Genomic DNA, 72,089 nt, shown 5'->3' with positions numbered 1-72,089 from the left:
ACTATATTCTACCAAAACTACACGACGCTCCCTCCTCATTCCATCCACACTCCATCCACTATATTCTACCAAAACTGCACGACGCTCCCTCCTCATTCCATCCACACTTCATCCGCTCTCTACTCACACTCCATCCACCATATTCTACCAAAACTACACGACACGTGAAGATCCGAGTTAGAATTGATCTTCATCAACACATGCTTGTCGTAAGAGGCGACTAAGGGGATCGGGTGGTCAGGCTCGCTGACTTGGTTGACACATGTCCTCATATCCCAATTGAGTAGATCGATGCTCATGCTGTTGATCGCTAGATTGTCTGGTCGAGACTCGATTATTTACAGACCGCCGCCATATAGCTGGAATACGGCAGAGTGTGGCTTTAAACAACAGCCAACCAACCAAAGCTACCCACTGGATCTCCTTACTCATACCTCAACCCTTCTTTGCTCCACCCACGATACATCCACATTCCATCTATCCTCATCCGTCTACACCCATCTTCATCCACACAGAAGTAACCCAGTCACAACCACTTGCTACATAGTCTCTCATAAGTCTGTAAAGATTGGCTCAACGTTTTATTATTCCCTTCTATGTACATATGTATGATGTTGAGGTGAGACTCAAATGAATTATCTGTCTGTCTGTCTGCTACAGTATCAGTTCTCCTCGCTATCGTGTTACACGCCCAAATCACTTGATTGGATGAGCCTCCGGGAATCTAATTCTGCACTGTAACTGGAAGTCGCGTGCGATGGTCTGTTTGTGTTCATCCTGATCTTGGAAGCAAGCGACGAGAATCGTGTCAGTGGTTGATCCTGCCTAAACACTAACTGATATCACATCAAACGCAGCGTGTTTGGTTCAGGTTAATATGGGACGATGTATTGTGTTTCCCTATCAAAGCTTTTCCGTTATTGGCACAGGCTTGTCTAACTTTGTTGACAATCCCGAGTACCCGGGCATTTGGTGCGCGTCCTCGGTCATTTTCATTGAGACCCAGAGTATAAAGTCGCTTTGTGTTGATTGAGTTAAGCGCCGACCTACGTGTTTTTGTATAATACAGATAAGTATGCACCTATTAACTCAGTCTCTCACCTTCTCACCAACTCACTCACTGATCAAATCACTCACTCACATAATCAATCACCAACTCGCCCATTCACCAACTCACCAACTCATTCACCTACTCACCAGCTCACTCACTCACCAACCAGCCCACTTAGCTGCAGTTTGACGGCCAGCCATGATATCTGTAAACGTTTTACAGCCAATCTGCAAGATTGGACAGAGCGCCTGCCCCGAGAGAGGAAGGCCGAGGGTTATGTCCCCTGGCAATACCACATGACAAGTGAACTGATGGTACATGTCCTTACGCTGCCTGGCGCATGGCATTAACAGAATTAGTCGGACCCTTGTCAGTATAATGTGTCCGAGGATATATATTTAACTGGGGTTTGCTATCTCATTGGTCTAGCACTGTGACAACGTCATCAATCAGGTCTAATGCAAGCAGACCCACATGCACACACGTGGCTGCACGTCACTACAAGAGGGCAATAATCCTTAACGCGTCAAGCGTCATTTCGTCTCACATCACACCAACGGCTCACAGGTGCATCTACATCCTAGCAGCCTGATCAAAGTTCCAATGCCGGAAAACTCAGACCATTGGTTACGATAAGATAAATATTATGTTATCTCAGAGTTTGTTTGAAATCATATGTTTGGTATTGATAGTACTGACGAAGAAGCTGAGAGACATCACAACACTTCAACAGTCAGCATGCAATCACTCCAATAAGGGATGTCTAATAACTGTGAAGCCTTATTTCCCTTAGGACTTGACCTGCCTGTCGTTCTGGCTAATACCGAGTGGACATTGTTTTTGTAATTACAAGATAACGCTGATTGCCTTCACGAACACAAAATCATTCTTACAGACCTATGCACAGAAACATTTAATGTAGCAAGCTAAAATAAACCTCAATTAAGCCATCACGCTCCAACGTCTTTGTTTCCTGTATATCTTTTCTTTTGTCCAAAGCGATCGATGTCTTCGCTCAGTGACGATGGTTTAATGTCATGTATGTATTAGAGTAACATTACTGTCGGGGGCATCAGATATGGGCTTTACACGTTGTACCCATGTAGGGATTTTGACACGTGCCTTCGAACGCTGTAAACCCATGAAGATCCTGGTTAAAATTGACCTTAGGTAGCCCATGCTTGTCGTAAGAGCCGACTGACGGGATCGGGTGGCCAGGCTTGCTGACTTGGTTGACACATGTCATCGTATCCCAATTGCGTAGATCGATGGTTATGATGTTGATCACAGGATTGTCTAGGCCTGACTCGATTATTTACAGACCGCCGCCATACTGCTGGAATAGTGCTGAGTGCGGCGTATAACTAAACACACTCACCCACTCACTTGAACGATGTGACCACATGACTATGGCATCGCCCAGTTTTCGTTAAGAATGGTTTAATGATGTTTTGTAGCATGTTGGGACGTGAAGGTGAACAACTGGCCAACAACCAACAACAATTACATATGCATACATTTCTTTACTGTCTTACCTATTACGTCATACAACAATCGGACAATATTTCCTAAAAGCAATCAGTTAGATACAGATAGAACGTGTTTGTCAAGAGAAAAGGAGTTCATTACCCTCATTGGAAATTCGCAGTTATCTCACCTTGTAATTAACCACATTGATGACACGGGTAATGGTTATGCCACTGGGCACTACATCATCCTAGATCTTTGTGTTCCATGTATCTGTTTAGAACAAAGGGACATTCAACCGTACAAGAATCAAAGTAAACAAGATCTGGTCAAAATCTGCACTTCTCACAATCTTCTATTTTTGTTCTTTTGGCATACATAGCTTGTATCGAAAGGCCGAGAGCCAAAGAGCGCGGCTGGCATATCCCTTACAGAATTCCATAGTGGACGCTGTTCTTGCTTCTACCTTGCTGTGGCTATAACGGTTTTGGAGGCACAGTTAATGAATGGTGTGCTCCAATCCAATATTGTTCGTTAGCGTTACATTGGCAATGATCATAATGACATGTTGTCGGTGGAGACCGTGTAGTTGCTATTACCGTTGTCTCTTCATTTCCAATTATTTCAGGTATTCCTGAACATGAAGACATGAACTAATTCAAAAGTCAGGAAGCTGTCAGTTTGCAAAACATGTTTGTCACTGGAGGTCTTTGCAATTGCATAATTGGTGGTTATGTTTTCGTAGCGATGCTTTGTCCGGTAACATGAACTCATACAATGACTGAGGACCTATGTTTTAGGAAAGCAATCTGTGACATCATTTTTTTATGATTCTAATGAACCAAAAGCTATAGAATAATGTTCCCAATTACTCAAAGTAATAGAACAGATCAGTTATCATTATTTTTTTCAAGAGACACCTGTAAGCTACAGCTTTGTTCATAAACATGGCGGGTGGGTAGCTTTGTGGTTAAGGCGTCCGCTCGTCGACCCGAGTTCGATTCCCAACATGAGTACAATGTGTGAAACCAGTTTCTGTATTCCCCGCCGTGATATTGCTGGCATATTGCTAAAAGCGGCGTTAAACCATACTTACCTATTCTGAACACCTCCAGCAACTGCCACCTATTCTAAGTATTAAAGAAACTCCCACCTTCTATCTCGTGTCCCCACGGGATGTTTAATAATCAAAGAGTCAAATTGGTCTGGGTCTCTTCAGCTTTCCTTTGAAATCGACCTGACCCATGTATCTAATAGGGTAATAATCATACTCGGTGAGGTATGGTACCAATTCATGAGATGTGGCGTCTGAGATAAAATATGCAGGAGTCGTTATGTATGTCATATCCTACCTATATCCTCCTGAGACGATATTCATGATGGCATCACTGCCTTATTGATTCCAATATGAGTTGGCTGGGATTGAAACAGAGGTCACAGACACCTATGGCCACGTCTTTAACACAACCGTTAGACAACACACAGACAATCGTATCCTGGTGGACATGTGTTCACAAATTTGGACAAAACCTTGAATGACCTATCCCTGTGTGCGACTATCAACTCATAGTCCCACGCGTCCATCTTCATATCACCACTAAGTGGCCAGTCCACGTGCCCCTAGTTCCAGGAAGGTCAAGATTCTGGAACGTGAGCGCGGTGACTTAGGACGCTATCTGATCTGTCTGAAATGGGAGCTAATCCTTGGGTGAAGGTATTGATGGAGTTTGTATAATGTGATTATGAGGTGTAGATGTTGGTGTGGACCTTATAAAGTGTATTGTGGGTCAGACTGTAGCTGAGGAGGCGGTGGGTCTGTCCACAAATACTTATCAACGTATTGCATCTCGGTAAAAGTATGTACATTTAAAACCAATTTGAAACAAAATGTAGGAGATCAGTTGAACTGTTAAATCTCCAGAAATATCGAGAAACGGTCTCTTCAGACTATGTTTAATCTGGTTACCTTAACACATGTCAGGAACCATATCAAGCTGCAACCGAGTATGGTTTTGACAAACCAAGGAGTAGAAGCTGGTCCTGAACTTCCCCTGCTGCCCAGTACTGCTTCGGGTTTACAGTTTGATACGGAGAATGAATGGGGTGATAAAAGCACAACAGGCTCAGTAAAATACTGGAACACGTATTGTCCGTTCTTAAAAAATGAAATACATTGTTCACTGGTCTACGACCCAGTGAATATCCGGGTTAGAATTGGTCTTCAGCAACCCATGCTTGTCGAAAAAGACAGCTAACGGGATCGGGTGGTCAGGACCTGGTTGACACATGCCATCATATCCCAGTTACGTCGATCGATGCTCATCCTGTTCACCACTGGAATGTCTGGTCCAGACACGATTATTTGCAGACCGACGTCACATAGTTGGAATATTGCTGAGTGCGGCATTTAACAACAAACAAATAAACTGAAGCGAAGATTAAGGCTCAAACAAAAGTCCCTCTACTTCATAGCAACACTCACCAACAAACGATTAACTTGTCGGTCCCCAGGGCATATTGAAATAGTAAATACACACTTCTAACAACGTGTGAACCTTTTTGTGTTTCTACTCAAATATTGATCACAGGCACAACCCGCAACATTACATCTCTTCGCTTGCAGCATCTTCTGTCTAATCTGCATCAGTGAAACAACAGTTTTGTTTGAACCTACTTAACCGTTACCTTGTTACAACCTTTGACAAAAACAGATTTCTGTCTTAAGGGAACAACTAAGGTATTGGCGTTATGGAAAAGGTCAAATGAAATATAGGAGAAAGATTTAAATAGATCTAGAGTGATATAATGAAACGTGAACATCCATGTGGAATGATTGCTTCATTGAGCGGCAAATATGAAGAACATTATATCGATTATATTAAACCATATTCTGCTTTCCCGATCTTCCAGCATATTATTAATAACATTTTGGCAATTCAGAAAAGTCAGGAGTTTCGTATCACTTTGGATTTGAAATGGTACCAATGATGGATTCCTTGAAACGACTTTACTTTGAAATATTGGCCATTTATACTTGTCAGAAATGTAGATCTTGTTTGGCTGAGTGTGGATATTATATTGCCCTCAGACACGTTATGGATTATTATATTTAAATTTCTGTCTGTTGTCCACTTTATATATTTCAATTTGCATCACTTCCTGGCGTTATCAAGATCTGATTTCATGTCACGTACGTCAATCTCCCACGCATCCCTAATGACGTAATCTGTTTTGACAGATGATGCTTCATCTTCATGTCTGCCTGATAGATTCGCGGGCTTATTGAATTAGAAATGATTACATCTTGGTACAGGTATGGTCATTAAAGACTGGCGGCTTTTATTGATACCAACGTGATACCCAAAGGTTACCATTGTACAGTTTATTATCTTGACAATGATTATAGCTATTTCTTAATCAACTGATGTATCTGGAACTTTGATCTTCCTTTTCCTGATTGACTTGTAAAAAAAGGACTGTAATTGATTGTATGATATTTCTTTAAAATGAGTAATTGTTATTTTATATTTGTGGCTACATCATGTTGGACGCAACTGTTATGTTTCTGTTCTGTAAATATGTTTTGCAGTGAATAAGTGAGAGTGGCTTTGATATACCTAGCAGTGAGACGGTGTATTGTAATTGGACAAGAAATTCGGCTTGACGAACGAACGATTTGTTTACCACAGAACTACAAACCTCCCAAGTAATTTAAAGGGATATTCCAGCCACACATTAACTTTATGGAAGGCAATTACACTAAAACACTAATATTATTAAGACACCTTACACATGTTTATGCATACGAATATAAGAAATATTTGACAATTCCCTGGAGACCGCCAGGTTAAATAGAAGTGACGTCATCTACACTCCAGTGTTCCTTTAAGCGTGAAATGCAGATGCTGCCCGTGAACGATGTTCATGATGATAACTATACGCCAGAGGTTGAGGAAGAAATATATTCAGAATAATAATACCACACACTATTTCTTTGGAAATAATTCTACATTCCATACGTTTAGTGGTAGCATATTATGGAGGTTTGAAGTTTCTACCACATGCCCCATGGATTGAGGGTGTATATGTACATGTATGTTTATGTTATCAACTACAAGGCGTGTTTTATCTTCAACATAGTATGATAGAACAATGTTTCAGTTCAGATAGCACTATATTTCACTCAGTATGTTATTCTTATCTTATGTATTGTTTAAACCAAAACTACGTTATTGTACTAAAATGCAATTATTCGTCAAACACCTTTTTACGTCATTCGTTCTCAATTGAGAGTAAATAATTTTATCTCATACATGTATATGCCTCAGTCTGTTGACCAGGGCCCCGTTCCTCAAAGCGATCGTAGCGCTACGACTGTCGTAAGTCTATGTTTAAGTATGGGAGTATCCTCAGCGCTACGATCGCTTTGTGGAACGGGGCCCAGGTACTAATATCTGCTCAGGTAATGTGTTCTCAGACCTGTTGATCAGTTGATCCCTATTCATGATCCCCTGGTGTATACGACCCAAGCTGCCCATCCGTTAAAAGACTTTATAAAAATATCCGGTCCTCATTCCCTAATGGCAGCACATGTGAACCAGGGTGACACCGCGCTTATGGACGTATTCACATATCTACCATCGGATAAGTGGTTCTTTTCAATGTACAGAGGGGTAGTGACAACACCACAGAAAACTTGTAAACCGTGTTGGTCCTTTGGCTGAACAACGCTAGTGGGAAGTGTACGCTGTCGGAGGCTTGAGACCGCATGGCCCACTCCCATCAATATCGCTATACAGACTCCTAGCACTCGGAGTTCCCATTTTCACCTCTATGCTGATGACACGCAAGTCTACTTATCCTTCAAGCCATTGGACGCATCTTCAACCAAGTTCTCCTTTTCAAGAATGGAAGAATGTCTTTGGACGCATCTTCAACCAAGTTCCCCTTTTCAAAACTGGAAGAATGTGTTGATTGTATCAAGAGTTGGATGTCCTTGAATTATCTTAAATTCAATTATGTAAAATCTGAGCTCATTGTGTTCCACCCTCCTCGACTTCAGAAAAAGCTTCTGTTCTACAGTTTTGCATCGGTGAATCTGCAATAACAATGCGCCCACAGGTTCACAATCTTGGTGTAATCTTTGACGCCCCATGTTCGCAATGTCTGCCGCCAATCATATCAGCTTTCCATCTGCGCAACATTCGTATGATCCGTCGATACCTGGATGTGAAATCTGCACAAGCTCTAGTTCAAGCATATGTAACATCCCGCTTGGACTATTGTAATTCTTTGCTGTCTGGTGTGCCAAAACAAGTCCTCTACATACTACAGAAGGTACAAAATTCAGCCGCACGATTGATCTGTCAAATTAAACACATCTCCCCAGCCTTGAAAACTCTACGCTGGATTCCAATACGCTTCAGAATCGACGACAAAATCCTGCTCCTTGTTTTCAAGTGTTTAAACGGTCTAGCTAAAAATTCGGATCTCCTGACATCGTGTCACCTAACTTGATCACTCCGCTCGAGAGATCGGTCTCTCCTTGAAATACCACAAACTATAACTAAGTCATATGGGGACAAGCCATTCTTTAGAACAGGACCGTTCCTTTGGAACAATCAACCAGCCATCCTTTTTTCTGAAATCGACCGCCCTCGTGGTGTAGTGGTTAGAGCGTCCGCCCGGAGAGCGGAAGGTCGCGGGTTTGATCCCCGACCGCGTCATACCAACAGACGATAAAATATGGTACTTGTTGGTCCGTGCCTGGCGCTCGGCATTAATGGGTACAACAAGGACTGGTCGGCTCGGAGTCAGTATAATATGTCTGAGTGGGGTATTCATGCTTACTTCCGGCATGATATCTCAGTGAGCTAGCACTATAAAACCAGCTTAGGTCTGGGCTAATACTAGCAGCCACACATACACACGCAAGCGAAATGAGCGAAATATTCTTAAGTGTGACGTTAAACCCCATTTCACCTCACCTCGTTCTGAAATCGAACTGAAATCACCTTTCCGGCAGTTGTCTGACCTTTTGTGTCCAGCCTATTGCTCAGCAGTTCAGCCTGTGGGGTCAAGTGCTTGGACAGAGTTTGGACAAGATACCGAGGGATGTCATTTTACCCAGTGGGAGCGTCACCAAAAACCAACAAACAGGCATGAAATTTTATGAGCGCTTCAATCAATTTGCTGCCACTTGAAATGCGATTGCAGCAATACACTGTCATATAACAGCAGTCTTTTCTTATGGCCTAGTTTCATTGTATAGGTTTGCAGTTTGATGATCTGATTACATTCTTAGCGGTATTTTGTTTAGATAGTTTACTTTCGGTATCCTGTATTTCCCCTCATATTGGTGAGACCATTCTGAACCAACTTAAAGCATTGATGTTATTAAAGTAGCCTTGTTCCTCACAACAGAACTGGTCAGACAGATCAATTATGCATACAGTATATTGAACTCATTGATAAAAGGTAACTTGAAACCCATTACATGCCAAGAAAACCGAACATTTGCTATTTTAGCAATCTCTTTTTTATTCATGTGAGATTATAGTTTACGTTTGTGCGCTTATTTCCGTTGAATAATTCATACCTGACAAGGTTAAAATGTGTGAATCTTATGGCATAGCCGTTTGTGATTGTGTGAATACATTCTCAAGGACGGACTCTAAACTTGTCTGAGCGTCCGGACATTTGTAAATATGAGAGTTCCTCTGTTTGTGCTTCCAATCAGTCAAACATGACTTTCTCCTCTGTCATCTCGTTTCCTGCTCACACTCTCATCCTGGAAGAGCTCCTAGGTACATTAAGTGCTTACGGTGTTGCCATTAGATTGGACTTGTCCCTAGCCATCGCGATATCAGATCGTCTGTGACAGACTAATCAGGGCATGGGTCGTGTTAGTTATACAGCAGCTCTAACCGAAGACGTCCAAGGGCTATGGCTAGCCTCGTGGTGGAATCGATAACTGAGATATGTTTTACTGACCTGGAATCGTGTCTGTGCAAATTATTGACTGATATTAAAAATAGCATTTGTTGGCATTTTGTTAAAGCGAAGATTCAGGACTGTGCGCTTGCATCGAAATCTGACGAATTATCAAAATTCAGAATGAACGATTTATTGGTATTGAGTAATGTCCCCGATAGAAGAGATCCAGAGTTGGAGTTTCCGAATCCGAAGTGTGGATTAATGATTGCGCTGCATATATTTCAATTTAAACGTATTTAAAGTTTAAAACCCATATTTGATATAACGTAGTTTTTTTGTTTGTTGTTTTACGCCGTACTCAGCAATATTCCATCTATATGTCAGCGGTCTGAAAACATCGAGTTTGGACAATCTAGTGATCACCATCATGAGCATCGATCTACGAAACTGCAATATTTCAGGAAATGCATATACATATAGGAATTGGTACGGTTTCTCGCAGTATCTGATCTTATTCAAGATTTACATACATTGATATTACTTTCTTGACTTATTTCGGTAAAGGGCATCTGTATTGTAAAAAGTATTATTTCGAAATTGGTAAAGTACGGACAGAAGCAAAATTTGTTATTCCATATGTATTTAGTTAGTTATATTAAATCTTTCAGTTATGCATTTCATATCTCTCATGGTCTTGATCACTGGATTGTTTGGTCCCGACTCGATTATTTACAGACTGCTGCCATATAGCTGGCCATTGCTGAGTGCGGCGTTAAACAACAAACCAACCAATCTGGAGATAGAATTATCAAAGAATAAATATGAATGTTGCTGTGAGTGTGCATGAGATCGCATGTTTTCCTCCATTGTGTGTTCTTCATGATATATCTATATGAAGTGCGACATACACTGGTGTGCATTTTTTACACAACTCATTAAAATCACTACCTGCTCATTTACAGTGCAGCTATGGCACTTGCTATCATGATTACCATGCTCAGAACACATTACGTCTGTATCTGCCTTTTGGCCAGGATGTCGTGCTTTACGTATTTCTACTTTGATTGATATGGAGTTCTATTTATGGCTTACCTGAACTAGTGAATGAAACTCGTCACGCAGCAAACATGCAGAACGAACCATGCCCCATGTCTTGAATTTAAATTTATCTTTTTAAATTATCTTATTCGGTAAAAAGAAATTATTGAAAATGTTTATGCGCCCGATAGCGGGATTCGATATAATTGGCGAGACGCGGTCCATTTTTAGAAGTCAGTTTCATTTGAAACCTTTGAAAGAGGCTGTCAAATGACGCCACCATTGATGAGGTAGAATTTTAATGCATCATGTTTTAGTCGTGTTACTTTTTTCAATCCTCCTTCCAACTCAGCCCGAGGGGATCTTGAGTATTGAACGTTTTTTTGTGTCGAAAGTTCGCAAATGGGTTTCAACGTAAGTCTAAGCCACAACCCAAAGACGCGAGGCATATCCAAGAACGAAAGCGATAATGATGGGGCATATCTAAGGTTTCAGAAAATGCATAGCTCGTCCCGGCTTGTTTCAGAGTAGGCAATGTCATTGATGAACACATTACCTCTTCATTATATCTACAGTATTGAGGTGATAGGAGGAATTACACGCAACATAATGTCATTCGATACTCATGGGGTAAGAATACTCGAATAACGAAATAACATGGTCTTAATGGTATTGAGATGCCTGCATAGAACCATGTTCAGTTATTTTGTAGTGAAGTAAAATAGACTAATTTAGCCGTCATGAAGTGTTCACGATAAGGGATTCTCACGTGTGTATTTCTGGCGAGGGATAAATTGTATTATGTGTTTAGTATAAATGGAGCCGGTAGGGATAAGACAACACATTTGCGAGTGATACGGCGGGCTATACGTGGGATTCTGAGATTACGGACAAGAATACTGCGAGCACAAACATGGATCTTAATATAAGGTAAGCATTCGTGGAACCTTTAGAAAAAACATCTTGAAATACACATTTCAAAATATTATATCGTTCGTGATGCAAACGCGATCATGATAATCCGATTATTATGTGTATTTCTGCTTCGTATTTAGTTCAGAAATGGCGTGAAGATGTTTCCTAATCAAATGTTTCAAACTCGAACGTTCCCGGTGAAGTGTCACGTTATAACATACCATGTATATGTTACAGTCAGATTGTGAAATCAGTCATTTCGTGAAATGACAAAAAAATTCAGTCATTTCCTGAAATCACTAATATGATCAGCCATTTCGCTACTGGCTATGTACAGATTTGGACGTTTCCATCAAATTTGATGTAAATGTGCTTGATAACGATTGCCAACGTTCGTGATGCACAAAACAAATCGCCAAAACGCATTTTGTGGCCCCGACTCTTAGAAACACACGAAACACATGTATTAGTCGGATACATGGGAAAGATCGTACGAAAATCAGTATAAATGGCCGGCCAAACACTGCAATATCACTGCAGGTTAACCCAGAAAGAAAGAGAACGAGCGGTAGGGATAGTTGAATGGCTGACACTCTTAGTTATTTCACGAAATGACTGAAATTTTTAGTTATTTCACGAAATGACTGATTTCACAATCTGACTGTAACATATATATAGCACGCTACGGTTCTAACGAACTAGAAAGGACCAATACGTTCAGTTCGTTATACCCGTAGTTTGTTAGAAGCATTTCGACTAAAATAGATGGCAAGTGCCGAGACAAAACACTAGTTCGTTAAATCCGGAGTTTACTATATTTAGAAATATATTTCGGGAATAAATAATCAACAGGTGAAAACTCAATTGCCAGCGCATCTATATTCATTTGCAAATGCAAGACATATATACATCCATAATGTGTGGACGAAACGGTCCTTTTAACAATCGTAAAAGAATTACAATTTGCACGCATCATCTTGAGTTACTTAGTATATTCGTCTGTTTGCCTCACCTTTCAAAGCTAACTGAATTAGATATAAACTGACAACCAAACATTCGATAAATTAAACCGATAGAAAATGACGCCCAAATCAATATATTTTCCAGGATTAGAAAATTAGATTGCTTCCGACAGGAAGATAAAGCGATAATAATTTAGGAAATCAAACATGAGACACGACCAACAAAGCCCATCAAAGTCCGACTGTGTACATCTGCGCAATTGCCTCCAGCATTACAACATCGAAAAACTCCTTCCAATCAAATTTGTATTATTCTTACGAGTTCCTCTTTCCAAAAATTGTTTCTGTATAGTCTTCCACTAATGAGTCAGAAATCATAATGTTTAGAATAGCCAAATGATGTTAATATTTTACGAATCACATCGTTCGATATCCGGTGTATTTTCTGTGAAATGTTCATAACACAGATGTTTCATTTCAATTTGCTTGAGGGTAAACAGCCCCAACATTTCTTTTCTTAGTCCTTTGATGGTGTTTCTGATGAACTGTTTCGTTTTTACGCAATGTTGTTTTAAAGGGAAACAGGTTTGATTTGTGCCGTGCGTACTCTTGTCTAATACCTAGTTTCATTCCGTATTCCCTTTTAAAAATAGTCACCACTATTATATTTCTTAATGACCTTCGCTAATAATAATAACAACAGTATTAGTATTTTTTGTGGAAAAGCAGGGATCAAATGTTAGTTCAAATAATTTACCTAGATGACTAAAAGAATCACTGTAATCTCTCAAGGCTTTCGATAGACTACAGATAAGCTAATGATTCCGTACCTTAAGATCGGAATTTGAGGTCAAGTGCATGTGTTGTCCTCCCTACGTCATTGCTTATTTTTAAACAATGAATTGCTCGTCAGCTCAACATGAGATGCATTCACGGGTGTTTGCTTCGGAACCCATTTCTAAAAAAAAAAAAAGAGGAATACTTCAGGGCGATTCTTTTAGCCCTTTGCGTTCCTGATTGTCACTAGATCATTCAAGCATTTTCCTTAACAAGGGGGAAAGTTATCGTCATGGGCCTCCTCAGCACAGATTCCCTTACTCATCTCCTTCACATGGGTGACCTTGAACTTCTTACCAAGGGATAATCCACGCTGAAACGTTTATATTGGCATGTTCTACTAAATGTAATATTCTTCATCTGAAACGTGGCAAGTTAGAAGAGGGACGATCATTCAATTTCATTGGGAGAGAAGTTCTTGACCTTCTCGTTGAAGGTGAGGCCTGTAAGTTAGTGGTGGTCCGATTAATTGAAATAATCGAAGATTGGTCGTAGTGACTAAACGACCAAGCAATCGATCATAATTTCTCATAATCGAACACAAACAATTCTGGAACACTTGTTTTCATTAACAATATTTTTCACATGGTTGGTTTTGTCTGTTATATTTCGTAAGCACTACAAGCTCGTTTCAAGTCATGATTGAATTTATCTTAAAGATTCCAAGAAATTTATGTTCCTAACATACTAGTAATCCTTTAAAGATATGAAATTTTGCCAAAACACCCCAAAAGAACTACATGTTTTTTTCCTTATTTTTAAGCGCATTAACAAATTTCATAAATGATGCTAACCAATTATTTTCGATGATTGATCGGTAGTAATGAACCAATCATCAATTATGAGATTTTAACCAATTCCCAACACTACTGTTAGTACATATGGATTCAGGTTAGAATGTTTTCCAACCCATTTATAAGACAAACTTCGGACAGCATAAACATGCAGACTACTGTTCAGAACATAACGCTCGCAATAATTCAAAGTGGATACGGACGGTGGGGTATCTTAATGGTTAAAGTGTCCGGTCGGGTTCGATTCTCTACATGGGTACAATGTGTGAAGCTTATTTCTGGTGTCCCCCGCCGTGATATTGCTGGAATATTGCTAAAAGCGGCGTTATACCTTAGTCACTGAAAGTGGATAGCAAACGACAGCGGCAAACGTCCTATCGTCATTTTCGTTTTTATTAATTGGATCAAACAGAAAAGTAGGCTATTGACACTCTCACAAAGAATCACGACAGACAGTTGATGCCACCGATCCATCTTGCTCCTCCCTCAACAGCTAATAGCTACCAATTTTAACTGGAGGGCGTGGTTTGATCAACATGGAGACTCTTGATCATAGTATGGTATTGTGTACATTTATATGGCTGATGATCCTCTTGTGAAGCATGTCAAGGCTCATGATGAAAACAAGCCTTTCCACAGTTTTCCTAAACGATGAGGATATAGGATATAACCTTAATGTCAATGTTGATTTTGTTAGGGTCCTGTACTGCCGGTTGGCACCGATATGAGTGTCAACCAAACCAGATTTCATGTCCAATCGGCACAGGCTCAGTTTTTTTAGCGAAGGCTTTCTTAAGGACCATTGTATTGAGTCAGTGAGTGAGTTTAGATTTACGCCGCACTCAGCAGTATTCCAGCTATATGGCGGCGGTCTGTAAATAATCGAGTCTAGACCAGACAATCCAGTGATCAACAGCATGAGCATCGATCTGCGCAATTGGGAACCGATGACATGTGTCAACCAAGTCAGCGAGCCTGACCACCCAATCCCGTTAGTCGCCTCTTACGACAAGCATAGTCGCCTTTTGTGGCAAGCATGGGTTGCTGAAGACCTATTCTAGCCCGGACCTATTCTAGCTTGAAAATGAAATAGAAGGATTTCTTTTTGGTTTTCTGTGCCAGTCACCGTCAGTGTGTGGTTTTGCATTTTAATGTAAATGTGAAATGTAGAGTATGCAATGGCTATAACGAGAATGACACATTGTCAGTGGATGCTAAGCTTTATAGTCACAAAGACAGTAACTCAAGCGACATGATGGCCTGGCGATCCTTGTATTACTGTGCTTCCAGAGGTCAATCCACGGTACTATTACGAATGTGTGAAGGATGTCTTGGGAATAGGCCTGTATACAGCTTCAGATGTGTCCAAGCCAACAAACCCGACCTTTTCGTTTTTGAGAAAACCAATGAAATTATTTATATTTTCATTTTTACTGAATTGCCTGTCTCCTTTGACAATATTGTCATTGGCAAAATTCATGCTTATGCTCACCTTGCTTACATAATATCACGCATGCATTTCCAAGTACCACGTAGTTGGACTCCGGTTTGGTACATTCAAATCTATTGACTGACAGTGGGTGAGTGTCCGGTTTCCTGCCAGGAACATAGCTAATACTCTTGGTCATGCAGAAGTCTGGACTGTTAGGGACTCTTCGCGTTCTCCGAAAGTTCAAGGTTGATTCGACAAGGCAGAGCTTCCTGAGAGAAGTCCCATTGGCTGAGTTGACCGCTTGTACAGGTGGTAAGGGCCCTGAGCTGATGATGTGGGAATAAACTGTGAGTCACTGTTTCTGTAAGTTTCGACACTCCTCGATAAAGATTAAGACATATATGCTATCTGGAATTCGTAAATACATTCAGAACATGGTTATTGTGATAGTCCTAGGATTTTCACCTTGAGAATGAAGATTGCCTTTAAAGGTCCCAGAACCTTTGAACCAATTGACATCTAGATATACAGTGAAACTTGTTTAAACCGGCATCCCACGGGACCGGTATATGCTAGGATTTGAAATATTAGTGTAATTGCAAATGCGTGTTAAACGAGACTGCCTCCGTGGAAAGAGTGTCTGCCCAGGATTGTAGTACAAAACCTTCACCACGTCATATCAAAAGATGTAGGGATCATAATGTGTGTTGTATAATATACAGTATGTATCGGAGCTGGCTATCAATGTTTAACGTGTGCATGAAGTTTTCTCACTATAAAACCGGCGTACACACGTGAATCCGAATCCTGAGTGGAAAATTGACGCAATCATCGTTTCTTCAATAGAGCTTAAACACGTGAATGACCTCGAGATGATTCAGAAGAGATGGGCGAGACACTGGTTTGAACAATGTCAAAGATAAATCAAGCCACGAGATCAACATGCACTTACTGACGAATATTGATAATATTGATAACCTCTTTAACGAGAGAGTACAATATGCACATCAGCATTGGGAAGCTACACTGCAAATCTTCGTCATATCTCCCAAGGCCCACTAAACCGCCTTTGACCATCCTATACATATGTTTCTATATCTATAACCTTAACATTGATATAGTACCTATTCTGTCTCAGTCCAATCACTGTTCAGGTTTTCCTGGACAGTTGTCTCAGCAGGAAATCTCGGTTTACATAATCCCAGCTACAGACTGCATAGAGAGTTCAAAACCTAAGAGTATCTATCTGTAAGTATCTGTCTGGAATCTCAGACAAGGAACATCGTAACATGATTTTAGACGTATCGTCGTATTGTTAGAGCTTAAGGTAAATGTAGACGTTTAGGAGTTATCGCGACGTACATGTATGGTATGAAACTTGATAGGAAATCATTCAGTCTTAACCTGTATTAACCTTAAGCTAGTATGGGGATCTTGGAGAATGTTCCTTACCGAAAGGCTATTGTTAATATCTGAATAAGTTTCAAATGTTATTATCTCCAAATTGTAAAGTATTGCTACAGGTACTTTGCAAATTCGAGTCACAAAAATATGATAAGTGAAAAATGAGGTGTTAAAATTTAATTATTTACATTATTTTATTTGTATTTTTTACATGTTATTTATGTATATAGTTATGTAAATATCGTGTATATATTGACAACGGGGGGTCACTGTACGTGATATTTTACTTTACTACCCACACAAAGCTGGAACACTTTGACATATAAGTTAAATACAAATCGGTCACGGACCTAAATCTGACAAAGTATGCAGTACGTACATAAAGGACATCCTGCTCCTCCCATCTCCATGTACTCAGTTAACGGGTACAACAGGGAACAATTAATTGGTGACATTAATGAACTGGGCTGTCGGAATTAAGATCCCTGTGGTATTGCTCGCCAGCTGCTTCAACTACATCTCCGCCAATTCTGTCACCGTCTCCTATTCCTGTCCGTTTCCCACACCGAGCGAGCGATTTTGACCTTTCAACATGCCCATCCATACATAGACAATCTCTACCTTATGAGATTCTAATTCATGAAATACATTCGTCATAATTTGAATTACTTCCAAATCCTTAAATACGACTGGGGCGGTGGGGTAGCCTAGTAGTTAAAGTGTTCGCTCGTCACGCCAAAGACCCGGGTTCGATTCCCCACATGGGCACAATGTGTGAAGCCCATTTCTGGTGTCCCCCGCCTTGATATTGCTAGAATATTGCTAAAAGCGGCGTAAAACTAAACTCACTCATTCACTCACTTAAATACAATTATTGAAGAGGAACTTCTGTGACTCGATTCCGATGTGAATACCAATGTGTTAGGGATCACACATATCTGAGATATCATACTTTGTTTAAAATCATGTTTTTATGAAATAATGTATCAAATTAATTTTGCTACGAAATAATTACAATACGTGTTTCCAAAACCATACAGCATGTTTCTTCTTTCTACTTTTTAGTACAAGGAAATTCAAATTTAATCATAAAAATAGAAGATCCTTATGAGAACGCAGAAATTTACTTGTAGAATTATCGATCAATCACACCATGACACTGTCATTATAGAGCCACAGTTTCCAGCTTGCTCGTGGGAACATGTAAGATCCGTCCTTGAGGATTAATTACCACACCAGCCAAGATTATAGTGCACTAGTCTCGGTTACATCAGCACCTACATTTCCAAATGTGTATGACATGGCTCTAATTGTCACATCAGCGCCTTAACACCACCCTAGCGATGCCTTAACATAACCGAATATTCCTTCAATATCGTTCTAACGTTTCTCTGACTTTTCTCCAACATTGCATTATTGTTCCCCTATAGTAACATTGCCCCCAGTATTGTTTGAACAGTTTTTCTGACGTCTCTCTGACATGGTCAAAATATAGTCTCTATGTTGTTCTAATGTTTTTATAATATATTCTCTTTTCATGAATGTGCAACAAATGTGGAAATAGTGAGTTAAACTTTATAGTCACAGCGGCAGTATTTCAGCAATATCGTGACTTAAAATAGATATTAAATCATGAGAAATGCGCAAATTTTATAAACCTGTCGACGAAGGACAGTAAAACCAAAAATTATAAAAACCTGTCGACGAAGGACAGTAAAACCAAAATGTGGGAATAGAAATCAATTTACTGTTCACGCAGTCTGTGTCCTATATATGCATGTTCGAAAACAGCACCAACACAGATTCAAACCTGTAACCTCATATTAAGTGAGTTAGTTGGGTTTACGCCGCTTTTAGCAACATTTCAACAACATCACAACGGGGGACACCAGAAATGGGCTTCACACATTGTACCTAAGAAGGGATCAAACCCGTGTCTTCAACGTGACGAGCGAACGTTTTAACCACTAGGCTACCCCACCGCCTCGTAACCTCACAGTACTCGACTTGTCGGCAACGAGCTGAAAGAAGTAAACAGGTTTAGTGATCGATCAAAAGTATAAATACAGACTTGCAATTTTTGCAAACATTGTTTTCGTATTGACTTCTTCCAGAATAATAGAAAAGTATTATGTTCCATTATATGCATTAGTCATACAAATTGCTTTTGACCAATGGCTGTTTATGGATAAATAATAAATCCATATTACCATAAATGTTTTCTTAAAAGCACCTTCTGACATCAGCAGGAAAGCACTGTTAGAAAGAAGGTATAGTGCCGGGGCATCTATGCATCACTCACATAACCCGAACCCGGCGGCTATGAGGCAATATCAAGCGTATTGCCTCATACAATATGTATAACGTGCCCATCTTGGTTGCAAGGACAAAGGAAATACATATGTATTGTTGCCTAACCCTCTGGGCAAAATTGATATAAATACCTCCTGATGGCGGCATAACATTCTGATTTGATAAAGTCACGACTGATTATGTTCTGATTTGGGTCTCCTCGCTCTCTCTCTCCTCTGTGGTTCTGAGAAAGGCCTAGGGCTGCATCTTGTTCCTTTGTCATGCTTCTACGAAGGGGTTGCTTTTTGTCTCTATGCAGTGCTTGTAAGAAGAGGCCGTTCTTTATCTCTCCACGTTGCAGTACATGTGAAAAGGGAATGTTCTTGTCACTGTGCCTTGCTTGTGAGGAGGGGTTGGTCCTTGTGTGTGTGAGTGAGTGAGTGAGTGAGTGAGTGAGTTAAAATTAAAAGTCACATCTCCATTTCGTGACTATGAGAGTTGTATATTCATAAAAAAACTTAGACGATACAAATATCTGTCGACAAAGGATTGTAAAATAATTGGCTCTCACAGATTTACACTTAAAACAGCATGCAACCATTAAACGGTGCTAATCCAAACTACAACACAATATAGAAATGGGTTATAGATCGCCAACAACTGAAACTAGATTTCCATACGAGAGGCCATACAGTGAAGTTCATGTAGCCAGGATATCACCCTTGACTGTATACAATGAAGTTTATGTAGGCAGGATATCACCCTTGGCTTTATACAATGTAGTTCATGTAGCCAGGATATCACCCTTGACTGTATACAATGTGGTTCATGTAGCCAGGATATCACCCTTGACTATATACAATGTAGTTCATGTAGCCAAGATATGACCCTTGACCGTATGCAATGTAGTTCATGTAGGTAGGATATCACCCTTGAATGTATACAATGTAGTTCATGTAGGCAGGATATCACCCTTGACTGTATACAATGTAGTTCATGTAGCCAGGATATCACCCTTGACTGTATACAATGTAGTTCATGTAGCCAGGATATCACCCTTGACTGTATACAATGTAGTTCATGTAGCCAGGATATCACCCTTGACTGTATACAATGTAGTTCATGTAGGTAGGATATCACCCTTGACTGTATACAATGTAGTTCATGTAGCCAGGATATCACCCTTGACTGTATACAATGTAGTTCATGTAGCCAGGATATCACCCTTGACTGTATACAATGTAGTTCATGTAGCCAGGATATCACCCTTGACTGTATACAATGTAGTTCATGTAGCCAGGATATCACCCTTGACTGTATACAATGTAGTTCATGTAGCCAGGATATCACCCTTGACTGTATACAATGTAGTTCATGTAGCCAGGATATCACCCTTGACTGTATACAATGTAGTTCATGTAGCCAGGATATCACCCTTGACTGTATACAATGTAGTTCATGTAGCCAGGATCACCCTTGACTTGACTGTATACAATGTAGTAGTTCATGTAGCCAGGATATCACCCTTGACTGTATACAATGTAGTTCATGTAGGTCATGTAGCCAGGGATATCACCCTTGACTGTATACAATGTAGTTCATGTAGCCAGGATATCACCCTTGACTGTATACAATGTAGTTCATGTAGGTAGGATATCACCCTTGACTGTATACAATGTAGTTCATGTAGGTAGGATATCACCCTTGACTGTATACAATGTAGTTCATGTAGCCAGGATATCACCCTTGACTGTATACAATGTAGTTCATGTAGCCAGGATATCACCCTTGACTGTATACAATGTAGTTCATGTAGCCAGGATATCACCCTTGACTGTATACAATGTAGTTCATGTAGCCAGGATATCACCCTTGACTGTATACAATGTAGTTCATGTAGCCAGGATATCACCCTTGACTGTATACAATGTAGTTCATGTAGGCCAGGATATCACCCTTGACTGTATGCAATGTAGTTCATGAAGCCAGGATATCACCCTTGACTGTATGCAATGTAGTTCATGTAGGTAGGATATCACCCTTGACTGTATACAATGTAGTTCATGTAGCCAGGATATCACCCTTGACTGTATACAATGTAGTTCATGTAGCCAGGATATCACCCTTGACTGTATACAATGTAGTTCATGAAGCCAGGATATCACCCTTGACTGTATACAATGTAGTTCATGTAGCCAGGATATCACCCTTGACTGTATACTGTGTAGTTCATGTAGCCAGGATATCACCCTTGACTGTATACAATGTAGTTCATGTAGCCAGGATATCACCCTTGACTGTATACAATGTAGTTCATGAAGCCAGGATATCACCCTTGACTGTATACAATGTAGTTCATGAAGCCAGGATATCACCCTTGACTGTATACAATGTAGTTCATGAAGCCAGGATATCACCCTTGACTGTATACAATGTAGTTCATGTAGCCAGGATATCACCCTTGACTGTATACAATGTAGTTCATGTAGCCAGGATATCACCCTTGACTGTATACAATGTAGTTCATGTAGCCAGGATATCACCCTTGACTGTATGCAATGTAGTTCATGTAGCCAGGATATCACCCTTGACTGTATACAATGTATTCATGTATGTAGTTCAGGATATCACCCTTGACTGTATGCAATGTAGTTCATGTAGCCAGGATATCACCCTTGACTGTATACAATGTAGTTCATGTGGATAGGATATCACCCTTGACTGTATACAATGTAGTTCATGTAGTAGGATATCACCCTTGACTGTATACAATGTAGTTCATGACAGGATATCACCCTTGACTGTATACAATGTAGTTCATGTAGGTAGGATATCACCCTTGACTGTATACAATGTAGTTCATGTGAGTAGGATATCACCCTTGACTGTATACAATGTAGTTCATGTAGGCAGGATATCACCCTTGACTGTATACAATGTAGTTCATGTGAGTAGGATATCACCCTTGACTGTATACAATGTAGTTCATGTGAGTAGGATATCACCCTTGACTGTATACAATGTAGTTCATGAAGCCAGGATATCACCCTTGACTGTATACAATGTAGTTCATGTAGGCAGGATATCACCCTTGACTGTATACAATGTAGTTCATGTAGCCAGGATATCACCCTTGACTGTATACAATGTAGTTCATGAAGTAGGATATCACCCTTGACTGTATACAATGTAGTTCATGTAGGCAGGATATCACCCTTGACTGTATACAATGTAGTTCATGTGAGTAGGATATCACCCTTGACTGTATACAATGTAGTTCATGTGAGTAGGATATCACCCTTGACTGTATACAATGTAGTTCATGTGAGCCAGGATATCACCCTTGACTGTATGCAATGTAGTTCATGTAGCCAGGATATCACCCTTGACTGTGTGCAATGTAGTTCATGTAGCCAGGATATCACCCTTGACTGTATGCAATGTAGTTCATGTAGCCAGGATATCACCCTTGACTGTATGCAATGTAGTTCATAGCCATGTCACCCTTGACTGTATCATGTAGTTCATGTAGCCAGGATATCACCCTTGACTGTATACAATGTAGTTCATGTAGGTAGGATATCACCCTTGACTGTATGCAATGTAGTTCATGTAGCCAGGATATCACCCTTGACTGTATACAATGTAGTTCATGTAGCCAGGATATCACCCTTGACTGTATACAATGTAGTTCATGTAGGTAGGATATCACCCTTGACTGTATACAATGTAGTTCATGTAGGTATGATATCACCCTTGACTGTATGCAATGTAGTTCATGTAGCCAGGATATCACCCTTGACTGTATACAATGTAGTTCATGTAGGTAGGATATCACCCTTGACTGTATACAATGTAGTTCATGTAGGTATGATATCACCCTTGATTGTATGCAATGTGGTTCATATAGGTAGGATATCACCCTTGACTGTATACAATGTAGTTCATGTAGGTAGGATATCACCCTTGACTGTATACAATGTAGTTCATGTAGGTAGGATATCACCCTTGACTGTATACAATGTAGTTCATGTAGCCAGGATATCACCCTTGACTGTATACAATGTGGTTCATGTAGCCAGGATATCACCCTTGACTGTATACAATGTAGTTCATGTAGCCAGGATATCACCCTTGACTGTATGCAATGTAATTCATGTAGGTAGGATATCACCCTTGACTGTATACAATGGAGTTCATGTAGGTATGATATCACCCTTGACTGTATACAATGTAGTTCATGTAGCCAGGATATCACCCTTGACTGTATACAATGTAGTTCATGTAGGTAGGATATCACCCTTGACTGTATACAATGTAGTTCATGTAGGTAGGATATCACCCTTGACTGTATACAATGTAGTTCATGTAGCCAGGATATCACCCTTGACTGTATACAATGTAGTTCATGTAGCCAGGATATCACCCTTGACTGTATGCAATGTAGTTCATGTAGGTAGGATATCACCCTTGACTGTATACAATGTAGTTCATGTGGATCTGATATCACCCTTGACTTTATGCAATGTAGTTCATGTGGATAGGATATCACCCTTGACTGTATGCAATGTAGTTCATGTAGGTAGGATATCACCCTTGACTGTATGCAATGTAGTTCATTTGGGTAGGATATCTCCCTATGCAAAGGAGTTGATGCCGGTTTGTGAATACATTTTCGGACCGATGTTCTATCTGGTACTACTATTCAGTCGTTCACTGACTCACTCACGTGTTAGCTCGCTCACTCACTTACGTACGCACACACTCACTCACTCACTCACTCGCTACACCGCCGTGTACACACATTACCAGTACGTGTTATCCGATGTCATGCCTGGGTGTTGAATGTGTGACACACAAAGTTTATAACAAGTACCTGACGTGTTTATACTGCAGAATCTATTTGTCAGACTGCACACACGCTTTCGACAGCTCATTTGTTTCATCACGGACTTTCAGTACTCCATTAACAAGTTTTGCATTTCACGCCCATTTGTATCTGTTTCAGAGTGAAATCGAGAGTTGGCGATTTATATTAAAAGTTCAAATACTGAACATAGGTACGCACATGTCACTGCACGTACATGGTTCTAACAATGTTGTGTCCTCGTTCCGTGTACTAAGGGAAATAACTCTAGAATTAGTCTCCGCTAGCCAGCCTCGTTATACTCAAGGTCTTGGTACTTGGCTTACCATGTCCCTGAGCAATATCGACATAACTGTAACAGACAGGCCCACGGGCTGTGCTGGGTTAAATGAAAAATACCACGCAATCAACTCACAAGACATACAGACCAGTGTCCCCAGTACAAGGAATGCACATTTGTTAAATCAGGTTTCTTGTGTAATCAGAATTTCATGTGTAATCTTGTCGACATCATTTAGGATAGGAAAATGATATTGATGGAAATCAGCATTTACCTGCTTTAAGGCAAATACGTCCACACAGATATGGGTGGTGATCGGTGTCAGATGGATCCTCGTGCTGGAAGACGGATTCTGATCATATCTATCGACCACACTCCCGTAATATGTCACTTCCTAATGTGAACAGTTATTGGAAATAACCAAACTCCATGGTGATAAGACATCAATAAGCGTCCATCGAAAGCTTAAAACTATATTGTGTATATGAAAATATTTCAAATTGATTGTTTCATCAGCTTTGAACAAATTAGAATTAATTTACAGAAATAGTCAAAACCCTTATCTTTGTATTCATTCATTGTGTAAACGAAAATATTTCAAATTGATTGTTTCATCAGCTTTGAACAAATTTGAATTAAATTACAGAAATAATCAAAACCCTTATCCTTGTATTCATGGTAGGTTCAACATTTTTAAATCATGTACATCGCTGTCAGTTATAAATCTTATGCCTACGAATTGTTGCAACAGAGATCTCAGATGTCCTACACTTGTCATAATATGTTTTACTTCACGTAAAACATTAGTATTTCTTTTCACTTAATAGTTTCACCGTTAAAACAAAATTTTAGACATGGAACATAACATATTCTCACAAAATGAGCAGAATGTTGTCTCAGGAGCCTGTCAGATGATAATGTGCTCTGTCAAATCCAGAGAATAATCAGGCTCGAATATCCTCCCGAAACAGAATCCCCAATAGTGGCGATGACGAAAGCTACAGATTTCATATTTCTGTCATCAATCCTCATCCTGTGCGAAGACATCGCCTCCAGTATGTAAGAAAACGTTGCCTTGCGACACAAAACTCCAGGAGTTAGTATTGATTTTGTGTGTAAGCTCAAATGGCTGGAGTGGGTAATATGTGAAAACAGCAGGTGCAATGGACATGCTGCTTCCTGGAACAAAGGAACGAAGGATGTACATCTCTGTATGTAAAAGTGGGTGTTGTCCTCACGACGAAGTGGCGGGGAAATTGTACATTATGACTGGAACATATCCTTTGGTGGATTCTTTACTTTACCGTAATCATCGAAATAATTGACTTTACCGCTTGCACATTTTTGGATTTCAATTACAGCCTCGAGGACGCGTGAAGATCTGAGTTAGAACTGATCTTCAGTAACCCATGCTTGTCGTTAGAGGCGACTAGCGGGATCGGGTGGTCAGGCTGGCTGACTTGGTTGACACATGTCATCTTATCGATGCTCATGCTGTTGATCCCTGAATTGTCTGGTCCAAGATATTTACAGACCGCCGCAATATAGCTGGAATATTGCGGCGTTAAACAACAAGCCAACTACAGCCACGAGGAGGATCGAACTCGCGTAAAAGTTGAACCTAAGATGGGGTAATGGGTTAATCTAATTAGTGAAAATTTTAACCTTGGCTTTATCACAAGTTGGTTGTTTATGTTATGATAGCATCCGGCTGTTTACCCTTAAAAACATGCGAACAGGCTTTTTCTCCGCGAACTTCGAAACTTGGAAACCTTAGAAAAGATTTTCCTTACATTATAAAAGATTAACACGTTAAAAGCGATGGCTAACCAATACCCCGCCTGACTACGTACACTAACTATAGGTGGTCCGTAAAGGGATCTTGGATCGGAAATTGGTTCGAAGATCACAGAACTGGGGGTAGCCACCCCAAACAAAACTCACCCCTATTAGCCGAAGAAGCAAGCAATATTTTTGCACTTTAGATCATGTAGAATGTCGTTAAAGGAAACCCCATGTGCAAAATGAAAGACGTTTAAAGAAGTTAAAATGGAAATATTTTACCGATGTGAAAACAACAAGAAAGATATTATAATTTGCAGTGAGTCATTTTGAATATATGAAGATACCACTGTTTAAGTCATTGTGAACATTGTGGTATATATATATATATATATATATATATGTGTGAGAGTGTGTGTGTGCTTGCTTCCAGCGTAATGGCCTATATAATCAAACCCGGATCGCCACCAACAGCACTGATGACCGTCCACGTAGTGGTCGACCCTGCGTAACAACACGTCGCCAGGACCGTCATATCGTCCATTACACCTCTCGTTAACCTAGCCACAGCTGCTGTGTTCAGAAAACAAGTGAACGATTGGCATTCAAGCCGGCAATTTATGCCTGAATGCATGCATGATGCACGTGCATCTCGATTTCAATGTTGTGTTTCTCTTCCCTTTCCACAAACAAAAACATTTCTAACGTCAATCTCAAAAAATACTTTATTAGGCAAACCATGCTAAACGACCACGATTCATGTTTTCCTCAAACTTGAATTCCGTTGTATATTTGATAAAATGCGACGTTTCTTTTGCCTTTCAGTACAGTTATTTCTACATGTATAGGTACGAAGTGGAAGAGTAAGCTGAAAGGTTTTAATCTAAGAATTATTAGTTTGCTTCATATTTCCCTCGTGGGGCCGATACCTGTGTAACAGTGCCTGTATCACAATGATGTAGAAGGCATCCTCCAGCTAGAGCGCCTGCATCACAATGATGTAGAAGGCATCCTCCTGCTAGAGTGCCTGCATCACAATGATGTAGAAGGCATCCTCCTGCTAGAGTGCCTGCATCACAATGATGTAGAAGGCATCCTCCTGCTAGAGTGCCTGCATCACAATGATGTAGAAGGCATCCTCCTGCTAGAGTGCCTGCATCACAATGATGTAGAAGGCATCCTCCTGCTAGAGTGCCTGCATCACAATGATGTAGAAGGCATCCTCCTGCTAGAGTGCCTGCATCACAATGATGTAGAAGGCATCCTCCTGCTAGAGTGCCTGCATCACAATGATGTAGAAGGCATCCTCCTGCTAGAGTGCCTGCATCACAATGATGTAGAAGGCATCCTCCTGATAGAGTGCCTGCATTTCAGTGATTTTGAGTGTCTCCATTGATGTAGAAGGTTTCTTCCTGCTAAAACGCCTGCATCTTATTGACATAGAAGGCTTCCTCCTGCTAAAACGCCTTCATCTCGTTTATGTAGAAGGTTTCATCCTACTAGAGGGCCTTTCTACAAATTGTGAAAAATTGATGTTTTAAAATGTGGTGAAATTTTGAGTTGAAGTCACTGACACGCATTGTAGCAATGGCGATAACAGATTTGTGTCGAGATAGATAGTCATGGTAGAGCAAAACTGGGGTTTAGTCTTGAACGTAAAACGTACAATGGTGATGAATTGTATGAATGGGTCATCAAAACCAGCGATGACGCCGGGTGAAAGAGCACAGAATATCATTTTCTACCGGTAACGCACAAAAGTAGCAATGGCCTGTCATGAACAGAGCCTGCACAAATCAAAATATGCAATTGTAACCAATTCTGTATACACTGAAATAGTTGCACTTTGCAAGACGAATGATTTGGGGCAATGACTGGAATGAATGTCAAGTGCTTAACTGTATGAAACGTGATCATTATTGTATCTCAAAAGGATATGTGGTTCTGGTACGAGGGTACTTGGAAAGTATTAGTCACACACACCACACTCATCTGTATGTCTTGATGATACACTGTATGGCATGGGTGAGTCACATTTTAATGGCATTTGAGATTGCTAGAAGTTTCCGTACGTCTGAGTTAAAAAGCCAACATTTTGTTATTATTTTTTTTTGTCCATGGATATTTGCCCTATAACTTTCACTTTAAGATTTATTGGACACATCACACCAAATGACTTAACCCTTTACACAACAGCACACCAAATGGCGTAACACTCTCCTTGAGTTAACATTGGATGCATCAAAAGACTCCACCTTGGGGTATTGCCCAACACAAGACACCAAATGACTTATGACTCTTCCTGGATGTAACCCTGGATACGCCTCCCTAAAAGACCAAGGACTCTGCCTTGAGGTAAAGCAGGACACAACCCACCAAATGACATAACACTATTCCTGGACGTAAGCCTGGATGCCTGACAACACTCTACCTTGAGGTAACGCTCGACACCACACCAAATGACTAAAACACTAACCTAATGGCAACGTTGAAAACACTACCTCAAGTGATCTAAGTCTGTTGCTTGGGGTACAACTTGATAGATCACGCCCAATGACTTATCACTACCTGGAGGTAATACTGGATACATCACCCAACTGACCTAACTCGTGTCATTAAATAAATAGCTCACAACCCTCAACAATTGATTCTGTGTTTAGACACGTTCTTGTTAACATCTTTCGCACAGCATCGACCCCACGGCAATTAGCTTTACAAAAAGGTCGTAACACACACATTCGGGTGTCAGTAATTCCGTTGATCAAAGAATCTGACTTTGACGAGGGGATGTTAATGACAACGAACTGGTATGAAGCTCCTCTGAACCTTCACCACCTTGAAGGGCCAGCTGGCACGGACAACTCTGGCAGAGAATGCCAGGGGCTGGATTCATTTCAGGCATAACCTTAGGCTGGGCGTATCATCACTTGACTTCGTGAAACGTCTTAACCTTAGCTATTATTTTCGAGAGAAACCCGTCTGCATTATCATTTCTAAGGAGTCATTTAAAGAGCTAATCTTCCTACTTTGCATCGCAATTGTACCGTTAAGGAGTACCTTAAGATTTCCTATTACCAGCTCTATTTCTCCAACGTTCAGTATGTCACTGTTTAATCTTATTTAGATTCTAAGTTCTAATATGAATAGTGTCTATCGCATACGTAAGTGTAAGTACCGGAGTTTATATTCCAAATATGGCTTTCTGAACCAGAATGACAAGTTTTACTACCGAATTGTGCATCTGTCTTATCTCGTTATAAGGGTTTTGTGCCTAACTCAGAATATGTGTTCGAATTTCGGACTGGACTTCCAAAAGTGTTAGAATTTGTACTTTACATCTAAAAAGCACAATGACTGTACATTCTTACTTTGGGGTCATAGGAGCCGTGATAACTTACACTGGTTAGAGGTGTACACAAAGTTCGTGATGTAGAATACCAGATGTCTTCGTTTTAAGTGGAAGCCTCGGTGGTAGAAAGGTTTCAATGGCTGATATTGTCCGCTGGCCATGGTTGCCTCACGCTGAGTTTGGGTTCGAATCCCGGATGGGACTCGTCCCCTAAAAGTACTAGAATGCATACTTTACTAAGAAAATGTAATCCTATATATAGCATTTACTAAAAGGGTGTTTCAGTTTAACAGTTTCCCGAGCCATTTAACCAATCGTACCTAGGCCAACGAACTTTCAAAGGTTTGTTAGTAATCAAAAACATCCCTCACCTTACTGGCACAAAATATCAACTGATTTTGGTGTGACTATATACATTCGAACTCATAAACATCTCACTTGAAATAGACACATTTCGGCCAATGAACCGTAAAGTAAGACAAAAATAGGCTTCCAATTGATACCCCACTTAAGCGCCCTACACGTCTCTCATATGTCATGTCCGTCTCCTTCAGCAATGCCCGGTAACATCTCGACGACTGATTCGAGAAAAATATTACTGATATAACACCGGTGACCGTGTATATATGTACCGTTGTTCTGTCTATGAACCTGTCGTTGCTGTGATTGGCGTTGGTCTCGCATTCAATATCATATCTAGTTTCAGGCCTTGTAGTACATCGCGATCTCACCTCTGTGAGCTGAATCCGTCGTGTTATACTTTTCACTTGGTGTGTGTACATTGTGTATTGGAAGAATGGAGGGACGTCGATTCCGTTCCCGCAATATTGGTGTGCTGTGTGGGCACAAAAGGTACGTGTTGTTGGGTTGCATATTGAATTTTACATTTAATGAAGTTTGATCAAAGAATTTCCTGATCACGACAACGGAAACAATATTTTTATCTCATTCAGGCAACGTTGAATTTACACAGGTCATAACTGCTCACTTGAAGCACACATGGTTCGTGATTCATCGCACAGTTTGTCAAACCTCCCACGGTATTACATAGTCTGAGCAAGACAAGAAAGGTATTGATTCATAAACAACCATCGAATTAGAATGGAATCATAACTTCAAAGCATATTATATTCTGTCCCTGTCCAAATGCAAACATGATTGTCATTAGTTGCGCCTCATGAACATTTAATGTTTAATGTTAACTGTATGGTTATTGAATGTGAATTTAAATTACTTTAGTGTTTGATGTTTACTCCTGGAAAATGTTTCTTCTTTTTTCTTCTTTTTTCTTGTATCCCGATCTTGCAGGTTTTTAAAAGTATATTGACATGGCAGTCTGACGAAAAATATTTCATATTGCTCAAAAAAGCATAAACATGCCCATATTGAAATGCAAAAAATTTGGGTTAATTTGAATGTTTATCAAAATGATGTACATGTCTCATATACATTTACATCATTTTGGTAGCAATATTTATATTTATTCGTCGTGTCATTAATTTTGATGCAAGGGAGCAGATGTTAAGGGCAGTAATAACTACATAGTTCTAGCCTTATGGAACGGTTGCATAGCATATGTTTTGTGTTGTTTTTGAAAAGACAAGGCTGTTTGAACATTTGACCAGAAACATTTTCTGCGTCAGAGAATTCATACATGGCACGAATTATTGACATGGTGGTTTAATATGGAATATAGAGGAGGCGGTGTTGAACAAGTCATGATATCCGTAATATAGATGGCATTGCCTAATTTCAACAGATGCATTCAAATCTTTAAAAATATACAGTAAACAACAAACTCAAAGGGACCACTAATTTTAGTATGTCATACCTATTGTTCGTTATGCATTTCCCAGTAACTGCCACTAAACTATATTGGCATATTGTACTCGTCCATTCTCTAATCCGGATGTGTCTACGGCTAGAAATGAAAGCGGCGTAAAAGAGCTTGCATTCATTTCCGCTTTTACGATACATATAATGTGATACCTGACACACATATATGCAAAAACAATAATGTACAATAATGTCCTTTTCGAAACAAGACAGAATGTATTGAAAACCGTTTCACCAGAGGAGATAGACTAACTAACGAGTAAATTAGTGTCTCACTCTGAAATGTCACATTTCCCTGTATGGACAATGGCCACCATGAACTCTTGCAGACGCTAGCCACAGACATACAAGCTGACATTAATCACTAACCCAGGATCTTATTAAATGGTTTATAACATAGGAGGGTGGCTGAAAGGTTCTGAGCCTAAATAGGGAGGGAGTATTGTACACCAATAACATTTTAAATATGTATAATAGCAAAATACAAAATCAGCAAGTATAATATTTCTGCAGGCATTAAAGTGACTATAGGTATTCACTGTTGATGAAAAGGAACAAAATTGGCGGACGTGATGTCAAGTACCTCCAACCGAATGGGCTAACTCCAACATACATCCATGTGGACGTTGGGTGGAGTTAAGGGACCATGCTCCTTCCGTTCTTACTGCTGTGCTGTGGAGTTCAAGAAGGCGAGAGAACATCCTAGATAATAAAAGATCACTAGGGGAAATGTTGAAACTAATACATCATGTGGATTCAAGGAGGTTTGACTCGTGGTCAGAACAGCTCAAAGTGCATCGTCTCGAGTGAGAGTTTACATCGTTTGAGGCTAGCCAAGCTGATTTTGTCGAACAATTTGTAACCATGAATGGGTCCAGTTTGCTACCATGAACCAGAGAAAAAACAGCAGTCAAAGCAATGAAACATCTAAAGCCACCTCCTAAAGGTAGCGAAATGTATTCCATCAGCTGTCAAGAAGAAGGTTTCCGTTTTCTAGGAATCCCACTGGCTACTACCGACTTGTCAGGCCATTAACGGCTAATACTATGCTAATCTACTTATTCAACTGCGTGAGAATATCACAGTAATATGTGGTGGGAATCTCTATAAAAATGTGTTGCTTCACCAGAACAATGTTGCTCTGCTCACGTTTCTGGTCTCCATGGCTGCATTGCATGACGGTAGCTTTGACCTCATTGTCCAGATGTCCCACCGTCAGATTGTCTTCTTCTGTTTCTAAACTGTAAGCAAAAATGGTATGGTAAGCACGATAAAGCTGACATTATTACTACTGTGTGGGACTTTTCACACCACCAGGATTCGGGTTAAAATTGGTCTTCAGCATCCCATGCTTGCCGTAAGAGGCGACTAGCAGGATCGGGTGGTCAGACTCGCTTACTTAATTGACACATATTCCAATTGTATAGAACGATGTTCATGATGTTGATCACTGGATCGTCTGGTCCAGATTCGATTATTTACAGACCTCCGCCATATAGCTGGAATATTGCTGAGTGCGGCGCTAAACAACCAACCAACCAGCCAACCAACCAACCAACCACTCCACCAGAAGTAAACCTTCTACACAAGCGTGATCGAGGCACTCCAGCATCGTTGACAGAAGTGTCTTGACCTGGGAGGGGATTATGCTGAAACAGTATTATCAATCAAAATAGTCTATCATAGTGCGGCTCAGAACTTTAACGTTTCAGCTCAAATGGCGACCCTTCGCATGACAACGTACTGCTGCTGTACATGTACGACGCCAACACTGACTATGATCCTTGGAAACGGTTCATGTAGAGAACCGTAGCATGTACTGATTCTGTATTCTCCAGGTAAACAGGGTTTTGGGGCTGACAAGGGCGGGACATGCTACCCTTTCGGGAGCATCTGGTGTCATCACTAACTTTAGAGATCATTCATATAATTATCACCACTACTTTGCTTTTAGGCAGAATGGAATCTTGTCTGTGGATAATCACGGCTGGTTATTCTCTAGGGTTGACGTTTTATATTTAATTGACATCCGAGAGCCTTAACAGGTTCATATTCTTTCGAGTGGTATCTTGTTAATGGACTTAAAGGACTAGTTCTGCATTATTTCACAGGATTTACACGTCAATGACACTCATATATGAGGTTTATATGTCCACCAAATACACTTCATTACACAGGGAGAGTTATATCATCATTGAAATCTTTCAATGATTTAGTTCTAATTTCTTTATCTCAAGGGTTTTATGGTATATATGTACTTAATGTCATCTTTGTCTTGCTTCATAACTCAATTCGTTCATCCCATGTGTAACAATGTTTTTTTCTGAATGCGACTAAAACCCCTATTAAAATTGACGGTGACGTACAATGGATGTCCATATGTTCGACCTGAAATTCTTACCACGAGGTGAACAGGATAGGAAGGTTATGTTTAGTTAAGCCCCATCAGCCATGACAGGTTGTTGTAAGAAAATCTTGAGAATACCATGAACAGGTATTCAGTCACAAAACGGAAACTGTAAGACGGGGATTGTATGGTAAAGAATCGATCCACAAATACGGTAGATTATGCTGTACACTGCTAATTGGATGGTGTTACATTACAAAAAATGGAGTTGTTTCCGGCGCCAAGAGCGGCGGTTGTTGTTGCCGATTTCGAATGTATTTTGTCCCATATCGTATTGATAATTCACAGTGAAACACATTCTGAGGTAACTTTCCTTACATTGTTTAAGTGTGATTATTTCCACCAGACAATGTACCATCAACAAACTTGAATACATGGAGTAACCTACCGCTGATCATAAAAAACTTGAATTGATTATTTTCAGGTTAATGATATGCTTTTGCAATTATATTTGCATAATATTTTAAAAATGCAATCAACTTAATGTACAAGAAATGGTTTAACAGTGGGTTATCCTGTACGTGTAATTGTCTGTCATTTTCATGTAATTTCAACCGGTTTGAAAAGGGGAATTCCGAGAGAGTGTTATGTCGGGCTTTTTGATTGGTCAGTCATGTGCTGACTGACAGGAAGGCAAATCGTTTTATGGATTGGAGTCCATGTATAACTTGTTAATAAGCATTACGTGTATGATAATACGACGATGTAAGCCAGTTGACAAATCGTGCTTGGAAGAAATAGAATTATCTCTGCCGTGTCATACATTTCTCAGAGTGATTCTTATCGCCAATGTCATTAATGATTATCGATTGGTATCATGTGCAAGTAATTTGCTTCAAGAACATTTTCAATGTATCAAAAACACAACCCATGCTACGTTTAAGACTCCATCAATCACGGAAACTTTTGCCCTCCCTTGTCTTGCGGAAACCAGTATAAAATCAGTCCTTGTTTCCTTGGTTCCCTAGGGGCTCTGGGAATCGGAAGCTAAGGGTCGTGTTTTACAGAAATCTAAGAAGACCCCAGGCGGGGTAAGCTAATATCATCTGCACTGCCTCGTTTATAGATGGTTTCACTCAACAGAGGCAACTGAGCGGAATCCTTCCTCCAGCAGCGAAGGTGTAGCGTTTGAGTTCATCGTTTTGTGGGAACTTGATGAAACAGAACAGCTGGAGAAAAACAGCAATGGAATTATATTACGGTCACGTGTACGCTTATGATGTCTTATATTTTTAGTTATTTTCATATTATTATTTCCAAGCCATTGTTGTGAGGGTTTGGTATTTGTTAAAATATCCTCTGCAAAAAAACCAAAAACACACAACAGAAGTGTTTTTAACATGCATTCTTTATTTAATATATAAACAGTCATGATAAATTGTCACTGACCGAGGTTCATCGTGGCACGTATGGAAGAATCGAATATTGATGTGAATCCGTTGTTATCCATAAAGTTTGGTCAATATTGAACGTCCTAACTTCTAAAATGACATTCAAAGAACTCAATGTCTTGTATGACCACCATGACAGATAATAAGTAGCATCATCACCACGTTACATACAGAGGCCTTAAAGAATATTCACCCACCCACGAACTGGTGGTCTCGGGCGAATAATGGGGGCGCATAGCCAACCCATTACTGTCATGGCTGAAATTGGACGCAATCCTGGCATTGCTGCAGCAATATTGTTAAGGAAGACAGTTTTAAGACCGTCCCATATTTGACCCATGAACCACAAATATCATATCATACGTAATCGTAATATGTGTTTCTAGGCGAACAATTATTTTGCCGCTGCATGTGTTTGTGATGAGTGCGAGGATGGATACGTACATCATTTGCGAACATCCAATGTCAGCTCTGTTTTGATTTGGATTCACAAAACATGACCATGCGTATTTGATTTGCGTATGCTGTTTAAGTTCTTCATTTGCTTGCCACATGATATATGCCGTTCTATATTACACTACTCACACTGTGCTGAGGATCACCAAAATTCCCAAGTTTACTTAAACATAAATTTATAATTTGAAATTGTATCCATTTAAAATTGGATAAATAATAATATGGTAACCCTTCTTTAGGCAAACAGCCACTTTATTCTAACCTTATGCACTTGATACATGAGTAACCATAAACATTATTTTCATGGCACCAATCAACCATTTTGGAAATCGTGGCACGGGTCATTGACAAGTACACAACACCTGTCAATAGCAGGTATGGGATCCACAAGATGCAGTGACATGCTGAAACCTAGGATCCATACTTACAATAAGATTACATATTTAAACAAAATTAGACCCCATAGTTTTCCGTTGAATCAATGATTTGATCCTTAGCAAAGTCTGAATAGTATATATATTTCAACATATTTCTGCAGCACATCAATTTGCCCCAACAATGTAATCCCAAAACGTGCCTTCCCTTACGAGCGATCTTGGATTGTCGTAAACCCAGACACTTCTTAATCCGAAAGGATTTGCGTGTTTCACTGTCCATCACATTAGTTTAACCAGTTTCATAAGACAACAAATTCCAACTCATTTGTTTATTTCTGGAAGTTTAATCAGCTTGAGATTCGTAGTACAAGGAATCGTGCAGCATTCATTCTTTTGATGCCATTTTGGAGGGAAATGCCATGTGGCGGTCAAAAAAGAACTCCATATTCCCAGAGGTAAGCATTTGATCCTGGTTTGATTGGAAATAAATGGTTGTTGTCTGGCTAGTGAGTTTAGAGTGAGATGTCCGTATGCTGTTCATGCCTGGCGCCACCAGAAAAATCAATAACTGCAGAGGAACCGGTGGCATTGCGCATCCAAACATTCTTACAAACGGCTTCAAGTCTCTGCATACTGTTTTGTATGGTCTGTTCCCCAGATATGCTTCAATCATTCAAACCTGGTGGAGGTGTAACTGAGAATTTCAAAGTCCCCCTGATACATTAATTAGAACGCTTTCCTTCCACTTGGCTTGTTGAATTCATCCATGGACACAGTTGGAACTCTGTGAGAAATCCTCTACCAACTGAAACTGATTGGATTGTGGAGAAGCTTTAAGTAGCCGTGAAAAGGTCTGATTGAGAAATGGCCTTTCAGCTTGTTATAAAATAAAAGGATTTAAATTACAACCAAGTGATGTTATTTGTACAACAAAGGATCAGTGGCAGGTGGTCATTTTTATATTATTTTATATTTTATATTATTATAATACTTTTTATTCAATTTTACTGAAAAATATATGTATTTATCTGGTGTCATTTAGTCCAGAACTGGCCCGGTGTTTGTATAAGGTAAAGTGCCAAAATGTATTACTACATGTAACATATGACACAGTAATGAACTATTATTATGATTATGATTATTATTATTATTATTATTATGTTTTACAGATTAAAGATAATATGCAGCAGAGAGGGTTCGGGTGATCCTGGCACAGTCAGGCTGGTAAGGCTCATCATCAGCTCAGGGCCCTTGCCCCCTCTACACGCAGCCCAGACAGCGAATGGGACTTCTCCCAGGAAACGCTTCCTAGTCGAACCCACCAAGAACTTTCCGGAGAATATGAAGGCTCCCCAACACTGCAGCCTTCTGCATTACCCAGAGTGTCAGAAGGGCTGTACTCCCGGTGGAGAACCCGGGCACTCTCCTGATCTGCGCCAAGAGATCAGGAGGTACCAAACCAAGGGCACCGAGAACAATGGGGAGCCTGACGACAGTGTACTTGGGATGCAAGCGAGACATTTCAAAGGCGAGGTCCGCATATTTATCATGCTTTTCCTTGATCTTGTCAATCACATTCCTGTCAAAGGGACAGAAAATTCAATGATATATATAAATTCATTGGCTTTATCAAAAAGGACAAGATCAGGTTTGTTAGCTGGAATTCTTCTGAGGCTGTATATGGGCCTATTCCACAGAAGTTTGAAAGCGTCATTTTCCATGACGCCCTGGACATGTTCAGGGTCGTACCATGGATGGACCTCGGAGTCAAAGCCACAGGCATGTCGGAGACGGTAGTAAAAGCAGCGAGCCATGCCATCATGTCGTTTAAGATATGCTGTTTGTGCCAAGGAAGGGCATCCACTGACAAGGTGTTGGACAGTCTCTGTGAATTCATTGCAAAGACGACATTTCATATTGATATTTTCTTTAAGAATCACATTTAGGCGATTACGAGTGGGAAGTGACTGGTCCTGAGCAGCAAAAAGGAAGCCCTCAGTTTCACATTTAAGACCAGCCGACTTCATCCAGGCGAAGGAGTCGGAGGGATTGCTATTCTGTTCCACACACTGCATGTACACACGATGCAATGGCTTCTCAGAAAGCTTCTCCACAAAAGACCGACTCTGGGCAGACTTGGTGAAGGACTTCACCTGGTTTACTCCCATCGCTGTACCATCCAGCAGTATTATTATTATTATTATTATTATTATTATTATTATTATTATTATTATTATTATTATTATTATTATTATTATTTATATCTGAAATGACATGAGGTCTACACAACTGTCGGTATTTGTCCATATGTGTAAATGATTGTATGGTTGTCAGTGATGATTACATATTATTGCAAACTTTTCAATTTTTGGTTCATGGGGGTTGGACAGTAGTGGTAGAATCAGAGGGTGTAAGGTTGAGGGGTAGGATTGGTAGGTTTAGATGACACACAATAGTATACCTGAAATACTGACAGTACACAAAAGCGAAGTCAATCTCCTTGCTCCACCTTATAATGAATAATTCTGTGTGGATCCGATTCATGAAGGTATGTGTAACCTCTAGACGATCTGTCACTTACGCCATCGACTGATGCGCAAATTATTTTCTTAAGCTTAAACTTTGACTTCATGTGCAGTCTGAACACGTTTCGATCTCATTTATACGACATAATTAACATACCGACTGGGAAAAGGAACGTTTCATTTTAACAGCGGTCCCCGTGAGTAACAGCAATCACACTTTGTTGTAGTTGAGTAATTATTCATGGAACCCTATGTAAACTGTTTTCCCGGCTGATTGCAGTCTGGTCGCAGCTGTCTCCCAAAATGGCATTGGTCAGGATTCCGTGTCCGCCATTTGGTCAACGCTCAATGGATTGTATATTCATAGTGTCACTTTATACACTTAAGGACGTCGTGAATGTGCGTCTGACCCGTGAAGATCCGGGTTAGAATTGGTCTACAGCAACCCATGATTGTCGTAAGAGGCGACTAACGGGATCGGGTGGTCTGTCTCGCTGACTTGTTTGACACATGTCATCGTATCCCGATTGCGTAGAACGATGCGCATGTTGTTGATCACTGGATTGTATGGTCCAGACTCGATTACTTACAGACCGCCGTCATATAGCTGGAATATTGCTGAGTGCTTCTTAAAACCTAACTCACTCACTCACCCAATATGCGTCTTGTGAACTTTGTCTTTGTTGTGCTAGAGTGATCGTTGACATCACTGTACGTGTACGACTACGGCTGGATAGTTTTAGGGCTAAATAGAACTCTACATGAATACACGCCTAATAACCTTATCGCTTGTAGCTCCAGTTCTAGGTCTGTCAGCTCAGTACTCGTGGATGTGACCAAACAGGTGAACGTCTTAGACCTTGATCACTAATTTTCCTCCTACATTAAGTCGTGATGTGACTGAAATCTTTCTTAAAAGTCGCGTTAACAGGCGTTAAATCACTCACTCACTTTAAATTTCCATATGAATAGTTCCATATGTCCCTGTCCATATGACTTCCCCATGCAAAGTTCCGTCTAATGATGCCTTATGTTGATTTAATCAAGTCCCTCGTGAAAATCTATTAAAATTCATCTAAGACTTGATTAATTGAAACTTATGTGTGCTATTTAATGATGAACTTCAAGATCTCGCCAAAATAAGGTTCTTGTGTTGGTCTACTGCAGGTATTTTTATATCGCAAACTGTTTGTATATTTGTGTTGCCCCATCTATTTACATATACTTCGAGTTACCGGAGTTTAACTTCTGCATCCACGTGAGCGCGGAGATCGATTGGCAACTGATCGGAAAATCGATCAGTCATAACTGTTACTCCGTCATGACGTCTCATGTGCCCTTTGAAAGACCATCACCATCTACGTTTGTGCATCTGAAGACGACATTTACTGACAATATTTTAACACGTTAAGAAGACTTTCACCTTCCATTCTTGATACCCGAAGAATGCTTTCACCTTCCATTCTTGATACCCGAAGAATGCTTTCCCTCCATTCTTGATACCCGAAGAATGCTATCACCTTCCATTCTTGATGACTGAAGAATGCATTCACCTCCATTCTTAATACCTGAAGAATGCTTTCACCTCCATTCTTGACACCTGAAGAATGCTTTCACCTCCATTCTTGATACCTGAAGAATGCTTTCACCTCCATTCTTGATACCTGAAGAATGCATTCACCTTCCATTCTTGATACCTGAAGAATGCATTCACCTTCCATTCTTGATACCTGAAGAATGATTTCACCTTCATTCTTGATACCTGAAGAATGCTTTCACCTCCATTCTTGATACCTGGAGAATGCTTTTACCTTCCATTCTTGATACCTGAAGAATCCATTCTTGATACCTGAAGAATGCTTTCCATTCTTGATACCTGAAGAATGCTTTCACCTTCCATTCTTGATACCTGAAGAATGCTTTCACCCACATTCTTGATAGCTGGGCGAGGCGTTTACCTCCATTCTTGATCCATGTGAAAGACTTTCACCTATATTCTTGACAGATGAAGAAGAATTTTATCATCCAATTTCTACACTTTTCGGTCTCCATAGCATACATTTGTACATTTGGGGAACTGGGAATACTTATATGTTCCTTTTACTCCGATATGGACTGGGAATACCCGTTTGAAGTGTGCGTTTAAATTCGACATGTGCTGTGAATACCTCTGTGCACTACGCGTTTTACTCCGATATAGACTATGGAGTATGGAATGAGCGTGTAAATACGACGTCATGGACGGTGAATATGCGTTTAATTTTGACATGGACGATGAATACCTGAAGGAGAACACATATTACTTCGAAATGGACTGTGAATACATCTATGGAGTGTGCGCTTAACTTCGACATGGACGGTGACTCACTCACTCACTGCAACTAACGTTATATATATACAGTATTGAAGTTTTAGTGTGGAGTCGACAATACGAAATGTAATATCGCTTCTAACACTTTCAAAACTGGATTTGGAAACGTCTTCACAGTTAGATCTCTAATTTCAGTACAATTTGTCAATCACCAGACCTAAAACACTCCCAAGCACAATAATAACCGATATACTTCATGTTTCTCACTATATGATAACAGCCTTAACATTTACAAAGTGGTTTCAAAATGTTAGCACTCCCATTGTTTTCTTTTAGCGTTGGGAAATAATATTGACAGAGAATATATATGCGAACACGTATGATGGCGCCATAAGGACAAATCACTGCCGACGAGGGCCGCCGTGTGTTAGTCTGGTGTGGACATGGCGCTGTTGCTAGTCATCTGGGAAACCGCACGACTGAAGCTCGAGTTACACAAGTTCCCTAAAGCTTAGTTCTCATGTGTCGATACCTGCCGGCTCTTATGACTGTACGCGCGCCAAGACCTTAAGTCTCAAATCTCCCCTTTTCTCATAACCATGGTTACGTCACAATCATTTAATAAAATGAGCAGTGTGATTGTGGAACGTTATCCAAAGCCTTGCCAACCAATGAGATAAGCGGAAGGGAAACAAAGCGCTGATGACCTATTTTTCCAGGGGGAAATCCCCCCGAGTTGATCTCAGATGGTCGACCAATATCTTCCATTGTGGTCTGCGAACCTTCCCAGCAGACGACAGAGCATCGAGACGCCCGCCAGTATTCGAAATGCTTGTAATCTCGGCACATCAATAAATATCTGACAGCGCGTGTCAGCCACTAAGGCGCGGGGCACCGCGGAATTGTCAAACTGTTGCTTCTCTGCTCGAATGCAACAGGCGAATACAGCGGTCGTTGAATACACTGTTCATCTTCCAGGTGCTCCACCACGTCTTAACGTGACGCCCAGAGAGGATTCAATCTGGAAGTACCTGTTATGTAGTGCCTGGTCTCCATTACTATGGCTTATGAGATGAGTCGTCTCATTAATCATTGTCACAGACATTGGAGATTTCGACCAATTAGCGGTATTTAGATTTATACACAGATTGTGGATTAAACAACATCAGGCATTGGGGAGTCACTGTGATTGCAACATGTGGTTGGGATGTGATCGATACAATTCTCTGGAAACTTCAACGGTCACCGAAGACAACATACATGTTTTGCAGTGAAATACTCATATCGACCAATTGACCTGATGGTCAAATCTCCACGTGGATCTACCTGTAATTACCACGGCCACAGGTGTGGTGATAGTGGATTGACTTTTACAGTTATTAACGTTGCCTCGTTGATATAAGCTACCTGGATCTGAGTGGAAGTACCCCAAGGACGGTCACCATGAATCCCGTGTGCTGTCAGATATTGTAAGAAACGGGATTGTTTACTTTCTGTCAAATATGTGTAATGTCGATTGCTACAATGTATTTGTGTTCAATAATGAGTAATTTCGTATTTTGCGAACAATATCACTTCTATATGGATGGGTAGTTCTGGTATTTGCAGACCCCAAAACCACCTCTATTGATGGATCTGGTTATATTTCCAGGCACAAAAGGGATTGAGAACTTAGAGGGTTGGAGGGTATTATGGTAGAATGTGTCGTTAGAAATGTTTAAACAAAGTGAAGTCGTTGACCGTCGCACAAGGAACTGAATAAGGGTGTTCAGTGGAACAAAACAAATTTAAAGTAATAAGTTCTTTCAATGATTTCACATGATTTCCTTCACTGACGGCTTTGTTTTGTTCATTTGATCAATTCTAACCGTTCATTCTTCCAGCAGACCGTGGAGAAACTACGTCCAGACCGAGAACGGCCCAGTAAGTGTATCGCCCGAGCTCCACCGAAGCGGGTGTTTCTGCTGGCGAGTCCCGGATACTGACTCGAAAATGGCCCTCATTGAACAAGGGAACAGTGCTCCTCCAGAAAACTGCCACCGACTCGTGATCCTGGGCTCCTCCAAAGTAGGCAAGACGTCCATAGTTTCTCGCTTCTTGTACAGCAAGTTTGACGATAACTATACACCAACTATTGAAGACTTCCATAGGAAGATCTACCGGATTAAAGGCAACCCTTATCGTCTTGATATTTTGGATACATCTGGCAACCATCCTTTCCCTGCAATGAGAAGGCTGTCGTTGATAACAGGTAAGCCTAATTCGGGTATACGCCTCGTAATTTCATCTTTCAAATGCTGGACATGTTGTTGTGCCTGTATTTTCCCGTTGGTTGAAGGCAAGTAAGGGCATATATGTTAAATCTATGCCGTATCAAGTTATGATGTCTGTATGCTGTTTATATTTTAACTCAAACTTTGTTAAAGGCATTTGTATTTGGGTAGTTATGAAAATTTCGGGTTTGAATATAACGGACATACTTGAAATGTGGGTTTTTTATGCACAATGAACATCTTTCATTGATCTGTATTCTGTACATGTATTGACAATTACCAAAAATTATATATCCGCATTTTAAGTTGACGGATATTTGCTTCGTAAATATACAGAATCTACATGTATATTTATGTATGCGAGGCAAAAACATCTTCTTTTTTTTACTTTTTGAACACGCGACACGTGCCATGTATAGCTAGCATCTAGATCTGTTTCGAGTTGTGTGACTTTTAAAGAAATGTGCGCTAAAAAAGTAACCGTCCCGAATTCTGCAATGTGTAGTTTCCGTACTCAATTGATTTTTGTTGTCGAGTAGCACGTCCACTGTATATGTAATGGGCGGTGTACGTAATGTCACGACTGTGTGTAATGACGGTAGATGATAAGATCTGATAGTATGGTGATCCTGCATGCATACATACGAGGGACAGTTTCCGTACACAAATGTCTCTGTGAATCAGCAGATTGTGGAAGAGACGCCCGATTACATCGACCAACTCGTCCAATATCATCTCCTTTAGTTGAATGTGCGTCTGGGAAAGCGTCAATTCATGCATTGAGTCTGAAATCCACTGTCGTCCTATTTCTTGTCAGGTCGCGCTCTGCCTAACATGACTAGAGCATATTCATCAGGCTAGCTATTCTCGAAACGTTCGTAGCCCTACGAACTTCTTAAGGCCATTCTTAACACATTGGCTACGATCAAAGTTAAAAATTGTTAGGGCTACGAACGTTTCGAGAATAAGGGTCCTGGTGGTTGCTACTTGCTAGTTGGTAGTTGCAAGTTGCCTGTCAAATGAGAGTGTGAGAGACTGGGTGAGTGAGTGAGTTGGGTTTAACACCGCATTGAACAGTATTGTAATTATGTCAAGGTGGTAGAAAAGCAAGAAGTGATGCAGGTTCCAGACGTTTTCCAGTTTCGTGAAACCACGGGTGTGGTACATACAGGTCTAGAAACGTAATCGGGTGAACCGAGATCACAGATTTCTGGCTGGCTCAAGGAACCCAGTTCTGCGTAGCCATTTGTGGCGCCCTAGAAAACTGATCCCCCGTTCCCCCTGTCAAATGGGAAACCCCAGACTAGTATATTAAAGCGTGCTTGCATAGGTATATGTGGCAAACACGTGCACAGATATGTCCCCAGTCCTTAATGACCATGTGCTATTCGTCAACCAAACGTCTTTTTAGTTTCACGGGAAAATTACAACGGACCCTTTTTCTCGCATGACACAAACAATGATTCGTTTATTCGGCTGGTACGATGGTCCTATCACAGTGCGCAGGTCACATATGAGATGACGTTTATCAACGTTGCTGGCGGAGAGTAGTTGGATTGGTACCAGCTGGACACCTGCGATTTATTCATGGCTTCCTTCCTGTCCCACACTGAAGCACATGTAGCATTTTGTTTGAAATATTACGTCCTTCACCTAGTAGGGTGAGATCTCAATGCTTCGTGTTTGTTTACCTCTCGGGCAGCTTGAGTTGAATACTTACCATGAGTATGAAAGCGTCCTTATTCATTGAACAAGCTAATGGTAACGAAGCGCCAGGAGCATTCACTTCGTTAAAATACGGTCGCATTGTTGTTGTTGTTGTTGTCTGTTTGTTTTGTTTGGTTTTTGTTTTGTTTGTGTTTTGTTTTGTATTTTGTTGTTGTTGTTTTGTTTTGGTGGGGTTTTTTGGGGGGTGGTTGGAGGGAAAGGGGGCGTTTGTTGAAATTTGGTTGTTTTTTATCATCATCATCATCATCATCATCATAATCATCATCATCATGACCACGTGATCAGAGCTGACATATTGCAAACTGGACTGTATCCGGTATGCGGACATATAACCGGAAATAACAAGGGTAAAGGTCATGCGAACGCAATGTCTCGTCTGTCCGATGCTGCCAGATCGTGATGAGCACGGGTTACACGTTGAGGAATGTTAGCCAACCCAAGACTTTAGAACATGTAATAACTGCTGTGGTTTCTATGGTACAGCGTCACCCAGCGCGATTCAGCACTTCCCAATGGTTCAGGATCCATGGACGGATTTGTGGTTCCGGGGGTGATTCTGCTGCAGCTGCTTCTGCTTAAGATTTCACATTTGAAGATGCAATCGAAAACACGTTGTTGTATACGTTTGCAACAAATGACATTTTGATATGAAGCGGTCCTTGACAGCATTTCTAACCTATATGGGTCAAGTGACGAACTATCTGCTGTTTGTACCGATACGAAAGAATGGTGTTATGGCCGTTGTTCTGTTTCCAGTCGTACGGCGGCGTTTTACGTTATATTTCTGTTAGTCGTAGCACATTTTGGCAACCGAGAATACCCCTAGTACCAATACACACGCGCGTGAGCACACAGACACCAACGCTTTTAAATGCATATTCCTTGACAGGTATATTTTATGTGCAAAACACTCAACCTATGATGCTTGGTAGGTTGTAGCCCATTAGCCATACGCCCATTTCACATACTGCCACTAGTCATACGAAACTAGGATTAATTAAAACAACAAGGGTCATGCTCCCCACGATTCAATACTCATCTGCTTTTCTAGTGTAAAATCAGAAGTACTGAAGAAATGTTTTATATATTTATGGAATATGCTTGTAATAAAAATAAATAAAATATGGTCGTTTCATATGGGTCATTCCATTACCTACAGAGACACTAAGGGTTCATAGGTAAGAGCAATCAACCATTACTTGTGTTTATTTAAGGCGTATAACTAATGGGTCGTATGACTAATGGCATGCCACCGCTTGTTACCCTTCAATATTATAACATTTTGCACTTGGGCGTTCCTGCTTCTTTGTTAGTCCAACAATGCCACTATTCCCTCATTTCGTATGTTCCATCATTATCATGCGTCACATATCGTTTAAGTGTTAATATCGTTCCTACACCTATACTAATATGACCTTAGCATGTCAGGTGGGATGTGTACTGTTGTACACGGTACACGTAACGACAGTAATTGCACAACATTTGGTGGTTCACAATAAGATCCAGCGTCTGAAATGACCGGTTGTAGTTTTGCGTGCGATGTAATCGTATGTAATCGTATCGTAACTACTGGTAACTTCAGAACCCCCCAACTGCCTGACGTAATTAAGTGCAAGCGTCATGTGAAATATGACATGTGACTCGCGGATCGATTGTGTGAAGGCACATCTTGGCAGAATGATTGATTGCTAAGCCACACGAATAGACGGGCAGCTCCAAACACAAGGACATTAGATTTCTGGTAAAAAAGATTAATTGCATCGTATTAAACCACCATTGTCTTCCGTAGCATCGTGTGTTCAAGTTATTATGATAGAAGTTGATTATGATCTCTGCTGAAATCGACAATCAATCTTTGTGGCATCGACAATATTTATTATTTGATTGCAATAGGCTACAGTACTCGTGTTCTTGTCATGGGTTTAGACGGACTGTAAAGATAAAGGTGAAGGACGCACATATACTCTTCCCAAAAAGAAATGCATAACTGGTAATTCTAATGTTGATTTTGTTTATTCATGAAACATTTAATACAGACGAAATATTTTACATGTTTGTTCACTGACGTAGCATACTAACGCAACCGTTTTATACGTTGGCAGAGTTATACAGCAATTTTATAGTTCTGTCAGGAAAATAGCAAGGACAACAAATTATAATCAGAATTTCCGTCCAAATTGCGATAATTATATATAAGTTATAAGTGACAATGACTTATATATATAAAGGTCAAACGTCAGTTAACATTTTGCCATACGATTATTTGAAGTGGGAATATGTCGAGTCTGAATGCTGCCAGCCGAAACAAAAGGTCTTATAGTCCTTTCAACGTACAACGAAGCACCATATCTCGTTTACTGAATCGGTATACCCGCCTCAAATCAATCCAATATCGTGATAAAAGCATTTGACGAAGAGTCACTTCCCCTGCAAGTGATTGCGACATCCGGGTCTTTCATCCACGTCACCTGCTACTGCCACTGAGACGGATTGACACGTGCACTGTTTGACTTAGACCCAGAAAACCGGTTTTTGTCCCTGTATTGAGACGTCTGCATCGCGTTCGATGGAGCATCACGGTATAGGCATGGACTCTTTGGAACCTTGGGTGAACTCTGGTTCGGTGGTGAATCACTATTTCTTATCCAACGCCGTGGTGGAAGACGTGAAAATGGTGGACATATTGCGTGGCGGAAGTGTAATGGTGAGGGTAACCATATCCGATCTGAGATCTGACGTGGCGGTGATGGCTCCTGACAAGAGAAAAGAGTCTGTATTTCCACTTCGTCAACAGGGCATGTGACTGTCACCATGATAAGTTTCATCCTTGTATCAATCAAATTAAATGAATTATGCACATTTAAGTGCGGAACAGAATGTTAAGATATAGTAATTAGCGCATAGAGCATATAGACAGCTGAATAACATAAGTAATAAGTAAGGATATCGTATGTTGACTAAGAGTAAGGTAATGTACAGTGACCAACTTTAAAATAAAAGCAGTGGGTGCATCTGATATATATGGAACAACGTCACAGATACCTTCACAGTGCCATTGATATACCTTCACATTGATACCTTCAAAATGTCACTGATACTTTCACAATGTCGTCGATACCTTCACAATGTTATTGGCACTTTTATATTGATACCATCTCATTGACACCTTCACAATGTCATTAATACCCCGACCCGTGAAGGTCCGGGTTAGAATATTGATCTTCGGCAACCCATGCATGTCGTAAATGGCGACTAACGGGATCTGGTGGTCAGGCTCGCTGACTTGGTTGACACATGTCATTGGTTCCCAATTGCGCAGATCGATGCTCATGTTATTGATCACTGGACTGTGTGGTCCAGACTCGATTATTTACAGACCGCCGCCATATAGCTGGAATATTGCTGAGTGTGGCGTAAAATTAAACTCACTCACTCATTCATACCATACAGTGGTTCCTTCGCAATGCCATACATACTTTGTCACTGATACCCATAAACTGATACTTTCACGGTGTCATTGATACCTTATCAGTGAAATTAGCACTTTCATATTGGTCCCTTCTCATGCATACCTTCACAATATCACTGATACCCATACACTGATACTTTCACGGTGTAATTGATACCTTCACAATGTCATTGATACCTTCTCAGTGAAATTGGCACTTTCATATTGGTTCCTTCTCATGCATACCTTCACAATGTCATTGACACTTTCATATTGATACCTTCCAATTGATACCTTCTCATTGATACCTTCTCATTGATACCTTTACAATTACTGCACACGTACAGGGTATCTGAAATGACTATGCACCTAGTCACTTCTGTTGTTAATGCATATAGTTATTTTTAAAAAAAACAACATTATTCATAGCCATGCCATGATGCTACATCCGACACTGACTATACAATGTGATTCAAATACGTCATGGGTTTCTTCAACAATGCAGGGATGTTGCTGGAGAGTTATTTATACATATAAAAACTGTAATCAACCTTTTCATGATATATGAGCGTCTCATCAAAGGTAAATAAAAGAAAACAGGATGTATCACGTTGCGTCTGCAAACTCAAGCGAAAGACTACTTGAATTGGGTTTTATGATAAATTGGTTAGGTCGAATACAATCCATCCCAGTATATATAAAGAGAACGACTTTTTCTGTAACTTTATAGACACTACTTAGTTTTGATATATTGTATATTGATCGTACATATATGGATACTTTGCTATTTCGTCGGATTCTTAAAACTTCGGAGGCGCATGTGGTCCGCGGTCTAGGAGTCACGTTTTCTCGTGCAGAGTTGGGTCCCTTGGGCACCCAAAACACCAAGGATGGGGGTTCGAATCCCAGTTCGCCACGACTTTGTTTCCAGGTTTGTCGACACCAAACCTGTGGTCATAGTATTCATGACCTGCATCACTTCGGGATTTCCTTCCACGTTAACTGGACACACCATGATTAATATCGGCGATAAACCCAATTCCCTCATTGAAAAAGGCATGTTAATATTCCACGATGCCCTTGTCATGTGTTACCAACCCAAAGACCCGTGGAACTATGTATTGTGTTTACTTCTTACAGTCGCTCGTGAAGATCTGAATTAATATTTGACTTCAGGAACTCAATGAAAGTGTCGTAAAGAGACACAAGCATGTGGCTGAGCTCGTGTATCATTTATGCCGATCGATGCTCATGATATCAACCACTAGTCAGGTCCGGACTCGACTACTTCCCCTCTCATAAAGTTAGGATATTCTTGAGTACAACTGAATGTACTGTTGTTTAGCGAATTTTCTTTTACTTATTGTATATTCATATCGTTCTGTTTCTAGTTGGTCAGTAAAACAAAGAACAAATTTCAATCTTGATATGTCATAGTCCAATTTTTGGGTTCGTCATGGACGGTGGGGTAGTTTAGTGGTTAAAGCGTTCGCTCGTCACGCCGAAGACCCGAGTTCGATTCCCCACAGAGGTACAATGTGTGAAGCCCATGGGTGTCCCTCGCCGTGATATTGCTGGAATATTGCTAAAAGCGGCGTAAAACCCAACTCACTCACTTAATATGAGGTTACAGGTTTGAATATGTGTTGGTGCTTTTTCGAACATGCATATATAGGATGCAAAACGGCGTAAAACTAAACTCACTCACTCACTGTTTGTTCGTCCACTTATATCCACGATTCTGTTAAAGCCGTTTTCACAAAAATAGAAACAAATCTTACCTAGCAATTCGTTTACCAAGTGCACACCTAAAAAATGTCTTCCTCTTTGAATAGGTGTAATTAACTTCACATATCGTCCAGCAACGTTCAATTCCAATCTTTCATTTATTGCATTCCAAATGCGCAAAACTCGATAATAATTTGTTCCCCATGACTTCCTTTAAGCTGTAAACTTTGTATTATATTCAAATGTAGCTGTCACATGTCAATATCAAGCTGTATCGTTTAAAGTTATGTCCGCAGAATACTGCGTTCTTCAACATCGTTTCGTTATATCGGAACGGTTAATTTGAAAATAATTAGAATTCATACAGAGGCCATGCAAACATTGTGTTGTGTTATTGTACCAGGCGGCCGGCTACGTCACGGAGAAGTCATAAATGATTACAGCCATGACATGGAAATAAAAACCTCATCGACGTCTTCATTGGATTTAGGGTGCGTTAGATTTAATAAACCCTACACAAGACTCAATATTATGCATTAACTGGACAGTTAATCACGTTGGCATTACCATGGCGGAAACAACCTTGATGCAGACAGAAGGCCTGGAGCCAACCATACAATCATGCATCTATATTGGTAATTATCTAAGTTGTAACCTGTCCAATTGAAGGTGAATACCCATTGCTTAATTCTTCGGCCACGCCATATTAAGCAATAAACGTCAACTTGGTGATATAGGTTTCGACGTGGCCTGACGTCATTCTGACGTAGATAAGTGTGTGGTCTCCTTTGTATCAACATTTTAAGTGATTCGTGTCTTTGACGCATGTTGTATTTGATTTGGGGATGGACGTACCTTGCCCTTGGTGTTCATGGCTTTTCAATTAGCGATTATATGTAGAAATATATCTCGTTGGTGTCTCAATTACAATTAATTACAAAAAGATATATAGTGGAACCCATAAGCCTCGATTCCCATATCCGGGGAGTGTAGTGGAAACCTTATATTAATTAAAGGGGCATTATTTCACGTGTATACTCGTCAGGAGATACATGTTACGGCATGTAGACATACTCCGCAGTAAATCACTGTTAAGAGAGAATTGGCGCATCAACAGTCAGGAGGTTCGCACCTTGCAACTCAGCTCCCTGCCTAAAGTGTCATCGTTACATCGGATGTGTAAAACAAATACGAAGCACCTATTGATTAAATGGGGATGAACGGATCACGGAAACCTTGAATATGTGTAATGCATTTGGTCTTTTCGGGCTTGACTGTTTTTCATCAGTTCCATATGAAGACTCATGATCAGCACTTTCTGCTCATGCCCGTCAATCATTGTCTAACACAGTGCAAGATCTGATTTAATGCGTAATATTCAAGGAAATTAAAAGCTCTTATTTAGAGGGAGAATTGGTTCTTGGTTGTCGTAAATGAGTGTCTACATTTCACATTTCAGGTACAATCGAGCAATGCTCTTTCAATAAAGATATACCTTTGCTTCAAGGTTCCAAAAAGTTGTTTCTTCAAGGTTTCAATATTCAGTAGTTTCTTCAAGGTTCCAATATTCAGTAGTTTCTTCAAGGTTCCAATATTCAGTAGTTTTCAAGGTTAAATGTTTCTTCAGGTTTACACAGTTTTTCAAGATGTGATTCCAAGGTTCCAATTTAGTAACTTGTACCGTATTTCAGCGTCATTTTGCAAGACAAAAATGGACTTGTCAGTAGTTTTTCGAATATTGTGTATTTCAAGGTTCCAACATTCAGTAGGTGCCACCGGTAGGGACTAAAGAACAAAGATGTACCTTTTTAACTTGTGTATTTCAGCGCATTTTGCCCACATGACCAAAGAGGTTGATAGGTGCCACCGGTCATCAAAACTTGCCCACATGACCAAAGACCACATAAAACTTGGTGACTTGGTAAGGATGTCATCAGTGGGATGACTCCACGCCCTGCTACCTAATTCAGGAACTCGTGCTCATTGTTAACCACCTTATCACAAATGACATGTTTGAGTTGGAAGCACTTGAACCAAGTCTCAGTGACCGCGAACTGGTCCGAGCTGAGAGCTCCTTTAAGATTCCAAGTCGACGGCCATTACCATTTTAAAATTCCAGGTCGATGTTTACTATTTGCGTCAGAACATAACCCTTCATATCACTTGAAGCTTACGTGTAATATTGTAACGGTTGCAGTGTTAACGTGATATTATGGAAACCTGGATTTTATGTATACATCCAATAACAATACCATTTTTGTTGAACTATGAAAAAATGCAAGCACCAATTCTTTTCAATACATATTTAAATACACATATCATTTAAATAGCAAACCCTGATTAATTTTAAGGGACGATTCCCATGATAAATAATATGTTGCTTGCTCAAGTGATTAGTTTCAATACCTTGCAAAAACCAATAGCCTAGTTTTGAGGCATCACAGGCAGGAAGTAAACAAGACCAGCTTGTAAAAGTCAACGTCAGCGAATAATCCGACCCAATTATCTACCAAAGCAGATTCTAAAATACGCGGGGAAGTTTATGTCTATAATCTTTGTTGGAATTCCCGGTAATGTAGCCTGGATGAGTGGTATAGGCTTACGGGTAGGGTGTCACATAATGTATCATGTGAAATTTCGATCTTCGTCCGTACTTGTTTTCGATCTTAGGATGATAATATTTGGACCGAATAATGCGTTAGGAATAGCTCTCCGAAACTTAATGAAAATCTCAGAATAACTGTCTTATTAAAAGAAATAAAGCTTGTCGGTAAGAGTCATTCTAGTCAGTATATTTCAGGATTGTGACAAATTACGACAAAGTGTGTGAGTTGAGTTCCAGACTAATATCAGATTGATGGAAAGCAGCTCGAAGGTAGTTACAACGTTTGTGAAAACATATGAGCACAGGTGTGGACTTGATTGACCATTGGTCAGAATTAAGACAAGCCTTGCAATTGGAGCTGCAGATGTGGCATGAGTTACAGACGCAAACGGAGCGCTGTGTAACAGTGGCATCAATAATTGTGTATGTTAATATAGTTCACAACATAGGCCAGAGATCCTGATCACGTGTGCGCAATAGCCCATGGCGCACCGGAAGTACCCCAGTTTTTCAGCAGCAACCTTGACCTGGATCCTTTTTGTCCTACGGTTAGTTGTTAGGTGACCGGTATTGATCATCTCGGCTGTCATTTTGTCGGTATTCCGATGTCAAAAGAAATCCATTTCATAGATATTTTGTGACATGTGTTATTTGAAGACACGACACATGATCAGTATCAGGTGATCGATAAACGAACGTGGACGGTGAATTTGTAACATACACGAATCTCCCTGTTTAACTTTTTATACCCTTGTTTTACTTTTTATATCCTCGCATTACTTTTTTATATCCTTGCTTTACCTTTTATATCCTTGCTTTACTTTTATACCCGTGCTTAGCTTTTATATCCTTGTTTTACTTTGTATATCCTTGTTTTACGTTTTATACCCTTGCTTAGCTTTTTATATCCTTGCTTAACTTTTTATACCCTTGTTTTGCTTTTTATATCCTGCTTTACTTTTTATATCCTTACTTTACTTTTTATATCCTTGCTTTACTATTTATGTCCTTGCTTAATTATGTTTCATTAAAGTGTTTATAGTATCCCGTAGCAACGTGGAAAAGATTACAAGTACATGTGACGATGAGATTTTTGTCATGATGCAACAGACAAATCGATAGTTTCATTCTCTACGATCTTTCCAGAAAGGTGATTAATGGAGATAGGAGCAGATTAGACGCCATCCCAACTAGCCATTAATTATCCTGGTCTCTGCATCAGCAGCAGCAGCAGCTGCATCAGCAGCAGAGACACCAGTGAGAGTATACGACAAAATATGTCAACATTAATGTGTTTGGCTGAGTACACTCGACTAAAGGACGAGTGCGGACGTTCGACGTCAGATTAACATCTTAACTCCATACGGTTATGGTTGAAAGGTTTTCCGCCTGACGAAATATTTACCTTATGTGTCCATCTTCGATTTTAACTGAACTAAACCGAACTTTTTTTTTAATTCAAACTGTGTTAGGATTTGTCAATAAATTCAACCGGACCAGTCCTACTAGGGGAAGGCGTTTCTCGCCGCCTGCAGGAGTTGTAAGTCCCTAAAGTGCAAAATGTGTGAAATAACCGTTAAGAAAACGCAGGGCAACTCACAACTGCATGAAAAGTGAGGCTACCCAACTCCGGACCTTTTAGCATAATAAAGTTGAAAATTAATTTGGTTGTGGAAGTTGTGGTTTTTCTCGTTGTTCTTGTTGTTGTTTTGCTTATTTGGTGTTATTTTTTTTAATAGATCTTTTTGGGATTTGTTTTGTAATTTTTGCTGTACTTGTTGTTTCGGAGTAAGGTAGTATGGTTGCGGTTCGTCGCAAAACGTAAGGAGCTAGGTTTTCATCCACCATCGTAATGTGCCTGGTCCCTAACAGCGGTGCTAGCTATCATATATCTTATCTGTGTCGGTTTAGTTATTTTCGGGAAACATTCGAAAGCATTCCCTAGTCAGTGTCAAATATCCATTGGTTCAAACAAATGCAATTTGTGAGTGAAAGACAGGCAAACAAGCAAATATGTTGATGTCAGAATACGAATTCAAAATCAAATTCATGTAGGTTCCTAAAGCTGCTTCATATGCACTCAGGAAGAAGGTTTTCGCGAACACCGGTGCTTAATTGTATGGTAATGGTGAACACTGGTTAAATGACTGGATCGTTTAATGCAGCACCCTTCCTGTGCACAGGACAATTCCAATAGGGACTCATTGGTGATTTGGTGACATATGGTGTCCGATGAAATCCCTTGTATTGGTTTGTTCCAGATGTTCCCATGTATCACGATTTGCCACAGAGACAATACACCTAGTGTCATCACCATAGTGATCAACTACACTGTGCCATACATCACGTCGTTATGTAATGGTCATGAAACGGTATTGTCGTTTCTAGTATATTAATAAGCAAGGAATTTTAAGTTCACAAAATCTTAGCTCAAAATATTGTAAGATATAAACAAGCATTCCAACCTTCTTAAGGATGTGCATTTTCAATAAAATCGTGATATTGTTTATTAGTAGAAAATCACTGTTTTTAGTTAACCTAGACATTTGCGATAACAAGCCAATTTGTTGACAAAAATGATTATCGTGATCCTGTGTGTCTGTAATAAAAACCCAACCAAAATCAACCTTGGGGAACTATGTTAAATTTATGTAATTACACGCATTTGTACCCACGTCAGATGCACTAAGAATTTGCACGCCCGATGATTAAGGTGACACAGTAATAGGAATTACCATGATGAAAGTGAACACGTACGGCTTCTTCTTCATCATGTAGGGGTTCATCATTGCTTTTCTCTTCCCCAAACGTGTTAAAAATCATCAATTACGCTCTCTTACTTCACACTGTGTTTTAGACGTTTAAGCAATGTTTCAATGTATGGATCAAATGGTCTTGCCAATTGTATCACATTAGGATCAGAACAGGACAGAACAGAATTATATTCTCAAAACTTGCAAAAAGTGATATAGAGAACATACAGGTATATAAAAATATAAATAACATATTCATATAATATCATTTGAAGAGGCACAAACAGTGTTTTATATATTTGGATAATTTGAGGGTGAGTGGTTGATAGTCACATTTCATGAGAAAAATAAATTTACAGATTTAGGGATTCACACAGAAATAGTTTGGTAAAAAGGTTTGTCCTTGTTCAACAAGCGATGGACATATGAGTAAAAAATGGAATTCGTCACATATAGCTTGATTACAAAGATTACAAAGTCGGTTTTCTTTCAAAATATTTAGGAAATCAAACACAGCTGTTCGTAGATGCAAACGCCTCCCTTCACATAGTGAAGACTTAGGTACGTTTTAGGCAGGAATAGTTTTAGTACTGCTTTGTGTACAAGGATATATGTCTTTAACAATGAACTACTGCCAAACACTGTTGTGTTGAAGTTGAACAACAGTACCTCGAGTTCTCCGAAGTTCGACACAACGGGGACACGATTGACTTATAAGTATCACACAAGGACCAAGCTTTTACTTCGACACAACGGGGACATGATTGACTTATAAGTATCACACAAGGACCAAGCTTTTACTTCGACACAACGGGGACATGACTGACTTATAAGCATCACACAGGGATCAAGCTTTTACTTCGACACAACGGGGACATGATTGACTTATAAGCATCACACAGGGATCAAGCTTTTACTTCGACACAACCGTAACTTGGACACATTCGTTCGACTTAACGATATTGGATTCAGCGGTAGTGAATAAGATAAAAACAAACGTAGATACTGAAGTTTTACAACAAGAAATTCAGTTAAAAGATATATAGCACGGACAGTGTTAGAAAGTTACTCCTTTAAGAATTGCACAGATAGGATGAACAATGATCAACTCAAACAATGTGAAGATTATGTGAAATTGATTCCTAACGCTATCAGGCTTTATGCGAAACTTATCGGCAGGATTTGTCACACATGCGGTATTATCTGCCATTAATCAACTTGCGTGCTGCTAATTTGCGGAATGAGGTTATCTAATAGCCTCTGAGATGTAGTGCTTTGGAGAGGAAACGTAATTTCAAGACCCGTTTTGCACCACGAGCCTGAATATTCGTTCAATATCTGTGTCGATTCGGAAAAGTCAGGTTCTGGCTGAAATATAACATGCGATGACAATATCCTTCATGCGCCAAGAGGGGCGGTTGGGTAGCCTAGTGGTTAAAGCGTTTGCTCGTCACGCCGAAGACCCGGGTTTGATTTCCCACATGGGTAATATGTGTGAAGCCCATTTCTGGTGTCCACCGCCTAAAAGCGGCGTGTCCTCACTCATATGCTCATATGCCAAGGTTCAAGATAACAAACAAGCGTCAAACTGTTATACTCACTTATATATTCGACTAAATGAAATGTCTAATTAGACATTAAAAGGAAACATTAAAAGAACAATAGGGGAAGTAGACCTAAGTGAAACATTACACAATTTTATGTTTGTTGTGTAATGTAGAGCATCACAGTCGGTTTGTGTTGTATATGAAGGACATTACATACGCTGCACATAAAATTGCATTGACATACAAAAAATTGCTGTAATGATCATAACATCCTATACAGCGGTGAAGGACTCATCAGTCGAAGAAGACATTGCTGAGATGAGTATCGTATTTCTGAATCTCTTTTGAAATGAGTTTCTCTTGCTTCCATATATATTCAATTCACCCCTTCAATGTTTTTAATTGGAGAGGGTGTGAGGTGTGTGTGCGGGGTTGGGGTGGGAAGGGGTGACAACCATTATTGGCATATGTGTGTGTGTGTGTGTGTGTGTGTGTGTGTGTGTGTGTGTGTGTGTGTGTCGCTTTAAATCAAAAACTTGTTATTAGTGTGAGTAAAAGTCTGAATTGTATCCGTTATCGGAAAGACGAAGATGAGCCGATCGTTCTTTGGCCATTCATCAAAAATTTATAAACAAAGTAATAACCGGTGATACAATTACCGTCCTGGTTCGTTTGTACTTAAGCTTTCATTTGTGTATTAATGATCAGGGGTATGGTTTCTGCAAACTGAGGTTCATCAAAGTGTCAAATCCATATGGTCAGCTTATCCTTGTACCCACTCGCAACTCCGCAATAACCTTTGTGGTCTTTAATATACTGAAAAAATCGCAAACAATATGCTTGAGTAACACAGAAAAAAGGCACAAAAAAAAAGAAAAAAAAATAACAATTTTAACCATGTTCAATCAGTTAACGACACATAAAGATCTTGCAAGAGACAATATTCAGAAGCCACGATCTTCGAAAGCAGTTAATATTCTCATTTTCTCAAAAAAACCCTGTGCCTTGTAATTCGACATCTAATAAGAATCGGAAGGCAGATGATTAATTTGATCTGGTCAATTGACAACGGTTTCCTGTCGTAATCCCTCGACGCACCAGTAAAGTACACATGTAAGTGTGGTCAAAACACCAGCTGATGCCTTTGATGAGACTTGAAATATCAATTTCTTCCTTCCAGTCAATATGTCGTTGACAGCTGGCTGCTGTTCTCTACGTACACATCTGTAATTGGGTGTTTGTGCTCCCTTGGTATGATGTATTGAAGTTGAGGGTGAGGTTTTCTAGGCTGCGAACACTGGACATGGCTTACGAGGTCACGAGTGATGCATTGCTCCTAGGTTCCTGACCTGTTCCAACTTGTCAAGTTGGCGCTTCCGAAGTCAAGTTTGTGTGGCTTTGCGTGTTAACGATTTTACATGTTTTCACTGCTTTGCCTTTGTGGTTTGAGCTTTGTTAAATGTTCCTTTCCAGTCTTAAATTTCGAGTGTTCAACTGTTCGTGCAATTCAAAAGGGATACGTTCTTTCAGAACACGATTTCCCGTGCATAAGCAACACAATACTTGCATTTTTATGTTTCTTTAAATTATCTAGGTTTTCATTCACATATTCATGACATACAGACCTGGAAAAAGTATTGACAATACCTTGTTTTCAGACGACCAATGACATTTTCCTGCGTTTCATGGAATCGCATTTGTGCTGGGGTTTTTTGCATATCGCATTGCGTCTTGACTTGAGTTACCTGACTAGAAAATAAAGATATAGAGCCAAAGTCAGTTCCACTTCAATCATTTAATTATTACAAGCTATGTTGTAAAATAAGGTAAAACGTACACTTGAAAAATAGGGGGATACCAAGACAGTGCTAACAGTGTAAACATGTGTGTGATGCATGCCCAGTCCTTGGACAAGAAGTGAAGTTACCAAAACAGCTGATAATGTCAGAATAGTCTATAGGCACAACACGCCATGGAAGACTCTTCTCGTGTAGTTCACCAGACGTTGTGTCTGTCTTTGAGGAAGTCTGTTCCAATCCTGACTCAGGGTTTGTCAAATTGGCAAGATTCCAACGTAGTCGGCGTCCTAAAATGTCCCAAACATGCTAACGTCTGGACTTCGTGAAGGCCATGGTAGAGTTGAGATCGCAGTCCATCACTACAGGACATATGATGCCTTGCGTTGTCATCTGACGTAGTAAGAACAGGATTGTTCTCGAAATGTGGCACATCAACCCTCTCCAAGCTCTCCATCTGATACTTTTGGCCATTAACTTTGCCTCTCACAGTGACAAGTTGAAAATTACATTTTCCGAAGACAACCACCAAACGGAACCTGCTTCAGGCTGTTTCTGTGTGCGTATGCCGTGTTGATACGACGTCATACACGTGCTCTGCCATCGACCATACACGGGAGAAAACGACTTTCGTCAGGATCCCAGTTACGACGTCCTCTACACCAAGCTAAACGCGCAGCTGTATGTCCAGCTTTTAACAGAGGTCGTCTGTCCTACTGTGTTCAGGCGATTTCTGACCGTGTGGGAAAGTTGCCGATTTCGTAACCAATCCCTTTTCAACAGCGTATTTGTAGCAAGGCCATTTCCGCGTACAAGTCTCGCTAGAGCTGCGTCATCTCTCGCAGTTCTGCAGTCTTGATGTTTTGGTAACAACGTACTGATTGTGGAGGGATGTTGGCCAGCTTCAATGGCAATGTGTCTCAAAGCCATTCCAGCATTATTCATTTCTATTAGTACATAATTGAGATCAATTGTTGTTCACTTCAATGTTTCACTGAAGCTGTGGCATATTACAATGGGGGTTATTTTTTACACTGGATTTCAAAAACAAGGCTACATGTTTTTAACGTTCAACACGTACGTTCAACACGTTCAACAAGAGCATCCATTGAGGATATTGTTTTATTATCCCCAGCGGTAACCGTTTCACTTAAACTTATGCCTTATTCCTACAGTATTTGTTTTATTCTAATTGCAACCATATTACTGATTTAGCTAGAAAACGTCTCAACAAATACTGGCTCCAAGAACAAACAGGATACTCTGTGCATGGCATTGTCACGGAACTATCGTAAACTTCCGCGTTTTGCAAAATAGCCAGATATCGACGTTGGTTAAGTGCTTGCAAACAAATGCCATACATCTTAGGATATGACTCCCGACAAATTAATATTCCTGGCATGAGGTATTTGGATTCAATTTGCAAGCTCCCAGTTGTATTCCGGATGAACTAATATTTTTTCTGGGCTGAAGACATTACGTCTAAGGACACAGAACCGGTAGTTGAATGCAATATATACACGCTCTTTTTTATCCGCTTCTTGAGATTGAGTGTATAGTAACAGTGAGAGCTTCATATGTTGAACTGAACATATTATAACCTTCAGATATTGTACCCATATGGGGCATCGAACCGCTAGGTCATTGTTGTAATTAAATTGATGATCCATTAATGACAGCAATCATTTTATGATTGATATATTTTGAAATATCAACTGACCTTTTGTCACATGTAATTTACTGGCCCTGAATATCGACTCTGTGCACATTTACATGGTCCCTAGTATGGTGTCCTATCTTCAGTTGTTGGCGATCTATAGCCCATTTTTACATTGTGTTGTCACTTAACAGTGTACTATTTTATATGCTCCCTGACTAGTTTTAAAAAACAATGTGATGTACTAGTTGTTGTACTGTCCTTTGACGGCAGGATTTTATAACCTTTAAATATATTTAATACTTTTTATTGTTGTTTAAGGTTCAGATATGGCTGAAATATTGCCGATGTGACGCTAAATTTTAACTCACTCCCTCACTCACTGTGCACCTTTAACTTGACAGATGACGCATCCAATATATATTCCTTTGGCCCTAATGGAAAATAACAAATAACACTATAAACAATGCGTTAATACATGTAAACAAACAAAAATATAAACGGAATCGATGGGAAAATACAAATCGATCAAGACATGACAGAAGGACGGAGTTAAAGACGTACACATATTTGTTATTCGTTGAAAAGTGTTATCCTTACACATCGTCACACGAACCATTTATACACACATTGTGATCTTAGAAATTACATAGTTTAGCATTTTCTAATTGTGAAACTTCTTCAACAGGATATTATGTTTTAGACTATGCGGTCCCAAGGCTCCTGGAAGATTCTCATCTAATTGGCTTTTGTCGGTCCATCATTTACCATCACCTCCGGATAGGACTATGTGTTATGTATTATGTGTTTTGTCTATGGATTTCGACTTACGGATGTATTCAGATTGAATTAATCGTGCTTTGGAGTACTTGAAGGACAGAATACTGAAGGACAGGATACATATAAGCAACATATTCTAATCTCTGAAATGAAATAGCTCATCATTTTTAGAACCATGAAACTCCTATATCTCGTTGTGTCGTTCAAGTCGAGGCGATATTGCGGTTTCTGCAGAATTCCCATTGTCAAGTCGTTACACCACATACCGCCACCTACAGATAGCTCGGTATTTTATGTGTTGTTTTTCCTGAACTTCAGCTTCAGGGTGTATTCAGATTGAAGCGTGAAGAACATAGGCAGACAAGTCATACGATTCAGACAGGACAGTAACAATGAGCACGTTGACTATAATCATACCCCTGGTATGTATAAATTATGCAAATGAATCCCGGACAGCTGCACTTCTTCTCTTCCTATCGACTGACACAAAGGAAGCAAACTGACGTTATTAATGCTGGCTACTTACTTAACCCTGTCTCACCTTTCCCTGATGAGGATGTGGCTGTATAGATTACACTGTGTTGATGCGTTTGGTCTTCAGATCTGTCAGTCGATATATATGGATGAAACATATGTCTTTGTATATTTGCGGATGCCAATTTGCGGAAGAAAAAATTATGCTTTTATTGTGCTTTGCCTTTGTTGTGTTTGGCTCGATTTTAATTAATACAGGTGTTTTATTGTTAGAGTGAGTGATTGAGTTGCACTATACGCGCAGGTGTGTTTCGGATTGAGCTGGAAATATTGACTGCACAACAAATGTTGACAACAAAATCAAACTAAATATTATTATTATTATTATATGATATTTATATAGCGCATATATCCAGGCAACTAGTGCTTGTTCAAGGCGCTTTTTCTCTGCTCGTGGCAATTTCCCAAAACATTTCTAAAACTATTGCAAAATTGATTGGCGTCGACGTTGCTGGCAAACAAATACGATGCATATTAGGATATGTGGTAATTTTCCAGCAATTACACCCCGACGGGGACATCAAGAAACGGCATTATACAATACTTCCATGTGGGACTTAAATTAATCAAAACACATTATATCTCTTATACTTCTGATTCAGTCGTAAGTCCAGCATCACTTCGAGCATCTCTCATCGCATCAAGACCACACGGTGTTATATAAGTGAAATACTGTTCGTTGAGGGGCTGAACCCCACCCACTCACTCATTCACTGGTCTGCTTATCCGATCGATTTTCTTTAAAACTTGTTTTCAGGACATGTTGAAGTTTATTACTTTATTTCATTAATATACAATGTATATTTTTCGAAAAAGCCATGCAAGATCCAGACGTGTGTCTATTTTTTTTTTTACAATTAATTTGGCTTCTTAATAAGTTATTGCTATTCTGAGCTCCTGGTGTGCCAACCAGCGCCCCTCTGACGAGGCGTTTCGAAGACAACAATCTAATGTTAAAGGCAATATTGAATAGAATGTTACACATGTACGTTTTAATATTCTACTTTTGGAAAACAGAACTATTTTGGGAATTTGAAAATGAATCTTATATATATATATATATATATATATCTTCTTTAATCAAGCTGTCATGTTTGATGTTATTACTATAAACACTGATACTGCACCGCTTAGGCAGACTTCTCTGAATTTCAGATTAAATTATGTTACTGGAATCGCTTTATTACCTCGTTTCGACGTCTGTGGAACATATATAATATTAATTTGTTCCCCGTAGAGAAACAGACAATCTCTAACCTAAACTTCTGCTTTTATTGTTGATGGCTGTGTGCCTTGATGATTCCCCTTGCTTACACAAGCTGGTGGACAAATCGATATTGAGTTAAAAATATTGTATCTGTAAACGAGACTTCTGGTTATTGTATCTTACATCAGCCATAAAAACATATTGTCAGTTTATTACAATTTCGATTGACATCATCACCTAAAAACTATACGACTACTTCCTTACTCTTTAAACTTATTCTATAAAGCTTTTTTTTTAATCTAAGATCCTCTCCTTTTTTAGGGTAATTTCTTTTTTAGGAAATGTTGGCCTTATTCTAGGACTCTTTTACTTCTTTCTAGGTCATGTTATATAATCTAAGACTTCCTTTACTTAGAGCAGGAAGCTATATTTCTCATTCTAAAGCTCGTCACGCCGAGGACCCGGGCTCGAATCCCCACGTGGGTACAGTGTGAAGTCCATTCCTTGTTCCCCGCCGTGATATTGCTGGAATATTGCTAAAAGCGGGGTAAAACCCAACTCACTCACTTAATGTGAGGTTACAGGTTTGAATTTGTGTTGGTGCTAATTTCGAACATGCATATATAGGACACAAACAGTAAGTCGATTTCCATTGCCACATTTGTTGCACATTCATGAAAAGAGGAAATGTTAGAAAAACATTAGAACAACATAGAGACTATATCACTCACTCACTCACTCACTCATTCTAAAGCATTATTTTCTTCATATCTTTTTTCTGATTCTAGAACACCGTCTTACAGAGAACACGTTTAGATTATATAGGACAATCTTTTTCTATTCCTATGACACAATATTGGATACTTTGCTTCTTATGACGCTAAAATATTTGACCATGTTGTGATCATTGTATTATCAAGGAAGTTTTGGTAAGCAAAACCGCAAATCCAGGCAAAAACGTTGCAATCGATAACTATCCGCAAATTTCTGAGTGACACAGTTTCGTCATAAAGTGCAATACAAATCATCGTGTCCTTTATTTGCTGTGTCCAAACAACACGAAATGATATGTCCACCCTTGATCACTGCGTCTGATTTTGATTAGAGGGAAGCCATAGTTTCCCAAGCACCTACACAAATGACAGATAATTGCAGTCTCCATGACTCACATAAATACCTCTGGACACCTAGATTTCAACATTGTGTTCATTATTGTATTGATGACCGTGCGTGGTCTGAGATAAAACATATCTGGTGAGGTGCCACTAAATCCTATCCATCCTTTAATCATGGTTACAAGGTGCTTATCTGCACGATGTTCGTGCCTAGCACTTCCCACGTGGTTGTATATAAGATCCAGAGAATGACATCGTGAAGGACATTGCTTCTACGCCCATCCAAACAATTCAGCTAGTAGAGGTTAGCAATGTTATATTGTAAAATGTAACTTAACTACATGAATTTGTTTCTTTAAGAAGCAATACGACTGTGTCAAGAACTGAATATAAATTGTATGCAAATACTTGTATATTGAGTGACATTTATGACAGTCACTGATCCTATATTTTTGTTGATGTAGATGTAATGGAGTGTTCACCGACGTCGACGTAGCGTCAAAGAGATAACGACTGAACTCTTCCGTTATCAGGAACTGTCAGGAAAATGTTCGTAGGAGTTGGTTGTTGTTTGTTATTCCAATAAGGTAGATCACAAGCGACGGCTGTCTCCATACGACAGGAAACCTTCGTGAAGCTGCCTACTCAACCTCACTTCTCAAATAAACAACACTTTGCAATTTTCGGTTTTTTCTCGCTGCCATGGAAACGTTAGAATGACATTTAATGAGAAAAGAATTCAATATGAAAAAACGAAACGTCGCGCAGGTAAAAGTATCCGTTAAGAATACCCTTTCTAGGACACGAGGTCACACTTTCATTCTATTAGACGTATTCAGTGAATATGCTTTTTAGGAAATATATTCGTAAGGAATCTATGAAAATCAGAGTCTCGACTGTGAGATTCCGACTATATCTTGATTTGTTTAGGAATCACTATCAAATAGTGACCTGTTCGCGAAAAGGTGGCATATCCAGCTCCAACTGTGACCCCTTGCAAATACATGCAAAGGCAAGCCAATTTCATATAAAACATGGAAAACGTATAATATAAGTCAAAATAGGGGAAAGTATCGGATATCATTTTATGTAAAATGGTGAGCATATCCAGCTCAAACTATAACCCCATTGCAAATACATTGACTTTAAAACCTGAAAAACATTTCATATAAAACATGGAAAACATACAATACATAGGAATGACATGTCTTTATGGATGATCAACTTCTTTATTGTACAATGGCGATGTTTCGGTATCTCATGCTTGAAAACGGTATAAGTATCCATACCGAAACGTCGCCATTGTACAATAAAGAAGTTGATCATCTATAAAGACTTGTCATTCCGTTTTCAATAAAAAAGTTGATGATCCATAAAGACATGTCATTCCTATTGCTTACAACTTCTAGAATGCCTCTCAAACAGTTGATACAATACATGTATCAGTCAAAATAGGGATACGTATCTGATATCATTTTGTCACTAATGATTCAAGTTTGAAAATGCCATCCATGTGTCTACCATAATGGTTTAAAGCTTTTTAGTTTACTAGATCATTTAATGCTGTAACCTTGATCACAAAACGTCCGAGCAGAAGCTGTGGGGCGTTGAAATCTCCGTAGAAAGAGCATGCCCGATTGTACCTCAAAAGTTGTTAAATGTAAACAAAAGGCTGGAGCTAAGGGAATATTGCTTGAGATACAAAGAAAGGTGAGCACTGGAAAGTTGAATTCATCCCTATTTGCATGAAGTCTTGTTGAGAGTTTTTCTGAGTTCGTATTTATGCACAGATTCCGTTGTACGATAAGTATGTCCTGCTTAATTGGTGTGTGCAATTTGATATGGCAAGTAGAAAGTTAGAAAAGGCAGACATCTTCTTGCATAGTTATGTCTCTGAATATTAACCATGACACTTATATAATGACAGGGTAATAATATACTTCTGTGTTTGTGTATGTGTGCGTTTTTGTGTGTCTGTACACTTACATGTTTGTTTCGAGGAACGCCTAGTAAACACATGTACTTGATTACATAAAAATCGTTTATTTCAATTTTATGCAATCTCGTTTTTATTTAATTCCCCTAGAATTCTCTTTGTGTCTCTGTGTAGTTTCGTGCGACATCTATAACGAACAATCACATACTGATGAATATCTCAACAGTCACTTCAAAATAGCAATGCTTCTGAGACGATTTCCCTATCAATTTGTCCCAATGAGGTTTACCGACAAAGGAATGGATCCATTCTTCTAGTTCATTAGGCTGACCATAGACATTAAACTATAGCTACTGCTACTAACGAGCACGTTTATCAGGAAAATAGTACATAACTAGCATAATTTGAAATGGATTTTCATGATGAAAATAAGCCTGTTTGATTAATTACCTTAGTTATTGTTTGCTCGTCCCTCATGTCCGCCCTATTGCTGGAAGAAGTCTGGGTCATGATGGTGGCTTTGTGCGTTATCTGTGTTGGTCATTATAGCCACAATGTCAACTTAACTATTGTCAGAGGCCTATTGAATCTTACCCATAATATTCTGGTTTCCGTCAACAACAAACCCAAGGTCAATAATTAATTCATTGTACTCTACTTTCCAAAAATCCCCAAATGTATTTTCCATTTCAACAACGCAGACTAAGTATGATAATGTGTGAAACTGAAACCCCAGAGATAATAAAGTCCACATTGAATTCATGGTACCTGTGATGAACACAAAGTCCAGGTTGTCAGGCCTTATCGACACACAGAAGAGGCGGGGGACAGCAAGAATGTTAGATGTAGATGAAAACTTTTGGACAGCGTTCTTTCACCCATGCAGCCCCTAGTCTCTGGAACTCTCTTCCTTATGACCTCAAAACTATTGACAATTTCGACTTGTTCAAGTCCAAACTTCAAACCTACTTCTTCCAGCAGTATCTACCTTAATGTGCTCTAGTAGTACTTCTGTACATATGTACATACTTGCATGTCTGTCGAAGTGGATTGGGCGCACATATAAATATGCATTATTATTATATTATTATAACTTCTTTAAGTGGCATTTAAAAGCTGGTAAGATGAAGAGGAACACTTTTTATGAATAAAGAAGCTGTCTATGCATAAACAGTGTTCCACCTCTTCATAGTAGATGTAAACAAGTTTGAAGACAGTAAAGTAATGAGGTTGATATTTTAGAAATCCTGCACGCTTTATACCGGAAAGTAGCCTTAGATTATTCTCCCTTAACCTCCACGTGAACTCAAGTATTGATAATGTTAACAGTGTTCTTGCCTTCCATTGGGAAACGCTGTCAGTTCCAACAAAGCTTCCACAGCCTGCTCTCAGTCTAATGTATGAGTAGCAGAGTAATTACTTACAATATACACCAGTGCTATGAGGGGCATGTCAATTACATGTACTTTGGTCTGGCTGCAATATTTCATACATATGGAAACCAATTTGTCCCTGAGGCAAAATATCAGTGTATCAATATGGCTTGTTCTTTCTGGCTGTGGGGCACGGACCTGTTGTAACCAATGACAACATGTAATTACATTAATAGCTTACCGTGATGGGAGGGATGTTCATTTCCTTGTCAAGGTGATGGGCAACCGTATTCATTCCTATCAAGATGACGTATGCTACATGACAAGCAATGAAAGGGAAATTGCTGTCCAAAACATGTTCTCGTGTTTTCGTTGGTGATGCTAAGTCGAAGGGTTAGATGGAACCTGTGATCTCACGGCGATGTTTAGTATTCAAGTATGAATAATTGAATATTCCCCTTACATACTTGCATGTTTTCGACAACATGTACTCTAAATCCTCACGAGGTTGATTGAAAACATTGCCTCACTTTTTGTAAATATAGTTCAGTTTACCAATAATGTAGATTTTGAACTAGAAAATAATACTATGTTCTTTACACTGAATTGAACCAGTTGAACAATATATTGTTTTTTTTATTGTTTGCATGTTAAATACAAACTGAAAACGATCTGGATCGAACAAGTAATGCAAATGTATTATCTAAAGAAGAATATTCCGATCAGATGGAGTTTTTGCCGTCTAGGAGAGAAAATATGATGCCAGTTAGGTTGCCTTCAGATAGTAGATGGTTACTAACTATATATATCACTAGTGACACGGGCTTTTTGCACCGATACTAATTACATGTTTTAATATTTTAGATTATGTTTTAAAGGTTCGTATGGGGTTCGTTGGTACAATATTATTCTAGACCAGAAACTGATTAAAATTTCCATTATTGACTTTATATGCAATCTGACTTCTGTGAATATAGATGAAGAATTGTACCCAATGCAAACATGTTGGAACAATATGACATTTTTAGTCTTATGACATATAGCAACTGTATCAAGGGAATTACGATTGTAAGGGTTTGAATGTATGAAGCATAATACACTTGAATGCATTTTTGGTATGTTGTTCTACCATTTGTTAACCTGAGGTTACAATTTGAATGGCTGTGTGTCACTGTGTTTTTGTGACTTAATATACCGTCCCTGATTGCAGATTCATACACACCAAACCCGTGAAGATCCGGGTTACAATTGATCTTCAGCAACCCGTGAAGATCAGGGTTACAATTGGTGTTCAGCAACCCATGCTTGTCGTAAGAGGCGACTAACGGGATCGGGTGGTCAGGCTCGCTGACTTGGGTGACATATGCCATCATATCCTAATTGCGTAGATCGATGCTCATGCTGTTGATCACTGGATTGTCTGGTCCAGACCGCCGCCATATAGCTGGAATGTTGCTGAGTGCGGCGTAAAACTAAACACACTCACTCACTCATATATATACTAATCATTTTAAAATGCATTTCTTTTCTAGGTGACCTCTTCATCCTGGTGTACAGTATAGACAATCGAGAGTCCTTTGAGGAAGTATGCCGCCTGAAGGAACAGATCTTGGAATGCAAGAGGCAGTGCAGAACCAGGAAGGCCATGAAGCTACTCAATATCCCCATGGTGGTCGTGGGAAACAAGTGTGACAAGGAAAAGGACAGGGTCATTGATCCCAGAGAGGTGGCCAAGCTTCTGGAGGGACAAGACAGCAGTGACTATCTGGAAACCTCAGCAAAGAAGAACATCAACATTGATGATGTGTTTTTCAGACTCTTCCAGACAGCTAAACTCCCCACCGAGATGAGTCCATCCTTACACAGGAAGGTCCATCCGACCTATGTTGGTCAAGGTGGATCGCCAACAGGAGGAAGGATGATGTCCATTCGGAGGAAGATGAGTGATGCTTGCGGGGCTGTTGCACCTAATGTAAGGAGGCCCAGTATTAGAACAGATCTGTTGGTGGCACAGAGTAGAACAAATACCCAGAAAACTACTGCAGATAAACCAGAGCCAATTGTAGCGGCGGCAGCAGCAGCAGCAGCAGCAGAAACAAAGTGTGTGATACAGTGAAATGTAGGACCTTGTTTTGTTAGCGCTTTGATCCAAAAGCAGAATGAGCACTTTATATTATGTGCACATGTCATACCAAAACATTGAGACATTGATGTGGTGGTCATCAACTCTTGTTCAAGGACTTTCAAGAATGTGTGATATTCCACAGGAGTAATAAAAGACCGAGGTCATGTGTGTCGAGGACTTCCCTGATGAAGAACCTAATTCAAACATTAATACCAATTTACACATTGCTTGACTACAGCGTGTGATAATATACCTGCGAACAACTGTTAATGTCGTTGAATAGTTAGGACTATGAAAGTCTGAATAACTGAATGAGAGCACAGTTAACCTTCCCAAGAGCCACACATGCAGTGAGACCTCGTTATCTTGAGTCCGGGTGTAAGGGAATGTTCTGGTAACAGCTGTATGGTATTGAAGTGATATCAATACTCTTCTTGTCCCGAAACCCGTTATCTCAAATATGTAACTGTACGGTTGCGGTGGTATCTTTTTTCATCAGTACGGTATAATATCTATACTCTGCTTCTCTCGAACCCCGTTGTGCCAAATATGTAACTTACGGTTATGATAATATCCTTATCATCGGCATGGTATAATGCCGATACTCTGCTTGTCTCGAACCCCGTTTCCCAAAGATGTAACTTACGGTTATGATAATATCCTTATCATCGGCATGGTATAATGCCGATACTCTGCTTGTCTCGAACCCCGTTTCCCAAAGATGTAACTTACGGTTATGATAATATCCTTGTCTCGAACCCCGTTTCCCAAAGATGTAACTGTACGGTTATGGTAATATCATTATCGGCATGTTTCGAGCTACGGATATCACGACTTGTAACATATGACCCAGGGCCTGGAGTCATTCTCTTATGAATAGATGATCATAGTTGTGTAGTTGATCATGATGTGTTCATAGTTATTTCATCCAAGCATTTAGGCCAGTAAAAGATAATAGTTATGTTTCGGCATGTCTATCCTGAACGTGGTTTGGCTTTGCGGTATTATTCTGTCATAGGTATAATGTATATTTTGTTACAACAGGCAACTATCGCAATCGTGAGGACGTATACATCTTCTCTAAATTGTTGTACCTCACACAAGTTGATCACAGCGTTTTGATAGGAATATGGTTACCTCTCCAAAGTTCATTTTTCTCAAATAAATGATGGGATCGGTAATTATTTCTGTCGGACCATATTCTGACCAAGTCTCATGTGTCTCATCCTGTTTGATTCGTGGTAATGTATTGCTATCAGTTGGATTGTATGTCTTAGGGGTAAATATAGAGTGATTAAACGTTAAAATGTGTTACTGTGATTTAAAGATATTTAAATTCATTTGGAATAACAGGATTTACCAATGTTTTCAAAACAACGGTTGTCCATATTTCTCGCTGGTATTGCTTTTTTGTTTTAGCCTAATTTCTTAACAAAAAATATCCAATTATATACTACTCAAAATTCTAGCGAACACCCAATTCTTTCAAATTACTATTTTATTCCATACCATGTTAACTGTATATAAAACGACAGTGCAAAATAATAACCAGTCCTCATAAAATATGAAAGAATCAGCTTCAGCTTCAGTAACATGAAAGAACCTTGTGTTTGTTATTTTAAGTAGTATATATCGATCATATATATTAGCCAGTTAAATCAGTACGCATTTGAAAGAGGTATTACAAACATGGTGGTTAATCATTAACAAATATTGATCTGTCTAACCAAACTGAAGAACACTGTTTGTTCTTAAATCAAGTCTCTCATGTGTCCTTGACCAATAATATGGTCAGTTAACGACCACGTTGAAAACAACCTTGACGACTAGATTCTGCATGCCTTATCTGGACTCTCGCTGCCATACTTGATATCTTTACATCATGGCTGACACATCAATTTGCCAAGAGTCATCCTCCTCAGACTCACAGTCCGTCGCGACAACATCGTGCTATTGGATGGCGCATTGTGTTAATGGCCATGTTCGATCCGTTCTGGAGCGCATCCACAAGTGTAAGTATTAATCAAGAGGCCATGTTTGAATTACAGGCTCTTCTTCTGATCGCTGCTTGTGATTGTTAGACATTTGCCTCCGACATCCGATGCAGAGTGGCTAGGCAATAACTGATTGAGTTTGGGATGCTTTGTGCTGATGTAGCAAAGGACAAGGTGAAAGGTTCAAGTGGCCAACCGCTTTGATCCTCGCTGATTACAGAGCGATTTTCATAAGCTTGAGAATTCAACAATGAGGAGAAAATCAATTATCTGTTGTTCCATACACTGTCTGTAGTAATCTGTTTGTGATCGTGTATCAGTAAGACAATATTATCTCATGCATGTATGATGTAACACGATGATTGTCACGAAAATGAAAGTATTAATATGACACATATCCCGTGGTGTAATAATATCTCGTAGAGTATACACATCGTATCATTTGTAAAAATGCACATCTATTGTGAAAATGATATTCATCGATGTACGGTTATCCTGTAAAGTTGTTGCAATGAAGAAGGCTGTCAAGTCCATGTGTGTATAGTTTATTTGCTGCTTTGCAATTTCAACATTCATTTAAAAAGTTAACTCCTTATTCGGCACTACCGGGTATCTAAACATGATATATACTACCAAAAGAACTAAAGAACATCTGACTTTTTTCACATGACTAAAGCTAACATGCATGGGCATATAAAACAACTTCGAGTGTTGTTTAACATATTTTGAATAGTATAGGGTCGTTAGGTTACATTTAACCGGTTATTATTAGTGAATGAAG

The 72,089-nt window shown here is 39.7% G+C and overlaps 1 protein-coding gene across 1 annotated transcript; it reads left to right on the top strand.

The window, feature by feature from the left end:
* The first annotated feature begins 42,598 nt into the window (after window positions 1–42,598).
* Window positions 42,599–70,058, top strand: LOC124283437 (GTP-binding protein Rhes-like). The gene is made up of 2 exons (XM_046719494.1): window positions 42,599–42,960; window positions 68,722–70,058. The coding sequence occupies exons 1-2, from the start codon at window positions 42,702–42,704 to the stop codon at window positions 69,303–69,305; spliced, it is 843 nt and encodes a 280-aa protein (XP_046575450.1). The 5' UTR covers window positions 42,599–42,701; the 3' UTR covers window positions 69,306–70,058.
* The last annotated feature ends 2,031 nt before the right edge of the window (window positions 70,059–72,089 follow it).

The sequence above is a fragment of the Haliotis rubra genome, unplaced genomic scaffold (genome assembly GCF_003918875.1).
Source record: "Haliotis rubra isolate DU_JTF1 unplaced genomic scaffold, ASM391887v1 Scf315, whole genome shotgun sequence".
NCBI lineage: Eukaryota > Metazoa > Mollusca > Gastropoda > Lepetellida > Haliotidae > Haliotis > Haliotis rubra.
This window is presented reverse-complemented; position numbering and strand designations above follow the sequence as displayed.

Coding starts and splice junctions, on each gene's coding strand:
- LOC124283437 (XM_046719494.1), top strand. CDS start 42,702: ATGGCCCTCATTGAACAAGGGAACAGTGCTCCTCCAGAAAACTGCCAC. Junction 42,961..68,721: donor AAGGCTGTCGTTGATAACAG/GTAAGCCTAATT, acceptor TTTCTTTTCTAG/GTGACCTCTTCATCCTGGTG.